At 45.0% G+C, this 71,226-nt stretch overlaps 3 protein-coding genes across 3 annotated transcripts; all 3 read left to right on the top strand.

Moving 5' to 3' along the window:
• The first annotated feature begins 9,128 nt into the window (after positions 1–9,128).
• LOC134489894 (vomeronasal type-2 receptor 26-like) lies at positions 9,129–10,082 on the top strand. The gene has a single exon (XM_063292766.1). It carries the CDS (start codon positions 9,129–9,131, stop codon positions 10,080–10,082), a length of 954 nt encoding a protein of 317 aa, XP_063148836.1.
• A 9,853-nt stretch (positions 10,083–19,935) lies between these two features.
• Positions 19,936–39,165, top strand: LOC134489893 (vomeronasal type-2 receptor 26-like). Its single transcript, XM_063292765.1, has 7 exons — positions 19,936–20,153; positions 21,668–21,959; positions 30,526–30,695; positions 31,275–31,356; positions 33,616–33,843; positions 36,811–36,937; positions 38,273–39,165. The coding sequence occupies exons 1-7, from the start codon at positions 19,936–19,938 to the stop codon at positions 39,163–39,165; spliced, it is 2,010 nt and encodes a 669-aa protein (XP_063148835.1).
• Positions 39,166–41,059: 1,894 nt separating this feature from the next.
• Positions 41,060–59,961, top strand: LOC134489892 (vomeronasal type-2 receptor 26-like). Its single transcript, XM_063292764.1, has 8 exons — positions 41,060–41,190; positions 42,657–42,948; positions 44,582–44,751; positions 49,130–49,418; positions 49,918–50,109; positions 53,085–53,312; positions 57,802–57,928; positions 59,051–59,961. Exons 1-8 carry the CDS (start codon positions 41,060–41,062, stop codon positions 59,959–59,961), a joined length of 2,340 nt encoding a protein of 779 aa, XP_063148834.1.
• The last annotated feature ends 11,265 nt before the right edge of the window (positions 59,962–71,226 follow it).

The raw sequence follows: 71,226 nt of genomic DNA, 5'->3' as shown, positions 1-71,226 counted from the left end.
CAAATACTATTGCTACCGACTGGGGAAGGCAATGGCAAACCACCCTGCTATAGTCTGCCAAGAAAACGTTGCGAAAGCGGCATCCCCCGAAAGGGTCAGAAATTACTCGGTGCTTCCACAGGGGACCTTTTACATCACATTGTTGCTAGCTTTTCAGAATCTGAAGAAAAAGTTTCTAGAGTAAAAGGCAGTCAAACTTCCCTGAACTGTTCCCTTCCTGACTCTTGAACTCAAACTGTGCCCCCGAGTCATGCAAAACTGTTTTCTCCAGCTGCACTCCTAAGTTGCAACAGCCATCCCCAATTCCCATTCTAATTATTACAATCATGGTTATTTATTCTATTTTTGAGCAAAGTTGATGGGATTTCCCCCATCACTTCCATTAGTTTTCAAACATTGTGAAAAAAAATGGAATATACAAAACTGAAAATCTGACCTGTAATACCTCCTGCTCTGCTGGGAGCAAAAAATGGGGTAGGACTGGGCAGGGACTGTGACAGACTTAAGTTGCAGGTTCCTCTTCCAGACCTGGGGCCAAGCTGGACCATCTTCCCTGCGGTTCTGCTCTTTGTGAGCGCTCAGATCCAGCTCTCTGCCAGAGAGAGAGCTATAGGAAGGATCTCCATCGACATATGTCAGATGCCGCTGCTGCAAATGCAGCTCTTTCTCCTTCTCTCCCAAATTCCCTGTGCCACCAAGCTGATGAAATGTCCACTGAAGGTGATAACAGAAGAAAAGAAGAACTTTAATTTCTACAAGCCAGGAGACTACCTGATTAGTGGAATAACAAGAATAATAGTTTCTGCCCTTTACCCATATGTTTTCTCTGAGCCTCCAACCCACAAATTGGAAAGGTAATTGTTGGCATGTACAGGATTCTGGGGATGGAATTTACCCACTGCAATGTCTTTTTATAAGGAATGACTTCCTTTTTCCAACTCCTAACCTTGGGAAAGGCAGGTCATTATTGCTTCTCCCAATTTGCTTTAGGGGAAAGGCTCCTGGGGCACATGACGATTTTTGAAAGCTGAGCATGCAAAGTTCAAGTTCTTCTGCAAGAAGGAATTAGAATGTTCCCTACTGGCTAGTTTCTTTGTTTCTTTGTTTGTTTGTTTATTTATCTATCTATCTAATTTATCCCCGCCCATCTCCTCCCGTCGGAGGACTCTGGGCGGTTTACAACAATTGATTAAAACCATCACAATAAATACAAAAAGTAAAATACAGTAAAAAAATAATATAAATATAAATGAAAAATAAAGAATAAAGAATCCAAGTGGTGAAGAATCTAAAACAGTCCAAGTGTGGGAGGAGTGGTCTATAACAACCATCCCCATGTAGATCTATTCCCCGCTCCACCCCAAGCGAGGCGGCAGAACCAGGTCTTCAGACTCCACTGAAAGGCCAAGAGCGATGGGGCCAATCTCACCTCCAGGGGCAGCATGTTCCACAGGGCAGGAGCTACTGCAGAGAAGGCCTGCTTCCTGGACCCCGCCTGATGAAATTCTTGTACAGATGGGGTCCATAGCATGCCCTCTCTGCACGATCGGGTGGGACGGGTTGATGTAATGGGGAAGAGGTGGTCCCTCAGGTAACCTGGCCCCATGCCATGTAGGGCTTTAAAGGTAATAACGAACACCTTGAATTGGACCCGGAAGCAAACTGGCACCCAGTGCAGCTCACGTAGCAACAGTGTTACATGTGCCCTTCTGGGGGCACCAAAAATAGCTTGCACGGCTGCATTCTGGACCAGCTGAAGCTTCTGGATACTTTTCAAGTGTAGCCCCATGTAGAGCGCGTTGCAATAGTCTATCTGAGAGATAACAAGGGCTTGAGTGACTGTTTGAAGGGTCTCCTGGTCCAGGAAGGGGCGTAACAGGTGCACAGCATGTAGCTGCACAAAGGCTCTCCTGGCCACGGCTGCCACCTGCTCTTCAAGCAGGAGCTGTGAGTCCAGGAGGACCCCGAAGTCCTCCTGGACTAGTTAAAAAGGGTTCAATGGTTTTAGGCATATTATAATCTTTACCATCTCAAGAAAAAGTTCCTAGACTACAAGGCAGTCAAACTTCCCTGAATTGTTCTCTTCCTGACCCTTGAACTCAAACTATGACCCTGAGTCATGCAAAACTGTTTTCTCCAACTACACACCTCTGTTGCAACAGTCATTCCCAATTCCCCTCCTCATTATGCCAATCATAGTTATTTACTCTTATTTGGACAAAAATTATAGGATTTCCACCACCACCACCCCGTTAGTTTTCAACCAGTGTGGCAAAAAAATGGGATATTCAAGAACTGGAGATCTGACATCTGAGATCCTGCTCCTTCACTGCGGTTCTGCTCTTCTGTGAGTTCTCAGATCCAACTCTGTGCCAGAGAGAGAACTGTAGGAAGGAACCACATCAACAGATGAAAAATGCTGCTGCTGCAAATGCAGCTCTTTCTCCTCCTGTCCCAAATTCCCTGTTCCACCATGCTGATGAAATGTCCAGCGAAGGTGATAATAGAAGAAAAGAAGGACTTTAATTTCTACAAGCCTGGAGACTACCTGATTAGTGGAATAACAAGAATAATAGTTTCTGCCGTTTACCCATATGTTTTCTCTGAGCCTCCAACCCACAAATTGGAAAGGTAATTGTTGGCATGTACAGGATTCTAGTGATTGATTTTACCTGCTCCAATGTCTTTTTATAAGGAATGACTTCCTTTTTCCAACTCCTAACCTTGGGAAAGGCAGGTCATTATTGCTTCTCCCAATTTGCTTTACGGAAAAGTGTGCTAGGAAACATGATGATGTTTAAGAGCCCAGCATGCAAAGTTCCTTTTAAGTTCTTCCACAAAGGTCAGCATTAACACTGGGCAGCCTTGTCAGGACCCTCCCTGGATGACTCTGGCATGGGTGGGGTTCTGCCTGTCCTCACAATGACTCCTTTGGTACTGTGGAGAGTCAAAAAATACCCTCTGAGCAGGAGGCAATCACTTGAGCCTCCTCCCTACCATCTCCTCTCCTCCCCTACACTGCACTCCATCCTTCCTTTCTTTCCAAACAATCCCTTTTACCTGTTTTGTAAGTTTTTTTGCCCTCCATTTAACCCTTGTTTTAAATAAAAGGAATATCTCTTGAAAAACAAATTCCAGGAGGATAGAGACCTTAAGTGATAAGCTGATGGTTGAGCTACAGAGGATCACAGTAAAGATTTCTGAATATAGGGCAATAACTCCAAAGCCATAAATATTCTTCAGCAAAACAATCTCTTGTGTCTAAGGATGGCTTGTTGAAGAGGGGACCATCTCCAGGCAGGTAATGCCACCTGCTCAAGAGTGCATCTACAAGCACTTGAATCCAGCCATTTGTTACCTCCTGGGTGGTATAATAGGAAGAACTAATATGACATTATGACAACATGTATGTTGACTTGACAACACTCCCCTTCCAGCCTTCTGGAGGGCTGTGAAGACCTGGCTCTTCTCCCAAGCATTGGGCTACGATCGTGGGTTGAGTTTTGAGGAGGTTTAGTCTGGTACCTGGGGGGAAGGGTATGTTTTTAACTAGGCTTGATGGATTGTTGTGAGTCTCCTACAGTCATTATATTAGATAGGCAGCCATAGAAGTCCTGTAAATAAAGAAGTAAATAAAATAAAGGAACGTTTGGTTTTGCAAAAGTTTATTCTAAACAAATTGAAACAGAGTAGTAAGAAATTTCTCCCCTTTCTTTTACTAGTTTCTCCAATTTCTTTTACTGTACTAGTTTTCCTAACTGTCTTAGTGATGGTGTAAGAGTTATTTTTCTCATTTCCCCCCAAAATTATAATGTGGAGGATACGATAGTTAGGATCAGTCTGATGTTTTTGGTTGGATCCCTTTGATCCTGACATACCAAGCTTACAACATCTCTTTGGTGTTTGTTTTGGGAAGAAGCTCCCATTGGGGTCAACTGGACTGACCTTCTAATAGAACTGCCCAAAGAAGACTGTCACCTGGAGGGGGCCTATAAATAAAGGATTCAGGAGTTTCCTAGTTTTTAATTGAACAGATACTGTCTGCTGATATTTTCTACATTGCAATATATAAATTTAAAGCTACAGTAAATATGACATGCTTTTATGAACTGAATAAGAAAATCCAAACTAAAGATGATGACCTTTTCATACATGTGATGTTGCAGTGTAGAAGGTATGGCCTTCTTCCACATCCTGCCCTTCTTCCACATCCTGCCCAATTCTAGTGGGGAATTGGTGCTTTAGAGCCCTTGAAGTCCCCTTGGCAACCGTTTTGTCAGTGGGCAGCTGTTTTGCAAAAGCATTCATAACTTGTTCCAAACTTCCAATCGTGCCACCAGCCCTAAAGGTTTATTTATTTATTTATTTATTTATTTATCAAATAATAAAAATGTGCCCCACTGCAAATGTGCCCCACTGCATCTAATCCATCACCCATGTTTAGCTGCATGGAAGGGGTTTGACCAGAAGGATCAAGCTGCCTGAGGATCACCCATGAGCATCAATCACAGATTACTTCAGAGCCCACTAGCCCACTCCTATTTTCCTGAAGCGGACAATAGGAGAGAACACCAAGTGAGCCAGGAAATGTATTTATTTATTTGTTCAGTTTTCAATTTTTGCTACCGCCCATCTCCCCCAAAAGGTGACTCTGGGTGGTTAGGTTTTCTGGGTTGAAATGTCAGGCAGGTTTGGTTCTCTGGAAACTTCTCTCAGCAGTGGGGAAAGGAGGCTGTTACATTTAAGCACTTGACTTTTATCATTAAAACGGACACAAACCAGCAATATTTCTCTTTCCTCCTAGATCAGCTATGGGGTTATCAGCGACATTCCTGAGCAAAGTCATCACTTTCCTTTTTTCTACCGGATGACTCCAAAAGAAGAACCTCCTTGCTCAGCAATTGTCAAGCTGCTCCTGCATTTCCGATGGACGTGGATTGCCCTCCTTTCTCAGGACAATGAAAGGGGAGAAAACTTTAAAAGAACCTTCACAACTGCAGCCGTGAAAAATGCGATTTGCATTGCCCTCTCAGAAACTTTCCCAGCAATGAATATTGATATGAGTCTCAAAAAAAAAGTTATAGAAAAAAAAAAGCAAAGGATCCTTTTTCTTATCAATAGTCAAATAAAAATTACAGTTTGTCAGCTGGATCTTCAGGCCACATTAATATTATCAGGTCTACTAGACAGCACTAAAAATATTACTAATTTCATAGGGGGGAAAGTGTGGATTGCAACAACTTTGCCAAGTATAGGTATAAGACTCTTTCACTCCTGGGTTGATCTCCAATGTAAACATGCTTTGTTTTCCTTCCACACCCAGAGAAAGGAAAGGATGCAATATTATGATTTTATTTCATATTTCATTACTATCAAGCAATATGGAAAGGCAGCATTCCAGTGTTCCTCTTCAAGTCCTGTGTTGTCCAAGAAAGTTTGGGAAAGATGCCTAGAAAAAGAGAACTGGGAATTCCCACCCCATGATGTGTTTGCAAGACTCCTGTCTCAGGATGCCTCCAGTGTTTCCACAGCGATCCGAGCTCTGGCCTGGGTCCTCCATGCTGCCTCTTCTCCCCAACCGAGGAGGAGGAGGATGGGGGTTGGAGTCCATCAGACAGCCCAGATGCTACAGCCATGGCAGGTGAGAATTCTCCTTTCAGGCTCCATCGATGCTCCCCCTGCAATTCCTCAGTGCTAAATTGGGTGTAGGGAGGGGAGAGACATTCCAAACAGCAGTTGCCCGGCATGAGAGAGAGAGAGAGAGAGAGAGAGAGAGAGAGAGAGATTATGTTGCTAAATCTTCCAAAGTTGAACCATCTGTGCTGCTTTGGGAGGCTGTAATGGCAGAGATGCCGCTATAGTGAAAGGCAATTCGCCCCACTTGCAAACGCAAGAAGCATAAGGACACCCCAGCCGTCCTCAGCCCTCTCCCGGGATCACACATGCTGGTCTTGTCTAGTTTCTGAGCCAAGAGTGAGTCTTGACTTTGGTTTCATGGCAGTAAAAGAAGAAGGTCCTAGCAAGATAAATCTTCCAGACAGCACATGAAATACTAGGTTGCCCAAGACGGGTTTCTGTTCTCCTGCTTGATACAACAGAGTGTTCTATGCACAGTTTCCTTACATGGATATCGAGGAAAATGAGATTAAGAGTCTGCAAGATAAGCATTTCCATGCTTCTTGTCTTGCATCTGATTCGGGTGAGACTAATAGTGCCGTAGCCCCTCTGGAACCGAGCACAATCAGTGCGACGTGTAAGGACAGAAAGGATCAGCTGGACTTGATCCCCATTCGGCAAACTTTTTAAGCAGTAGGCAGCGTGACACGACTTCCTGCTGTAGCATTTGTCCTATATTCGTTTGTATCACTGTCAGTCAGATTTAACCAGGATTCCACAAAGAAACAATAAGCACTGGGAACGAAGCGTTTTATTTTATTTTTTTAAAAAACTCCCTTACTAGTATGGGCCAAGTTTATTGTACAGCGTAAGTATATCTTACAAAAGGGTTTTAGGGATATCTCCACTTATTTTTAAAAGCTAAGACTTTATTATGTGTGAGCCTTTGAGTGAGTTTTTGACTCCCGGTGAGTGCCTGGACTAGTCCCTGCACTTTTCTTGGCAAGATGTTGGAAGCGGTTTGCGCTTGCCTGCTCCTTCTTCTTCTTCCTGGGGCTGAGGAAGAGGGACTGGCCCAAGGTCACCCAGCTGGCTCTGTTCCTGAGTCGGCAAAAAGGGCTGGAAGACGTAAGGTAAGAGGTTGGTTGGACCGCACAATGATTCCTCCAAGAAAGTGGAAGGCATCTCTGAAAAGGATCTGGTATTCCCTGGAGAAGGAGGGAGAGAATATTTCCATAAGATCCTGAACTGGTTTCAGACAGAAGTGCTGAGCTGAAGAGGATGAATGTTTAAGAGCATTTCCAATACAGAAGAATAGCCATGAAAACTGTGAAGAAAGACTGAAAGGGGGATGTGGAGGCCGTATGTGTGATTTTCTGTGTCTTTGCAGCTTCATCTGGTCCTCAGAAACTTCCAGCTGCACAATCTTTCCAGGGATGGGGTTTATTTGGATGAGAATGGAGTTCCTGTGGCTGACTTTGATATAGTGCACTGGGCAGTGTTCTCAAATGAGTCTGAAGGTGAGGTGAAAGTTGGGAGTGTAGAAAGAGAAGCCTCCTCCGAAGTCAAGGTCTCCATCAATCGCAGTGCCATCCTCTGGCCAACCTCATTTCACAAGGTAGCTGGTGCTGTTTGGGTTTTGGTCTTCTGATTAGCTTTTCATAGGCAAATATTTCTGCTCAGAAACAATTCTCATTGAGGACAATTGAGATAACCTCCAAAGAACATTAAGCTTAATTCATCAGATGTCGTGGTTCTTTAGACGTTTCCCAGTAGCTTATTACAAACCCAAACCAGCTACACCACCAATTGTGTTGGGGCCTTTACTGTATGTTATTAAACTGGAATATGATACCATAATTAACAATCTATCAAACTATCTTATGTTCAGTGAGGGAAAAGACAGACTGTAAGGGTTAGGGCAAAAGTCAAGATATAGCATTCCCACACATGCACTAAGGAGAAACACGACTTGCACTGGAACCACTTTCCTTCGGAATGGAGAGTAAGACAAAGGGGATCCTTCTGGATTGTCAACAGAGATTGAAAGAGAAAGATAGTCACCTTCAACAGGCTGCTTGTGTTCAGAGTCCTTTTCCAAAAAGGTAAATTTTAGATGGTACCCCCAAGAGTTAGGAAGGAACCAAGTAACAGTGGGAAACCCATCAGTAACTGTAATGCCACTACTGCTCGATTGAGTTTGTTCAGTGTTCTCCTTGGCTTCCTGGAACCAGTTCATTGGAATAAACCCCTCTAATCCCTATGTTGCCCTCTCTGACCTTTATTTGCATGTTTAGATGGTGCCTTCTTCTAGATGTACAGACAGTTGTTCCCCAGGATACGCCAAGCTCATGAGAGAGGGAGCCCCGGTTTGTTGCTATGACTGTTCTCTGTGCATGGAAGGAACAATCTCTGTGCAAGAAGGTAGGTGGCTCTGGAGAAAAGAGAGAAACTGAGGATGCAATCAAAATTCACTCTTGGTTTTCTGGGCAACATGTGTTAAAGGTGTTCACTTTCCTGTTAGTTGTAGAGCTCATGATTAGCATAGTAACTTCATAATTCCACAAAGCAAGAAGAATTGAATTCCTTGAAGGGGTCCAGAAACGTTTCAAGGATTGGGAACTAACACCCAGTGTTGCATGATGATATGGCCTTTAACATAAATAATGAAAGGTAGCTGAAATTTCTCAAGTTGTAGAGTTCTTGCCTGGTTTCAGGAAAAAAAAAAGGTCTTGTGAAGGTGATGATCTCATAGCTCTTCAGCCTTTAAAGCAATGATGATTATTTGTAATTAAGTTTGGGTCCCTTGAATATCTCTGGGCAGAAACATTGAATTATTCCTTGGACACGTTAAGTGTAATTGTGATGTAATATTGAAATATTGAATTATTACTTCAAAGTGTGAGCATCATCATGATTTGGATCTCCCTGGTAGGGAACTGGACTCCAGCATGGCTCCTTTTCCAAGGCCAGTGTGGAGTGGCAAGAGCTTGAAGATAGAGAGATGACAAAAACTTTGACTTAAATTGGACGTGAAAGATTCAAATTAATACAATTTCAGCCTACACATTATTTTTTTTTTCTTTGACTTGCTGGAAAAAGCAAGTGACAGAAGTGAACATAAGAGCCCAAAGAGCACCCTTGCCACTATCAAATAGGCAAGACAACAAGGCAACAGCTACTCCCCAAAAACAATTAAGTTATTAAAGGCAAAGTTCTAGATTTGTGCCCACCTGATTCCTCTGGTAGGATTCAAAGGCGGTGACGCACTACACTTTCATCTTTCAAGTTATATTGAGCTGCACATTGCAGAGCACTTCCTCACAATTACTCATGGTCCATTTGTCCTTCATGCATGTAGTTTTTCACCCTCCAACTCAGGCCTTAAGCAAGTACAGTGGGAAAGTATTTTCCAATTCCTTCTCCACCTCTCCCAATATCCTCTCTCACCCCATCACTTTTAAAAAGATGTAGTATAGTAGTAATTGATGAAAGGTGCATTTTTCATGATCATGCAGCTGCAGAAATTGATACATGCTACCAACTGTTTTTCAGATGCAGCCCATTGCAGCAAGTGTCCAGATGACCAGCGTTCCAATGAGAAGCGAGATCAGTGTGTCCCCAAAGTTATAACCTTCTTGTCCTATCAAGAAACATTAGGTTGCATCCTGGCTCTCTTTGCACTCACTTTGTCTCTAATCACCAGCTGTGTTCTGGGCATCTTCATTAGATACCGAGAAACTCCCATTGTCAAAGCCAACAACCAGGACCTCACCTACATTCTCCTGGTCTTCCTCCTCCTTTCCTTCTTGACCTCCCTTCTATTCATTGGTCATCCCAAAAAAGTGACCTGCCTTCTTCGACAAACCACCTTCAGTGTTGTATTCTCAGTTGCTGTGTCTTCTTTGCTGGCCAAGACTGTCATGGTGGTAGTGGCCTTTCTGGCCACAAAGCCAGGCAGCAGGATGAGGAAATGGCTGGGGAAAAGACTGGCCAACTCCATTATCTTATACTCCTCCAGTATTCAAGTGGGCATCTGTATCATATGGCTGGGAATCTCTCCCCCATTCCCAGATTCTGACCTGCATTCCCAACCAGGACAGATCCTGCTGCAATGTAATGAAGGCTCAGTCACCATGTTCTACACTGCACTGGGCTACATGGGCTTTCTGGCTTCCATCTGCTTTCTGGTGGCTTTTATGGCCCGAAGGCTGCCAGGCACCTTCAATGAAGCCAAATGGATTACCTTCAGCATGTTGGTGTTCTGCAGCGTTTGGGTCTCATTTGTCCCCACCTACCTGAGCACCAAAGGGAAATACATGGTGGCTGTGCAGATCTTCTCCATCCTGACTTCTAGCCTGGGATTACTGGGATGCATCTTCATCCCCAAATGCTACATCATCATCCTGAGACCTGGCATGAACACCAAGGAGCATCTCATGATGAAAAACAATGAAGGCTCATGATTTTAGAACCTATTTTATACAGGTTACTGGTATGATAAAATAACATGCCTTGGAAATAATCTCCATTTTATGTGTTCTAAAGAGTTTTTGTCCATCCATGTGAGTTCTCAATTAGAATGGCTAAGAACAGGGAGTCCTTGGTTAATGACCACTCATTCAGTGACTGTTCAAACTTACAATAGTGCTGTACTAGTAAAGATAAAGGTGCAGTTACTGTCATGTTTCCAAAAGAGGGTTCCACGTTGTTCCTCAGTCTTCTTCAGATCCCCTTGGAAAGGATTTGCACAGGATCTGACCCTGATCTCCTGAGGATTTCAACTGGATCAGAATGGCCAAGTGCAATTGTACTCAGGCAGGCTAACATGAGGCCCATAGTAGGATTCATAGACGATGCCCTGCTTCTCTTTCAACACTCAGTTCAAATTCAGCTGCATGTGCCATAGCACCTCCTGATTATTGCCCATTGATCATTTGTCCCGCATGAATTATCTCTTCTCTTTTTTGAAACCATCTTAGTCCTAGCCAGATACTGCAGAATGTGGGCCTCTCCATATTTCCTCTCCTCTTCCAGCATACTAACTCTCACTTCATTGATAAGTATGTACCATCAAGTTGTTTTCGAGTTCTAGGGACCGCATAGATACATTTTCTCCAAGGAAATTCGCTCACTTCATTACCTTCAAAAACATAATCCTAATAATTGATTAAAATTGGTATATCATGATGTTACAGCCACTGGCATTGTAACATGCTAGCTAAAGAATAATGCTTTTTGTTTTTCAGATGCATCCAGTTGGAGCCAACGTTCAGATGACCAGGATTCTAATAAGAAGCGGGATCAATGTGTCCCTAAATTTATAAGCTTCCTATTTTATGAAGAAAGTTGGGTCTCATCTTGGGTCTTTTTGCCCTTGCTTTGTCTCTAATCACCAGATCAGATATGGGAATCTTCATTAAATTCTGAGAAACTCCCATCGTCAAAGCCAACAATCGGGACCTCACATATATTCTCCTGGTCTCCCTCCTGCTTTCTTTCTTGACCTCCCTTCTATTCATTGGTCGCCCCAGGAAACTGACCTGCCTTCTTCAACAAACTACCTTCAGTGTTGTATTCTCAGTTGCTGTGTCTTCTTTGCTGGCCAAGACTATCGTGGTGGTGGTGGCCTTTCTGGCCACAAAACCAGGCAGCAGGATGAGGAAATGGCTGGGGAAGAGTCTGGCCAACTCCATTGTCTTATGCTCCTCTGGTATTCAAGTGGGCATTTGTATTATATGGCTGGGAATCTCTCCCCATTCCCAGATTGTGACCTGCATTCCCAACCAGGACAGATCCTGCTGCAGTGTAATGAAAGCTCAGTCACCATGTTCTACACTGCCCTTGGCTACATAGGCTTTCTGGCTGCCATATGCTTCTTGGTTGCTCTCCTGGCCCGGAAGCTGCCAGGGACCTTCAGTGAAGCCAAGTGGATCCCCTTCAGCATGTTGGTTTTCTGCAGCGTTTGGGTCTACTTTGTCCCCACCTACCTGAGCACCAAAGGGAAATACATGGTGGCTGTGCAGATCTTCTCCATCCTGGCCTCCTGCCTGGGCTTACTGGGATGCATCTTTTTCCCCAAATGCTACATCGTTATTCTGAGACCTAACATGAACCCCAAGGAGCATTTAAGAATATAAAACAATAAAGAGACGTGATTTTGGTTCCATTTTACAATAGTTTATTGGTAAGTTGAGATAACATGGCTTAGAATTGCAGTCACTTTATGTATTCTAAGAAATATCTCTTCATGTGAATTTCTAATTATAATAATTAAATATTGAAACAGAAACAGCATTTGTGTCATGTTCGCTGTTTCAATGTGTTTGATACATCGTAACGTTTCGCATGTCATTAGCTGGATGCGTGTTTCATCTTTGACGGGAGGATGGTTCCTGTGGGGAGGGCTTTATCTCTTGGCTGTGATTTTGGAATGTATTTGGGTTATCTCCTGTGTTCAAGGTTACTTTCCTAGGCTAGGAGATCTGACAGCTGCCAGCACCTGGGACGGGCGGCTCTGCTGGTAGGGAGGCAGGGTTACGTTTGCAACGAGGGGTTTAAGTTTGTATTTGGCACGCTTTCTGTCATTCTCAGCTTTCTCTGTATTTGTCCTAAGTTCCCTAATAAATCAGATTTCATTTAGCAACCTCTTGTGAGTCTGAGTATTTGGGCTGGGCAACCATTACATAAAGCTGAGAATCTTAAAACTCAAAATTCCGCTGGCCCCTTTCCAGGAGAAGGCAAGTTTGTCCGACCCTGTGAGGGAGAGTGCTAGCGATGACTGAACCTGACATCATGCTACTGGAAAGTGAGGAGTCGAGTGAAGGGGAGCCGGACTCGACCGTGATGTGCCCCGACAGACCTCCCCAACTGGGGGAGCTCTCAGCGATCCTAGAAGAGGCGAGTTCTGGGGCAGAGAGTGAAGCAGGAGGCATGAAAACCGCGCCGGAAACCACCGTAACCACCGGTGACCGGTGACCAGCGAACTGGTCACCTGGGATGAAACCCGGGGGGATGTCTCGGTGGTGGGGGGCCCATCCTGGAGGCAGAGGTACCCGCTGTACCCTACAGTGATCCAGGTGCCGCCGAAAGGGGGTTCTCCCACTCCGGACCGTATCCAAGTGTTAGAGTCAAAAATGGGCTCATTGGAAACGATCCTGAAACAGATGAGTCTGGACCTGAGTTCGTTGAAGGAAACACGGGAGGGGTCAAGCCAACGGCATTCGACCCCTTCGTCCCATGGGCAGTCCCCAGAGCAGAGAAGGGTGGCACGTCCGCGGGAAGGGGACCAGGCTGTCCGAGTGGAAGTAGCGTCGCCGCCCGTAAGGTCGCCACCAGCTCCCGAGCGGCGGCCGGCCAGAGAAGTAGAACCCACCGAACCCTCAGTGGGAGGACGCAGCCCGTCAGCGGGTGGGTTGAGGGACTTCCCCGTCAAGTTCGATGGGGATCCGACAAAACTCTCGTTTTTCCTAACAAATGCCAAGGCATACATGGAGGAGTGGGGGTCGCTTTTTCGTTCGGAAAAAGCGAAGATCATCACCATTGCTACCAAGCTGAAAGGGAGGGCGGCAGACTGGTATGTACAGATGTGCCAGTCAGAAGCGCCCAAACTGGAGAAATTCAATGAGTTCCTCTGGGCTCTACGGCAGCACTTTGAGGATCCCTTGGCGAAAGAGAGGGCGAAGCGTGCCCTGAAGGAACTCAAGCAAGGGTCGAGATTGGTGGCTGATTACGCGCTGGAGTTTAAGGCGCTGGAAGGAAAGGTGGACAACTGGTCTCAAGCCACCATCATCGAGCTGTTCAAGTATGGCCTGAATACAGAAGTGCTGCGCTGGTCCTTAGGACGGGACGACCCGTACACTTTGTACGAGTGGATCCAGCTCACTGGGAGGGCTGAACACGCACACGAGGTATTTGCCCAGCGGAGAACAGCGAAGTCGGGGCGAGAGGTGAAACCTAGTCGCCCGCTGAGTACCGGGGGACGACCCGGGCAAAGATCCTGGGAAGAGGAGAGAGAGAGGCGGTATGCGAAGGGGCAGTGTCTGCGATGTGGCAAAGAGGGACATCGAGCGGTGGCGTGCCCGAAGGCAAAGGGTGAGGAACGACCAGGGAAGTCGACGGCGAAGTCCCCTTCCCTGCCGAGGAAAATGAAAGCAGCGGTGGCCGAGAGTGAGGGAGACAGTGTGCCGTTCTACGAAGACGAGGGGGAACCGGAATTATTGCAGCCAGCGGGAAACGGCAGCCACCTGCTTTAAAGGGCGCCACAGGGCAGGTGGTGGAAGAAGGGCGCGAGCCTACCTCGGTGAGTGGCAGTTACCGCATTCTCACGGTGAAGTTAAAGTTGGGCTCCTGATCTAAGACCATAGAAGTGTGGGCCATGATTGATTCAGGGTGTTCCAGGTGTTTGATGCACCCCGATGTGGTAGCAGCCCTGGAGCTACCCACATTCCCCTTGCAACGACCCATTGCCTTTACGCAGTTGGATGGGTCCATGGCAGGTGGCAAACCGGTCACCCATTTCACGGGACTAGTGGCTTTACAGCTGGGCAGCCATCGGGAAGGGTTGTCATTTGTGGTGGCTCCAGTGGGGGGTCCCCTGGTGGTTTTGGGAGTGCCCTGGTTGGTCCAGCAAAATCCCCAAATAAACTGGATGTATTGGACTATCACCTTTAAGGACGGATTCTATCAAGCACCGGAGGGGAGGGATTCCCCAGAGGAGGTGGTGGGGGTAGCGGCAGCTGCGACTCCGCATTGCCCGGCCCCTCCTCTGGAGGGCCTGCCGGTGGACTACCAGATGTTTGCGGATGTGTTTGGAGAAAAGGAAGCAGATCAACTGCCCCCTCATCGGAAAACGGACTGTGCCATTGAGCTGGTGCCCAACACCCAATTACCTAAGCCAAAAATCTACTCCATGACGCAAAAGGAATTGTGTCGCATCTGGCCAAAGGAAAAATCTTCTCCAAACTTGATTTGAGAGAAGCCTATTACCATGTAAGAATCAAGGAGGGCGATGAGTGGAAAACGGCATTCAATTGCCCATTGGGTGCATTCCAGTATAAGGTTTTGCCTTTTGGTCTGGCTGGGGCCCCTGGGGTGTTTATGCAATTGATCCATGAGGTACTCCATGAACATCTGTTTAAAGGGGTATTGGTGTATTTGGATGATGTATTGATTTATACTGAAACTATGGAGGAACATATATCCTTGGTTAAACAGGTGCTTTGCAAGCTCAGGAAAGCTGAGTTGTATGCCAAACTGTCCAAATGTGCCTTTCACCAGACACAAATTGATTATTTGGGGTATAGAATTTCAGATAAGGGCATTGAAATGGATCCTGCCAAGGTCCAGGCTGTCGTGGATTGGGAAAGACCCCGCACCTGCAGGGAACTTCAAAGTTTCCTGGGGTTCAGCAATTGCTACAGATTATTCATAAGGGGGTTCGCTGAAATTGCCTTGCCATTAACGGAATTACTTCGAACCAAAGGACTGGGGGATACTCGAAGAGTAAAGAATCCAGGAGCGCTGCTGCGGTGGACGCCGGCCTGTCAGGCGGCGTTCGAGCAGCTAAAGGTGTCTTTTACCAAAGAGCCAATTTTACAACACCCTGACCCCTCTAAACCGTTTGTGGTTCAGGCTGATGCCTCTGATTATTCCATTGGGGCATTATTGATGCAAGCTGATGGGGCAGGGTGCCTCAAACCATGTGCCTACCTGTCCCGCAAGTTCTCTGAGATGGAGAGGCATTGGCATGTGTGGGAGAAGGAGGCATTCGCAGTAAAAGCTGCTTTAGAATCTTGGCGGCATTTATTAGAGGGGGCGAATCACCCTTTCGAGGTGTGGACAGACCATAAGAACTTAGAAGCCCTCAGCACCCCCCGCAAATTGAGCCCGAAACAAGTCCGTTGGGCTCAGTTCTTCAATCGATTTAATTTTCAATTGAAGTTTATTCCGGGGAAAAAGAATTTCCTGTCTGACGCATTGTCACGGCAACCCCAGGATTCTTGCACAGCGCCCGAAGTGGTCAGCACTCTGTGGACAACGCCACAACTGGGTATGCAGGCTGTGACGCGCAGCCAAACACGGGCGCAGCAGCCAGCCGCTGCGGACTCCGGACCGCCGAGCACTTTGTCAATTCCTTCCCAGTTGCAACAAAGGTTTCTAAAGGAGTTAAAAACTGATACTTGGTTGCTCGCAAACAAAGACAATGTTATATTTGACCGGGGTTTTGCTTGGAAATCTAACCGTCTCTATGTCTCTGAGAAGTTGCGAAAAGATGTGTTGCTCCGTGCACATGATGACAAGGTGGCGGGACACTTTGGTTTCGTAAAAACTTTGCACCTTGTCCGGCGGCAGTTCTGGTGGCCCACCTTGCGCAAAGATGTAAAGGAGTATGTCGCCTCCTGTTCTGTCTGCGCTATGTCAAAGCGTAAAGGAGGTAAACCTCAGGGACTCCTGCAACCTGTGGCTAGCCCAGCTTGCCCTTGGGATGAGATTTCCATGGACTTTATTGTAGAGTTACCACCCAGCCAACGCAAAACAGTGATTTGGGTTGTCAAAGACTATTTCTCTAAACAAGCCCATTTCATCCCATGCGTGTCAGTTCCTTCCGCACGCCAGTTGGCCCGCCTTTTCTTGGTACACTTGTACCGGCTACACGGATGTCCTTCTCGTTTGATTTCGGACAGGGGCACACAGTTCACCTCGCAATTCTGGCAGGCGTTCCTCAAACTTTTGGGAACTAAGCAAGCCCTGTCCACAGCGTGGCATCCACAGACGGACGGGGCCACAGATGCTTTAAATTCAATGCTAGAGCAATACCTTTGGGCTTTTGTAAATTATCAGCAGGACAACTGGGTTGACCTCCTCCCTTTTGCTGAAGTTGCCTACAACAATGCAGTTCATCAAAGCACCGGTCAAACCCCATTTCGTATTGCACATGGCAGGGACTTTGTGCCCATCCCGGATCTACAGCAACCCTCTGTCAGACCGACCTCGCCGGGGGATTGGTCAACACAACTAGCAGAGTCCTGGCCGGTGATTCAAAAGGCATTGGCTGACGCACAATCGGATTACAAACACTATGCTGACCAGAAACGTGCCCCTCATCCTGCTTTTCAAGTTGGTGACCTGGTCTATTTATCAACTAAGTTCATTAAGTCCTCGCAACCTTCAAAGAAGTTAGCACCTAAGTTTGTGGGTCCTTTCCCCATTACCGCTCAAATTAACCCTGTGACTTTTAAGCTTGATTTGCCACATAATCTTAAATGCTTACATCCTGTTTTTCATTGCAGCTTGCTCAAACCAAGTATTCGTTCTGACCGATGGCATGATCAACCTCCACCTCCAACCCCCATCATGATTGACGGTCAACAACACTTTGAAGTTAAAGAAATTTTAGATTCTAGATGCCTTCACAATACTCTACAGTATTTCGTTCGTTGGAAGCATTTCCCTCATCCGGAATGGGTCGCTGCCTATGACGTGGCTTCTCCTACCCTTGTTGCCCGCTTCCATTCTTCCTACCCCTCTAAACCTCGTCCTTAAGTTTGTTTTTGGGGAGGCGGTATGTCATGTTCACCGTTTCAATGTGTTTGATACATCGTAACATTTCGCATGTCATCTTTGACGGGAGGATGGTTCCTGTTGGGAGGGCTTTATCTCTTGGCTGTGATTTTGGAATGTATTTGGGTTATCTCCTGTGTTCAAGGTTACTTTCCCAGGCTAGGAGATCTGATAGTTGCCAGCACCTGGGATGGGCGGCTCTGCTGGTAGGGAGGCGGGGTCACGTTTGCAACGAGGGGTTTAAGTTTGTATTTGGCGCGCTTTCTGTCATTCTCAGCTTTCTCTGTATTTGTCCTAAGTTCCCTAATAAATCAGATTTCATTTAGCAACCTCTTGTGAGTCTGAGTATTTGGGCTGGGCAACCATTACAATTAGATCATCTTCTTTAAAATAATAATATTCCATACTTTCTCTCAATGTGATATCCAGTAAGATTAGGATGATAATCATTGACATAAATCACTTTTCTGAAACCAGATGAGGTAAATTAATACCACAGTGGATAAAATGTCACCATTGCTTTTTGACATTAAGCCCTTGACTTATTTATTAGGCCTTGGCAGCAACTTGCCTTTTTTATTCTTTTTTCACTGATTGACACCAACATGATGGCACACAATCAATCAAGGGAGGAAAGCAAAGCCTCCAGGGCACAGAACGTTTTTCTTGATTCAGGCAGCTTCCAAAGCCCAAAGGGAGACACCGGACACAGCTGAGGCAGGGACAGAAAGCATCCTGGAGCAGAAGAAGTCAAGGGGGAATGCACACCTCCAGCACTGAAGGGAAAGCACCATCTCTCCTTCTGCCTCTTTCTGGAAACCTGAGATCAGCTGCAGATTTCAAGAGATTATTGTTGTGGCCTCAGAAGGAAAATTGAGGCTGATGGGCAGGTTAGCCTCTGCCACATGATCTTGATGTTCAGAATAAAGAACAAACACTCCCACACGTACAACCCAAAGTATGGATCCGGTATGTAGATGACACTTTTGTCATAATACAAAAGAAACAACTGGAAGAAACCCACAAAACCATCAGTAACATCTTTAATGGAATAAAATTCACAAGGGAGGAACTCACTACCATTCCTGGACATCCTCATCAGTAGAGGAAATGATGGTACATTAGAAACACAAGTCTACCGGAAAGCTACCCACACCAGCCAAGTACTCCACTACCAAAGTAACAATCCAACCTCCCACAAGAGAAGCTGTGTAAGAACATTATTCAGATGGGCACTTACACACTGCAGCAACCCAAAACACCAGAAAAAAGAACAAGAACAGCTGCACAGCATCTTCCAGCAAAATGGATACCCGCTCAACTTTATCAAAAAGTGCCTCACCACCCAACCCACTACAACCCAACTGATGGAAACCATGAAAAGGATAACACTGCCATACATCAGAAACATCTCAGAAACCACCAACAGACTGTTACAACCACATGGCATCACCTTAGCACATAAACCTACTAAAACTCTTCAAAACAGATTAAGCAACTCAAAAGACCCAATAGCCCAAGAAGAAAAAACAGGAGTTATGTACAACATACAATGCAAAGACTGTTAACAGCCGCTATGTGGGACAGACAGGCAGAAGACCAGCAGAGCACATCCACAAACACCAACTAGCGGTCAGAAGACACAATGAGAACTCCTTAATCTCACAACACTTGGACAGACTCTATCATAGTTTCAACTGGGAAACTGAGCATCCTAAACCAAGCCAAATGCAAAAACGCCAGAGAATTCCTGGAAGCCTGGCATTCAGACCAAGCAGCCATCAACAGACAGATAGAGGTAAACAACATTTACATACCATTCAAAAGAGACAATAGAAAAGCCACAAGACCAGGACACTCCCTTGCCAGCAATCCACACCCAGATATGCAAAAATCAACACCAGGATTAACACCAGATGAACCATCAAACAGTACACATTACACCCTAATCAAGGAACTATTAACTCAGGCAATCAACCAAGCAGCAAACAACAGCCCAATCAAAGAACCCCCAAAGAGAGAACAACACCCCTACCAACACAAGCAGGGCAAGCCACGGTATCTAAACTGAGAGCAAGGCCCCCTCCCTCTTTGCACTGAAGATGTTGCCCAGTCTGGCAATGAAGCGTCTGCGAGAAAAAAACAAGGCTCAGAGAGCACAAAGGACTCCACAGTTCAACCCTGAGCTACAAATATTTGCTTTGATTAGTTAATAAGTGTTCAGTTGATTTGGTGGGCAATATTATATCCTTGAATGTTTAACATATTACAATCGTTCACATTTCAAGATAGAGTTTCTTAAGTAAAGGGCAGTCAAACTTTCCTGAATTCTTGCCCTCTTGACTCCTAAACTAAAACTGAGTCACACAACAATATTTTCTCCAGCTGCACACCTAGGATGCCACAATGAATCCCAATTCTCCTTCTAATTATCAAAACCATGGTGATGGTAACAAATCTTAAGGGATTTCATCACCGTCATCACAATCATTTTTGAAACCACTGTGACAAATACTTGCTAATTCCTCATATCTGAAACCTGAACATCTGATCCATAATTACCTCCTGCACTGCAGAGAGCAGAAGATGCTCTTGGTTTTGAGATTTTATGCCAAGCTGGACCATCTTCAATAAAGGACACTTCTTTAGTGCAGTTGTATTGTTGCTAAGTCATTCTTCCTCATCCTCAGCCAGCTCTGGGACCAAGGAAGAGCTGTCTTGTGCCTCAGACAGAGAATTATAGCCAACGGCACCGTCATGGTATCTCAAGTGTTGCTCTCCCTGCTTCTGCTACTGTCCCATCTTCCCTGTGAGACTCTGTTGAACAAATGTCCATTCAGTGTGATAACTGAGAGGACATACAAGGGCAATTTCTACAAGCCAGGAGACTACCTGATCGGTGGGATCATATCTACATCTAATGCTGCCTTTCAACCACATGAGTTCTTAATGCCTCCAAGCCATGAATTCAAAAGGTAATTATTGACATGTATGTGCCTCTAGTGATTCGGTGTTCACTCTCCAATGACTTTCTAGTAGAAAATGATTCCCATTTCCCAATTCCTGGCCTTCTTCAAGCAGCCTATTCTTTCTCCTCCACTTTTTGTCTTTTGGGTTCTTCATCAGGGACTAGCATCAACACCAGATGCTTCCCAACTTTTAAAAGGAACACCTTTAATTTCCAGTCCAGGGGAAAGGTCGCTTGTGCATGCAGTGTGCTGAGATTATGACAGGGAAACAACCATCAAACATCGGATTTCCATATGATTAATTCCTTGGGCATTTCTTTACTTCTGTTGATATCCTTCAAGACTTCTACACTAATAAAAATATTTAACTCCCACTTATGCTGTGGGAAAGAAGAGACTGTAATCTTGGTCTCCTATCCATAGCTATCTGGTCAAACTGGAAGAAAAATAATTAGACTAAAGAATATACAGTAATAAAGGGAAGTATTAAGTAAATGATTGGATTGGAATCAGTATCAAAGGGAACTTATAGAAAATGCTTGTTCCTGCTATGCAGTTACTTTAGTAATTGATTTGTTTGTTTATTTAGCAAACGTATACGGCTGCCCATCTCGTTGGAATGTGATTCTGGGTGGTGTACAACTAACAAAGCAATGTCACAAACATTAAAATCCTCAGAATAAACATAATCAAAATAAATAAAAAGCACGATTTCAGGAAAATAACAACCATCTAAGCACAATTCAACCATCGCGCAAGGTCCCCATGGGATCCAGAATTTCGCTGGAAAATCCACATGTTCAGGGCTTTCCGAAAGGCTAACAGGGATGGGGCTGACCTCACCTCGAAGGGGGGGAATGATGTCCTTTAATAGCTCTTGAGGAAGGGACTTGCTTTTGATTTCCTGAGGGGAATTCAGCGCCATCCCATTCTACCCCAGTCGTCTTTTCACCTCAGGCGGTTTCTGCTGTCTTGAAAGAGATTTGTGTGTGATCAACAAGTGAGGAAGCTATTCTTTGCTTTCTTGAAGGTAGAAAGTGTATATCTAGAAATGTCAGAGACAGTCTCAGGAACGTTTGATGGTGTTTCGAAGCATTACAATGACAGGTTTACCCAGAGTAGCTCAGGACCTAATCGTTGTTTTCACAACATGCTAAGAGTGATGGATTTTGATATTGCCTGTGAGTGTGGGTTTGTATGTGGACGTGCCTTGAGGAAGCAGAAGCACTATCTGGGTTGTTGAACGTAGTGCAAGAAATTACTAGACACTGCAACTGGGCCACAAATCTGTCTCCTGATTCTTATGGGGTTTTTTTTTATACTCCTCTCCAATCAGCATGGGTATTCCAGGCAACAAAGAAAATGCAAAATGCCCAAATATCTTGCAAGATGATTCAGTGTGCTCCTAAGTCAGAGCTTTAATTCATCAGGGCCAGATATCTTTAAAGTAAAACTCCAGGAAATAAAACCTCTCTTTATAGACTGAAGAGGAAAACCTATTGATATCACTTCTGTTGTAGTTTCGTGAATCTGAGCTCCAGCCACATCTTGCCTTTCTTGTTTGCCATTCATGAGATCAACCAGAGTCCGAGGCTGCTCCACAATATCTCCCTGGGCTACAGCATCTATGAGAACTATTTCAACGCCCGAATGACGTATGAAGCCATGATGGACTTTCTGTCTATGGGGCAGGAGAACACCCCAAACTACAGTTGTGGAAGAAGAAAAAATGTCTTGGCGTTTCTTGAAGGGACCGATTCTGAGCTCTTTCATCATGTTTCAGCCATGCTGAGCATCTACAAAATCCCACAGGTATGAATACAAATAGAAGCGAAGTCCATCTGGGAAATGCCCTAGATGTGTCCAGAAGGTGGCACTCTTTGGTAGCACAAACCAAAGTTGGAGTCAGATGGTAGTTCTTAAAAGACCTGAGATAGTATTACTTTGGTCATTCTGACACTGGTACACAACACGGATTTGGACACGATACTCTGTCATCATGACCTTCTGCTATGAATTGGACTCACAACAAAGAGGCTTTCCTCACAGAAACAACTAGGGCAAGTAGACAAATTGGTCTATCTAGTCTGAATGTTGACAAAAGAGCAAGAGAAGGATGGAGAAATTTGCAGTCCCAAAAAGCTTCTCATAAGATAGTGGAATGTTCTTGGTTGCAAGTGAAGCCAGTTTAGTGGCCTACTAGAACCACTGAAATGGAGCAGAGCTTATAACACAGCTGAGAAGCTGCACAGAAAAAGAATATTATCTTAGAATAGCTTCAATGAGCATGCCAGAGAAACACAGGTTATTGATCTTACACATTCAGCCACCCCACGCATAAAGAATCACATGCTTGGACAGATTAGGTTAAGAAGTAAAAAGAATCTTACTGATTTTATTCTTTGTTGTTCTGTTACATCCATTTTGGTGGAAAAGATGACATTCCTTTGTCCTTCTTTTCTTTCTAAACACTTAGTTTGCCCTAAAACTTCAGCCCTACAGCTGCCAAGAGTGGAAGTTTGCTGCTTGGTTGTGTGGAAGAAAGGGGCAGAATCCTTCATCGAGGCCTGAGCATATGGCCCTGATGAATGGAGAGCAGCATCCATGCTGCCTGCCTGAGTGGTGGAAGAAGGGGAAAGAGAGAGAGGAACTGGGAGTGGCAACAAACAGCTTCCTCAGAGTTGCACTGTGGGGCAACTTAATTCACATGCTAATTCCCATGCAAATGAGGCATGCTGGATTTGCCAGGACTTCCAACAGCAAGAATGAGTCAATATCACTCTGCTCACACTCTTGGAGGACAGTGAGAATTGGACATGTCAGGAGAAACAAAAAAGTCAGTGGAATGCATTCAGAAGGGGGTCTCAAAGAAATGTGTGTGATAAGAGAGGATCCAGAATGGATGGGTGCAAAATGTGTGTGGACTGAATACTAAAGGGAATGATAAAAAATCAGTGGGTTTCACAGGAAGAATGAATGAGGACTGAAATAGCTGAAGGAAGAATCCTTCACAGGTCAGAAGAAAGCGGAAGACCAAGAAAGTTGTGGTTGGCTGCAATCCGGAGTGGATGAAAAGCAAGGGGAGAGAACTAATAACACCGTATGACTCTGTGTACGGACAAAGTGGAAGCAAGGAATCTTTCCAAGAATACAAAGGCATTGAGCAAATAAGGGAACAGCCAGCCAGCCACTTCAATGTGCTTTAAGGCCCAAAGGAGGTCACTATTAATTTTCTCTGTCCCCAGAGCTGATCTCCACTCTCCTTTGTACATGAGGCTGGTGCTCTCCCAATATTTTAGTAAGAAGAATGTTAAGGTGGAGAGATTGGTAGATTTCCCTGCCAGTAAAGAAAATTACCAATACGTCTCCGTAGGATGGGATGGGGCTTGTGGTGGAGAAGGAGGTAAGTTTGGACAGATGGCTAGAGCAGGGGTATAGACATCTTTCAGCATGTAATTGGATTGGGGCACTTTCTCAAGAAATTAGGAAACAGCGATCTCCCCCTCTTTTACTGAGAAACCCGGATCCACCACGTGGAAAACTAAAACTAAAAACTCCCAATCTGGTGTCTTGCAGCACCTGATCTGTTCTGTGCTAAGAGCTACAGGTGATCTACAGAGTGAGTAGGGGGTCCTACAGGCACTAAAGGTCTCCGCTGAGCACCATGTGTGATGGTTGCCCTTGCTCCCAAAAACACAGACTCACTAGCCAGGCTAAGGATTTCTGGTTTATTGAGAACAGAATGCATACACAGAGAAAGACGGGAATGAGTACATGGTGTGCGAGGTAACCCATAAATACCCCTGGTGCAGACCTGGTCCACCTCCACCCCCCATTGTCCCAAAGTCTGGCTCCGGGGCTCTTGATGGGTGATCAGGGTGCGATCCCGGAGTCTTGATGGGCAATCAGTGATATTATTGCTGATTGCCTCTGTCCTCTTCCTGGGTCCAGCGCAGGTGTGTCCCCCAGGGTAATGCAGGGATGTCGGGTGATGGCTTCTTGTGTCAGGACAAAGGTATGGCTTCTTTGTCCTTATTGATATTTGTCCGTTAGCGATTAAAGGATTATCATTAATCCCTTCCTCTTTCCTTCCCTTTTCCGGAAAGGCATGTTCCCCATTGTGATGCAAGTATGCATTGCAACAGGGGACATGACATACTGCCACCCCAGAAAACTTCAAGGTGCCGGTTTGTCAGGATACGCTTCATGGAAGTGTTTGACAAGCTGTTGCACTGAGACATGCTGAGCCAGTACCCACTCCAGGTGGGAGAAATGTTTCCAGCATACCAGGTACTGGAGGGTGCCCTGTAGCCTTCTGGAATCCAGAACCTCCTTAATTTCAAAATGCGGTTGTCCATCTATCATGATGGGAGGAGGCGGGGGGGTCTCATTGTGCCATTTTGAGGGGGTAACCGGTTTCAGTAGAGCACAATGGAACACCGGGTGTATACATTTCAAGTTGTGTGGCAATTCTAACTTGAAAGTTACCGGGTTGATTATTTCTACTATTGGAAACGGCCCAATGAACTTGGGGGCTAGCTTCTTTGAGAGCTGCAGAGACTTAATTAACTTGGTGGAGTTGTTGTTTATTCGTTTAGTCGCTTCCGACTCTTCGTGACTTCATGGACCAGCCCACGCCAGAGCTTCCTGTTGGTCGTCAACACCCCCAGCTCCCCCAGGGACGAGTCCGTCACCTCTAGAATATCATCCATCCATCTTGCCCTTGGTCGGCCCCTCTTCCTTTTGCCTTCCACTCTCCCCAGCATCAGCATCTTCTCCAGGGTGTCCTGTCTTCTCATTATGTGGCCAAAGTATTTCAGTTTTGCCTTTAATATCATTCCCTCAAGTGAGCAGTCTGGCTTTATTTCCTGGAGGATGGACTGGTTGGATGGACTTGGTGGAGAGATAGACCTTACCTCCCACTTTGAGGTCTGGCTGCACAGCCCTGTGGTTGTCTGCATGCCTCTTGTAGGTTGCTTGGGCTTCGGAGAGAGCCAGCTGAATAATTGGCCAAACATTGGCTAGCTGGGCTGCCCAGTCATCTGGGGAACAAGGCGGGGTTGCTGGTTGTGGCAACTCTGGGATCGGAATGAAGTCTCAACCATAGACTACCTGGAAGGGGGTGTGACCCATGCTCTGGTGCACTGCATTGTTATATGCCACCTCAGCAAAGGGGAGTAAGTCTACCCAGTCGTCTTGCTGGTAACTTATAAAGGAGCGCAAAAATTGCTCCAGGGTGGAGTTAAGGATCTCCATAGAGCCATCCGTGTGGGGGTGCCAAGCAGTGGACAGTGCCTGCTTGGTTCCAATTAACTTCAAAAATGCCTTCCAGAATTTAGAAGTAAATTGTGTACCCCTATCTGTTACCAAGTGGGAGGGGGTCCCGTGTAATTTGTAGATGTGATTTAAAAAGAGGCATGCCAGCTGTTGAGTGGAGGGAATGGAGGCGCATGGGACAAAATGTGCCTGTTTAGAGAAGTAGTCTTTAACTACCCAGATGACTGTTTTTCTCTGGCTGGGTGGCAAGTCTACAATAAAGTCCATTGAGATTTCCTCCCAAGGGCGGGAGGGGCCTGCCACCAGATGCAATAGTCCCTGGGGCTTCCCCACTTTTTGTTTGGCCATAGCACATGTGGGGCAAGCAGCGACATATTCCTTTATGTCCCTCCTAAGAGTAGGCCACCAGAATTGTCGCCTGACCAGGTGCAGCGTTTTTACGAACCCAAAGTGCCCAGCCGTTTTGTCGTTGTGAGAACGGCTTAGAACCTCAGCTCGCAATTGCTCTGGCACGTACAAGCTATTTTGTTTCCAAGCCAAATCGTTTGCAAAAGAAACATTGTGTTGGTTGGCTTGCGACCATGTATCGGTTTGTAAGGCTTGTGTGAACTGCCGTTGCAAGTCCGATGAAATTGACATGCGTCTCCCTCCCCTTGCAAGTGGTTGTGCTGGGGTGCGCAGTTCCAGTTTGGCTGCGCGTCAGCTGGGCAACCCAGCTGTGTGTCAGTCCACACAGTGCCTATAATGTCAGATGCCTGACTGGCATCCTGGGGCCGCCTAGAGAGAGCGTCAGCTAAGAAGTTCTTCCTTCCCGGTATGAACTTCAGTTTAAAATCAAAGCGGCTGAAAAATTGCGCCCAGCGAACCTGCTTGGGGCTGAGGCGTTTCGGGGTGCTGAGCGCTTCTAGGTTTTTGTGGTCCGTCCAGACCTCAAAGGGGCAGGTGGCCCCTTTCAGGAGGTGTCGCCATGCCTCTAAGGCAGCTTTTATGGCAAAAGCCTCCTTCTCCCATACGTGCCATCTCCGTTCTGTCTCGGAGAACTTGCGGGAGAGGTACACGCAGGGCTTCAGCTGATCATTTAAATCCCGCTGAAGCAGGAGTGCCCTGATCAAAAAATCGGAGGCATCCACTTGGACTACAAAAGGCTTGGTGGGGTTGGGGTGTTGTAGAACCGGTTCTGCTGTAAATAGGCTTTTGAGGTGATCAAAAGCCCTTTGGCAGTCAGGAGTCCAGTTCAGAAGCGCCCCCGGTTTCATGCCTTGCGCGTGTCGCCCAAGCCCTTTGTGCGGAGTAAGTTAGTTAAGGGCAAAAAGATTTCTACTAGTCCCTTGATGAACCCCCTGTAAAAATTCGTAAATCCGAGGAAACTTTGTAGTTGCCTTCTAGTGCATGGGCGCTCCCATGCCAGGATGGCTTGGACCTTTCCAGGGTCCATTTCTATGCCCCTCTCAGAGATTCTGTAGCCCAGATAATCTACCTGTGATTTGTGAAACTCGCACTTAGAGAGCTTGGTAAATAGCTCTGCTTTGTGGAGTTTTCTGAGCACTTGCTTAACCAGGTGTTCATGCTCCTCTTCAGTTTCAGAGTATATCAACACATCGTCTAAGTAGACGAGTACACCCTTGAACAAGTGGTCGTGCAAGACCTCGTTCATCAATTGCATAAATACCCCTGGTGCCCCTGCCAAACCAAACGGTAGTACTTTATATTGGAATGATCCTAGTGGGCAATTGAAAGCCATCTTCCACTCATCCCCCTCCCGTATGCGGATGCGGAAATAGGCTTCTCGCAAGTCCAGTTTGGAGAATATTTTCTCCTTTGCCAGATGTGCTAAGATGTCTTTGATGAGGGATAAAGGATATTTGTTGGATATGGAAGCTGCATTCAGACCGCGGTAGTCCATGCAGAGCCTCAATGTCCCGTTCTTTTTCTCTCTGAACAGGACTGGGGCTCCAACTGGTGAGTTTGCGGGCTCTATGAAGCCTCGCACTAGATTCTTGTCCACAAACTCCCACAATGCTGCCAGCTCCTTCTGGGTCATTGCGTAAATTTTGGGCTTTGGCAAGGGTGTGTTGGGGGCCAGTTCTATCACACAGTCCGACTTTCTGTGGGGTGGGAGTTTGTCTGCTTCCTTCTCCCCGAACACATCTGCAAACTCCGCGTACCTGTCTGGCAAGCCTTCCAGGGCCGCTGCTTCCAGGAGTGTTGTTGTGGACGCTGCCCTCCCCACCGCAGCATGGGGAACATGATCCCCTGTAGGTGCTTGGTAGAAGCCGTCTGTAAACGTGATTGTCCTGGTTTCCCAATTGATGTACAGGTTCCTTCATACCAACCACGGGATGCCCAGGATGATTAAGGGTTGGCCCACCGGTGCCACGATAAATTGCAGTCTCTCCCGGTGGCTGCCTAGCTGCAGCGCCACTTCTTCAGTAAATTGGGTGATCGGGCCTCCTCCTGCTGCTGAACTGTCCAATTGGGTAAATACTATGTGGTGCTGAAGAGGATAGGAGCGGAGCTTTAAATCGGCCACCAGGTCCAGGTGCTTTAGGCACCTGGAACAGCCCGAGTCGATTAGGGCCCAAACTTCAATAGACTTCACCTTGGACTTTAGTTTGACTTTGACGTACAGGGTGGGACAGTTGGCACTCACCCAGATGTCGCTGCGCCAGTTCTCCTCCTCCACCTGCCCTCTGGTGCTTCTCAGGGCAGGTGGCTGGCGTTTCCCACTGGTTCTTCTTGGTCACCCTCCTCCTCTTCCGTGGAGTAAGGTATTTCCTTTGTGCCGCTCTCTGCACTGGCCGCTGGCATCTTTTTGGGTGCTGCGGGTGGTTTGCCCGGCGGTTTTCTTGGTCTGTCAACTGCCTTTGTTTTCGGGCAGGCTGCCACTTTGTGGTCCTCTTTCCTGCATCACAGGCACTGCCCCTTGGCGAACCGTCTCTCCCTCTCCTCTCTCCAGGGTTGGGGTGCTGGTCTCACCGGTCCTGCAGCGGTTCGTGGTCCCTTTGCCGATGCTGCCTGTTGCACCGCCCTCTTGGCTTGTAGGAAGGTTTCATGGGCATTTTCCGCCTTACCAGCCAGCCGTATCCACTCGTGTAGAGTGTCTGGGTCGTCTCTGTTTAACGCCCACCTCAGAATGTTCAAGTTCAGGCCCTCTTTGAAGTGTTCAATTAGGGTAGATTGTGACCAGTCCTGCACCTTTCCAGCCAGGGATTTGAAGTCCATGGCATAATCTGCTACAGATCATTGCCCCTGGCTGATTCCCCTTAGGGACCTCTTCGCTCTCTCCTTTTCCAAGGGGTCTCTGAAGTGCAGATCTGGTTCCCAGGGGAACTCATTGATGTCCTCGAGTGCTGGGGCATCTGCCTGGCATAGCTGCACATACCAGTCAGCTGCCCTTCCTTTGAGTTTATTCGCGATGGCGTTGATTTTGCCCTTTTCCAAACGGAAATATGGCCCAAACTCTTCCATATAGTTTTTTTGCATTTGTGAGGAAGAAGGATAATTTTGTTGGGTCTCTGTCGAACTTGACCCCAAAGTCCTTCACTCCCACTCCCGGTGGGCTCCAAGCCACATCTGATCGTCTGGGCGTACCTCGGGCTGCTGGGGTTCTCCAGTCTCGGTGCAGGGATTCCCTCAGCCAGTCTCCAGGTGGCGTTGCCTCCGTTACATGCCGGCTCCAGCCTCTGCCCAGCAGTCGCGTCTCCAGGGTGGGAAGGGGGGGCGATGAGCTCCTGGCGGGTTCTGCGAGGCGAACTCTTTCTGGCGCTGCCTCAGCCTCCTGCCAACTCCGTCCTCATCCTGGCTGTCACATCTCAGGGATGGAAGGGGGGGGGTGATGAGCCTCTGGTGTCTGGTTGCTGCTCGCCCCTTTCTCGGGATTCCAATGCCACCGTCAACCTCAGGAGCAGTTGCTCGATTGACTCCAGCCTCGATTCCACTTTGCTTAGCCACTCAGCTGTCTGGGAGCCCTCCTTGGTCCATCTGCTCTGGCGCCTTCCCTCAGCTGTTGCAGTCATTGGGAACTGCAGGTCCCGCAGCTTCTTGGACGCCCCGAGCATCCCGGACAGGGATCCCGCCGTCTCATCCAGGGCGACCCACTCACCCTGCGACTCTCTGGTGGCTTCAAGGGTCCTGCTCCACCCATTCTCCTCCTCCCCCGAGCTCGATCCCGAACCCTCCTGGACCTCATGTCATCAGGGAATAGGGTTCCTACCAATCGCTCGTGCCGTGGAGTCGGGTGACCCATCGCCGGTCCTCTGGTAGCCGCCTCTTCGTGGGTTAAGTTGTTCCATCACCAGCTTCGATCCCTCACAGATGAAATCTGGAATGGCACTAGTGGAAAAAAAATTTTTGATTCCTGTCTTTATGTGATGGTTGCCCTTGCTCCCAAAAACACAGACTCACTAGCCAGGCTAAGGATTTCTAGTTTATTGAGAACAGAATGCATACAAAGACGGGAATGAGCACATGGCATGCGAGGTAACCCGTAAATACCCCCGATGTGGACCTGGTCCACCTCCACCCCCCATTGTCCCAAAGTCCAGCTCCGGGGCTCTTGATGGGCAATCAGGGTGCAATCCCGGAGTCTTGATGGGCAATCAGTAATATTATTGCTGATTGCCTCTGTCCTCTTCCTGGGTCCGGCGCAGGTGTGTCCCCCGGGGTAATGCAGGGATGTCGGGTGATGGCTTCTTGTGTCAGGACAAAGGTATGGCTTCTTTGTCCTTATTGATATTTGTCCGTTAGTGATTAAAGGATTATCATTAATCCCTTCCTCTTTCCTTCCCTTTTCCGGAAAGGCATGTTCCCCATTGTGATGCAAGTATGCATTGCAATGGGGTACATGACACCATGTTCATGAGCCCATACTAATTTATGTAGGTAGAGGGTGTTGGTCAGGGGTCACCATGGACTTCAGCCACAAGGAGAAGAGGGGTTTCCTAGCCAGGAAGGACATCAACAGGGACAACAGAAGCAGGAGAGAGATCAGCAATGCAGATGGAACCGTTCGTGTGGCTATTGCTTTCTGGAAACGTTAGCTCAGTGGCTGTGAAAGCCCTTAGATTTAAGCATCTAAATAACCTTTTCTCTTTTTCATTAGATCAGCTATGGTGTTATCAGCCACATTCCTGCACATAAACAGCATTTTCCTTTTTTCTACCGGCTGAGTCCAAAACAAGAACCTCCTCACTTGGCGATAGTCAAGCTGCTGCTGCATTTCCGATGGATGTGGATCGGCCTCTTTGCTCCAGACAATGAAAATGGGGAAAAGTTCAGGAGAACCTTTGTGCCACTAGCCACAAAGAAAGGAGTTTGCATTGCCTTCTCAGAAAGCATCTTGACACTGAATATGGGAAAAAATGTTCCATTCTCAGAAGGACCGAAAAAAATGCTTCGATATTTCAGGAACCATCAAGTAAAAATAATTGTTTGTCAAGTGGAGTTTCAGGCCACAGTAATACTAGTAATGGTATTAAAATATATTGAGAAGATGAATAAGTTGTTTGAGGGAAAAGTGTGGCTTGCAGCAGCTTTGCCAGACATCAGTTTGAGAGTGTTTTACCAAATGCTTGATCTCCAGCATCAACATCTTTTGTTATCCTTCTTAACCCAGGCAGAAAAAAGGACACAATATTATGATTTTAAATCATACTACCATGCTATCCATCAATATGGGAAGGCAGCATTCCAGTGCTCCTATTCAAGGCCTGTGATGTCCAAGAAAGTTTGGGAAAGATGCTTAGAAAAAGAGAACTTGGAAATCCCACCCCAGGATATGGTTGCAAGAATCCTGTCTGAGGATGCCTCTGGTATTTCTACAGCAATTCGGGCTCTGTCCTGGGTCCTCAGTGCTGCCTCTTCTGCCCGATTGAGGAGGAGGAGGAGGCAGGTTGGAGACCATCGGACACCCCAGGTGCTACAGCCGTGGCAGGTGAGGTTCCATCAATGCTCCCCTTCAATTCCTTGGTGTTTAATTGTGTGTAGTTAGGGTTGAGGGTGTGTCTGTGTGTATTACGTTTTGAACAGCAGTTGCCCTGTAGCATTTGCTCTGATCAGATGAGGAAGTTTGGGGAAAGAAAGAGTTTCTCCTGCTAAATCTTCCAAAATGGAAGCATCTGTGCTGGTCTGGGATCCTGTATCATAAAAGCGATACCGCTATAGTGACAGCATTTTCCCATTTCTATATTGTATAAGCACCAGGATGGCATAGCTGTCCTCATGTTCTCCCTCGATCACCCAACCTGGTCTTCTGTAGTTTCTATCCAGGGAAGTAGTCATGACTTTGTGTTCTGAGTTGAAAGCAGTTCTTTATGCTTCAGATCTATCTTTCTTCGTAGCATCTTCTAGCAGGAACTTGGACTCCATCCACCTGTCCCCTGAACATCAGCTTTAAGATCCTTACTACTTTTTGAAGCACAACACAAAGAGAGCTTCTTCTTTTTTCTGGAGGCCTGAAAGTCAACCCAATCTATCAATCAGGGCCATACACTCAGGATGCAAGATTTCCGCAGCTCCTAGGCCGATGCTGTTACTGTGGAACTTGATATTGATCTGGTCTGATGGAAAAGACCAATTTTCCATCTTCTCCCATCACCAGCCTTCCTCTCTTTCTGGATTGTGATGCTTCGTTGGTGGCTGTGGTGATGAGACAGTAGAGACTGGGATCTGCCCTGCTCCCTTTGCCCACTTTCGGCTGCCAGGGGCATACCCCTCTCTGCTGGATGCTGGGACTGCCTTGTGGGGCCATTTTGGTCTTCACAGAAAAAGCAATCTGGCAGCAGGAACCTCTCTGCATAATTCCTCATCAGTCCTTCATCAGACACTGCTCAGCCATCATCCTAGTCCCTCTCCTACATGGAGTTAATAGTCTCAGGCAAGAATCCTAGACATCTGTTTGGTTAACTTTTTTTTTAAAAAAATAACTTATTTCACAGGCAGCTCTTGCAGTGCAGGGCACAGGCTGAAGTGGAGAGACCACACACCAGCACCCCCTGGTTAGTTTTTTCTTCGACAACAGGAGAGAGTGAAGGGTGGAAATAAGAAAGAGGGTGCATGTCCAAGAGACAGACAACAAGTGGAAAAGCCAAGCAAGCTGGAGTAATCGAGAGAGAGAGAGATGGCATAAGAAGGAAAGAAGAGAAACAGACCAGCGGTGCAGAATGAAGGGAGAGTGAATTTTTGGCCAGATCCCTCTGCAGCAAGCTTCTGTGGCCAGAGGCATCATCATGATATTACATATAAGATTTTTTAGGAAATAAATTAAAGCATTAAATATGAAGAGGATCTCATGGGATCCCAAACACAGACCTAATGAGATTTATTTATCCTTTTGATATTTCCCTCTTAATGCAATTTTAGCTGTCTCCTAGGATTGGTTTGCTGACTTTTGGCTTTGTGGGAAAAGATCGTGAGTTGAATTAACTGTTTCAGGAACCTCACAAGAAACATCTGGACAAGATCCAGCTTCCCTCAGGAGGAAGGGGAGGAGAGAGACTCCCTCTAAGATCTTGAAGCTCTTTACAGGCAGAGGCACTGACTTGAAATGGTCCAGTTATTCATGTTGTTGTTGTTTATTCGTTTAGTCGCTTCCGACTCTTCGTGACTTCATGGACCAGCCCACGCCAGAGCTTCCTGTCGGTCGTCAACACCCCCAGCTCCCCCAGGGATGAGTCCGTCACCTCTAGAATATCATCCATCCATCTTGCCCTTGGTCGGCCCCTCTTCCTTTTGCCTTCCACTCTCCCTAGCATCAGCATCTTCTCCAGGGTGTCCTGTCTTCTCATTATGTGGCCAAAGTATTTCAGTTTTGCCTTTAATATCATTCCCTCAAGTGAGCAGTCTGGCTTTATTTCCTGGAGGATGGACTGGTTGGATCTTCTTGCAGTCCAAGGCACTCTCAGAATTTTCCTCCAACACCACAGTTCAAAAGCATCGATCTTCCTTCGCTCAGCCTTCCTTATGGTCCAGCTCTCGCAGCCATATGTTACTACAGGGAACAGCATTGCTTTAACTATGCGGGCCTTTGTGGTCAGTGTGATGTCTCTGCTCTTAACTATTTCAAGCACTGACTTGAAATGGTCCAGTTATTCATACCAGTCTAATATATTTTTGTTGTTAGTATGTTCAACAAAGAATTAGGGCTGAAATGGAACTGTGTAAGATACGGGGGTGCTTTTCCATGTCTTTCTAGCTTCATCCTTTCCTGAGAAATTTCCAGCTTTACAATCTTTCCGTGGATGGTGTTTATTTGGATGAGAATGGAGATCGTACCACTGATTTTGATATCATGCACTGGGCAGTCTTTCCCAACAAGACTTCTGCTGGGGTAAACGTCGGGCGAGTAGAAAGAGGGGCCTCTTCAGAAGTCAGCCTCTCTATCAATCAAGGTGCCATCATGTGGCCAACATCATTCAGTCAGGTAGGTGGTGCTGCGACTTTGGGGTTCTTACCATTTATCAGCTGTTACACATGCCTGCTGAGGAATAAATCCCTCGGAGTTCAATGCAGATTTGCTCCAAGAATGGAATCTAAAGCCCCATTAATTCCACAGACGTTATGCGTAATTATCTTATTTTATCTATTGATTTTCCCATTTCTTTCCAGCCACAGTGCAGGCAAATCTTGTTGGATTACAAAATATACCCATATTAAAACACAGTGAATTGTTTAAACATTTTAAACAAAATAAAATGAAGTCAGAGTAAACCAAGGAAAAATAATAAGTATATTAAGAATAATAACAACAACAACAACAACAACAGTAAGTAAAAAACAATATAGTAAATGTAATGACAAAAGATGGCTAAAAACTCTTCTGGAACCACTCAGTTTTCAGTGCCCTCCTGAATGCCACCCACAAGGCTATTTAAGTACACTTTTTCAGCAGCATGCATAGGACACTAGTGGGGTCATAGCAACTGTGCCTCACTGAGGACTAGGGGGCGAGAAGCAGTGTTGTGTCCTACTCCAGAGCATAGCCAGGAAGGTATTTACCGTGGTCCAGTCTAGGAAAGCCTCTGGTATTTGGCCTTCTCACTTCTTCTTCACACGGAGGAAGACTCATGAGCTGCTTTTCTGGACTACTCTCCAAATGTCTGGCTTTCAGAACTCTTTGCTGCTCAGCAGGACTTAAAAAAAAACCTCCATGGATGACTGCAAGGACTTCACAGATACATTTCCTAGTAGACATCTCAATAAACCTGTAGCATGCCTAGATACCGTACTCTCGGTTGCAGTGACCGCTATGTAGGACAGACAGAACACCAAGTGGGAGAAAGACAGGGCTGAAGAAGCCTGGCCAAAGGTGGAGTCATCCATCACATCAGAGTGTGGGAAGATTTGGCGGTCTCCGTTGTCTGTGTCACATGAACACAGACATTACACTGTGGATCATGACTTGATGCAATGCGATTGGACAACCCTATTTATGTTGTGTTCAACAAACCATGATTAAGAGGAATCATGTTTTAGCCCAGTATGTGCACCCAGCCTACAACACATTCTTTTTTTAAACAGCTTTATGATAGTTTCTAGATAAAAAAGATAAAAAAGATTGAAAAAAATTAAAAAATTAAAAATTAAAAGTGTAGAAAGAAATAAAAAAGATACATAAAGAATGACTTCCAACTTTCTACAGCAAATATATACATAGCAAATCAATCAATCAATCTTACTAATCAACCTTCCCCCTTTTTTTTTTTTCCCTACTCCAAACCTCTCAATCCCAGTTTTTCACCAAAACCAAATTTAAACTAAATATTTTCCCTCATCCCAATAATTAATTGAGTCCTCTCTGCCACATTCATTAAATTTGTCTTATAGGTCCCCAAATAATACCTTCCACCAACATACCCAAAAGAAAAAAAAAACTTATACAAGTGATACAAACACATTCCCAATATCAATTCCCCTCCGAGATCCTGAAAGTCTCTCACGGTTTCCAAACTGAGAAAGGCTTTAACAGTAGCTCGGTTTAATGTCCAGCCATCAGCTGCACTAGAGGGCTCATGATAAGAAAATCTCCTCTGCTGCCCGACTGCCCTTGTGGCACATGGACTACGGAATCCCTGCCCATGTCTTAATCTGCTGTGGGTTTTACCAACATTCTAGTGTTTCTCAGCCAGGGTTCTGAGGCACCCTCGGGTTCCATGAGTGGTCCGTAGGGGTTCCCTGGGAGATCACAATTTATTGAAAAAATTATTTCAAATTTGGGCAGCTTCACATTAAAGAGATACGTTTCATTCTTTATTTTTAGTTTAAGAACACATACATACATACAGGCCTACACATGAAACGAGTATAATACTTTTGTAACATCTGGCCCGTATTTGAGCCTGAATGTGCAGGGGTTCCCCGAGGCCTGAACAATCTTTGAAGGCTTCCTCCAGGGTCAAAAGGTTGAGAAAGGCTGTTCTAAGGTCTGCTTTGTCTGTCCTTATCTAGTAAAAGTCCCAGAGCAACCAGATTCCTCCTACATGCAAGCTCTTCTCCCAGAGCAGTCAGACTCCTTTCCTTCAGATGTTGTCAGGTCCTGCTAGACCACCTTTCAAGTGAGGTGGGTACCAACACCCCTTGACTGTTCTCACTCGCTGACCAAAGCCATGTCAACAACAGAGGAACAATGGAAGTCTACACATATCTCAAAAGGACTTATGCTTCCCCCTTGACCAGTGCAGCAGTTTTTAGTTCAACGCTCTAGTTTCCACAAACCTTTCCCAGATCTCGGATTTAGCTCTCAGAAGGCTTGTAGATTTACTTTGAAATGATATTACGATTTCAGCTTTAGGCTGCATAGACTTTTATTAGAATCATATTCATGCAAATCGAGGAGGTCAACCCAGGTGATGCTCTCAGATGTGTTTCTTCTTTTTTATTTCTTCTTTATTTGACTGCTTCTCTTTTATGGTGATTATCGATTGTTGCAGAGTACTGGAAAGCGTTTGGCCCGAGCGATCAGAAAAAAGACACCAGGCATTTCAACAAAAATAATTGTATTTAAACAAAGCACAGAACATAAAACAGTTTCCTTATCCAGAGCCCTGGATAGGCAAAGTCCTTGAATACAGATAGTCACTTTAAAAGCTTATACACATGCACACAGGGGCTGAGCAAACGAGAGGGCTGCTGAGCTGGGCTAAACAGAAACAGAAGCTGAAACCTTCTGGTGGCAAGTCCAGGCAAGTTCCCCCAGGCAATCAGCAGCTTGCTCTTATTTGGTCATCCTTTCCACACCCCAACCTGAGGACAATTAAGTCTGACCTTCTCACCCTGCCGATCCTTGGCTCCTCTATGGCTTGCTCCTTGCATCACAACCTGATAATACCAACACTGACTCCCCCCAAATGGAACTGAATTCGATGTTTCTGTGGCTGTCCTCCATGTTCAGAAGGCGCCTCTGTCCAGGTGCTCGGACAGCTGTCCTCCAGGATACACCAAGCTCAAAAGGGAAGGCGCCCCGGACTGCTGCTACGACTGTGCTCCGTGCATGGAAGGAACGATCGCCAGGCAAGAAGGTTGGTGGCTCTCGGGCAGAGAGGGGACTTGAGGATGCAGGGCAAGTTCACTGTTGCTCCTCTGGGCAGTGTTTTTTGCAGGTGCTGCTTTCCTGCTAGTTCTAGTCCTAACGCCTCATCTCTTTGTCCTTATTTCCACAAAGAAATGTTAAAAAAAAAAAAACAGTCAGGAAACTGGTGGGCAGTGGAACTATATCTGGAATGCATTGTTTCTTTCACTCCAAAAATAAAATAAAAGATTTCTCCCCTTGTGTTCAATGCCTTATTTATTGTATTGTGCTGGTTTCATGTCTGACCCTTTGGGGGGACGCCGCTTTCGCAACGTTTTCTTGGCAGACCATACAGCGGGACGGTTTGCCCCCCAAGTGACAGACATGACTCGGTGCTTGCCCACAGGACCTTTCACCTTTCACACTAGTTTCATAGTAACATTCAGAGAACATCTGAATACCACATTCCAGGTTTTCAGGGGAAGCCTGGAACCAAACGCATCTAGCCCTAAGGTCGAGACTGGGCTTCTAATGATGCCATCAGTTTTCAATTTTGAGACCAAGCTTTCAGTTCCGCTGAGTGCTGAAGGCTGCAGCGGGGTAACCACGGGGATCGAGGTCTACTTCATAGAATGGTGTGGTGCAATACCTTCAAAAGAGATGGTTCAGAGGAACATAAAATGCTTCTCTTTTGGAATCACTCAAAAGACAAATCTTCTCCAGGCTCACCCAGTGGATTCAAAAGTTGCTCTGGATGGAGATGTAGTTGCTGTCTTGTTTCCAAAAGAGGGTTGCATGCTGTTCCTTAGTCTTCTTCAGATCCCCTTGGAAAGGACTTGCACAGGATCTGACCCTGATCTCTTGAGGATTTCTCCTGGATCAGAATGGCCAAGTGCAATTGTGCTCAGGCAGGCTAACATGAGGCCCATAGTAGGATTCATAGATGATGCCCTGCTTCTCTTTCGACTTCCCATTCAGATTCAGCTGCATGTCCCATAGCACCTCCTTATTACTGCCCACTAATCATTCGTCCCACATGAATTATCTCTTCTCTTTTTGGTAACCTTCTTAGTCCTAGCCAGATACTGCAGAATCTGGGCCAACGCATTTCCTCTCCTCTTCCAGCATAAAAACTCTCACTTGATGGCCGATTATGTGCCATCAGGTTGTTTTCAACTCCTAGTGACTGCATAGATACATTTTCTCCAAGACAATTCTCTCAGTTCATCACCGTCAAAAACATAACACCATCAACTAATAATTGATTTAAATTGTTTTTTTCATGATGTTACAGCCACAGATATTATAAATTACTAGCTAAAGAACAATGGCTTGTGTTTTTCAGATACAGACAGTTGCAGCCAATGTCCAGATGACCAGCATTCAAATAAGAAGCGAGATCAATGTGTCCCAAAAGTTGTAAGCTTCCTATCCTATGAAGAAATGATGGGTCTCATCTTGGCTCTCATTGCCCTTGCTTCTTCCCTAACCACCAGCTTGGTTCTGGGCATCTTCATTAAATTCCGAGAAACCCCCATCGTCAAAGCCAACAACCGGGACCTCACCTACATTCTCCTGGTTTCCCTCCTCCTTTCCTTCTTGACCTGCCTTCTATTCATTGGTCGCCCCAGGAAACTGACCTGCCTTCTTCGACAGACCACCTTCAGTGTTGTATTCTCAGTTGCTGTGTCTTCCTTGCTGGCCAAGACCATGATGGTGGTGGTGGCCTTTCTGGCCACAAAACCAGGCAGCAGGATGAGGAAATGGCTAGGGAAGACTCTGGCCTACTCCATTGTCTTGTCCTGGTCTGGGGTCCAAGTGGGCATCTGCATGATATGGCTGGCAATCTCTCCCCCATTCCCAGATTCTGACATGCATTCCCAACCTGGACACATCCTACTTCAATGCAATGAAGGCTCAGTCACCATGTTCTATTCTGCACTGGGCTATATGGGCTTTCTGGCTGCCATCTGCTTCTTGGTGGCTTTCCTTGCCAGAAAGCTGCCTGGATGCTTCAACGAAGCCAAATGGATCACCTTCAGCATGTTGGTTTTCTGCAGTGTTTGGCTCTCTTTTGTCCCCACCTACCTGAGCACTAAGGGGAAATATATGGTGGCTGTGCAGATCTTCTCCATCCTGGCCTCCAGCCTGGGCTTACTGGGCTGCATCTTTGTCCCCAAATGCTACATCATTATTCTGAGACCTGACATGAACACAAAGGAACATTTAATGGTGTAAAACAATAAGGAAAGCTGATTTTCCTCCCTATTTTTCAGTAGTTTATAGTTAAAATAGCCATGCCTGGGGATGGCTAGTGCCCAAAATGCTCATCCCATGTAAGGATCATTGCCATCTGGACTTCATTTTTATCTATAGTTATTAGTTACTTGTAATTGTATTTTATATAGGGCATTTTTATATATTGTAATTATATTGTATGTCTATTGTTTTGTTGATTATCTTGATGTGAACCACCCAGAGTCCCCCTGTGGGGAAGAGATGGGTGGTGACAAATTCGATAAATAAATAAATAATTTGAAATAACAGCTTAGAATTACAGACCTTATTCTGTGTTCTAAGAAATCTCTTTTCCTTTCATGTGAATTCTCAATTATAATAATTAAATAATTAAACCGAAATAGCATTAGATCATTATTTTTTGAAATAAAGAATCTTTACTCTCTCTCAATCTACCTATCAGGTAGGATTAGGATGATATTCATTGACATTAATCAATTTCCTGAAACCAGATCAGATAAATTATCACCACAGCATATAAAATGTCATCATCATTTTTGACATTAAGCCCTGGTCTTATTCATTAAGCCCTGGTCTTATTCATTCAAAACTTGCCTTTTTTATCCTTCTTTTTTCATTGATTGACAGCAACATGATGGCACATAATCAATCAAGGGAAAAAAGCAAAGCTTCGAGGGCAGAGGAAGGTTTTTCTTGACCCAGGCAGCTTCCAAAGCCCAAAGGGAGACACTGGACAGAGCTGTGGGAGGGACAGAAAGCATCCTGCTGGGGAAGAAGTCAAGGGCATTTGTGCACCTCCAACGCTGAAGGGAAAGCACCACCTTTCCTTCCGCTTCTTTCCACAAACCTGAGAGCAGCAGCAGATTTCCAGATATTATTGCTGTGGCTTCAGAAGGTCAACAGAGACTGAGTGCACGGGTCAACCTCGGCCCCATGATGCTGATTCTCAAAGTAAAACAGCAACCAAAATAATGACTATATAGTCAGAAAAAAAAATTACCCCAATGTCCAGGGAATTTCCATCAATCTTTTCCTCACAAACATTGCAATATATTCTCCATCCTTTCAAGGCAGAAGGCTTTGTAACGGGGCCTCTGAAGGGTCTCCCTACTTGGAGGTAGCTATTCTGGGGATCTGAGTTGCATTTAGGAAGATGGACTCATCCATACCAACATGGAGTTCCCCCTGACGAGTTCATAAGTGTCGGTTGATTTAGTGGGCTGTATTATCACCGTGAATGTTTAACGTATTACAAACTTTAGCACCTCAAGATGGAGCTTCTTAAGTAAAGGGCAGTTAAACATTTCTGAATTCTTCCCCTCTTGACTCTTATACTGGAACTCTGTCTATCAGTGCCACAGAAATATTGTCTCCAGCTGCACACCTATCTCGCCACAATGATTCCCAACTCTCCTTCTAATCATCAAAACCATGGTGACGGTAACAACCTTACGGGATTCCATGACCATCATCAGAGGCCATTTTTGAAACTACTGTGACAAATATTTGCTACATTTTCATATATAAAACCCGAACCTCTGTTCCATTACTACCTCCTGCACTGCTGAGAGCAGAAGCTGCTATTGCTTGAAGCAGGGACGATGCCTTTCCGAAATTAACGGTTGTGGTTTCCAGATTTGGTGCCAAGCTGGGCCATCTTTAAGAAAGAGCAATTCTTCAGTGCAGTTGTGCTATTTTGTTAATAGTTTTTCCTCATCTTTTGCCAGCTCTGGAACCAAGGAAGAGCTGTCTGTGCCGCAGAGAGAGAATTATAGCAAATAGCATCATCATGGTATCTCAGGTGCTGCTGTTCCTACTTCTGCTGTTTTCCCATTTTCCCTGTGGGCCTCTCTTAAAGAAATGTCTATTAAACATGACAATAGAAGGAGAAAACGCCAATTACTACCAGTCAGGAGACTACCGGATCAGTGGAATCATATCTACAACTAATGCTGCATTTCAACCATATGAGTTCTTCAGGCCTCCAAGACATAAATTTCAAGGGTAATTATTAACACGTACGTTCCTTGACTGATTGATTTTTCCCTCTCCAAAGTCCTTTTAGTAGGGAATGATTCCCATTTCCCAATTCCTGGCCTTCTTCAAGTAGCCTGTTCTTTTTACTCTAAATCTTCTTTACGTAAAAGCTATTTTGGGTTTTTTAAAACCTGAGTATTTCTTTTGACTTCTTCATTAAGGACTAGCATCAACACCAGATGCTCCCAACTTTTAAATGGAAAACCTGTATTTCCCAGTCAAAAAGAAAGGCCCTGAGGACATGCAATTTGCTATGATAATGACAGAGAAATGGCCATCTGATTTGGAAGAGGATATTGCTGACATCAATTCATATAATCAAAAGGAAAAAGGATTTGTCATATATGGAGAATAAAGTTAAGGAAATATTCTGGCAACCGAATGGTAATATATTTGGCAAAATCATCTCCTGTCCTTCACTGTGCAGAATCCAGAGTAAGAAAGTACCGTAAAACGTCGGAGACTGATATCATTACTTCATCTGGCATTTCTTTACTTCTATTGATGTGCTTCAAGAATTATTCACAAATTAAAAAAATATATATTTAACACAATAGCATTTTATGCTGTGGGAAAGAAGAGACTGTAACCTCAGGTCACCTATCCATAGGTATCTGGTTAAACAAGAAAGAGATTAAAAATTAGACTAAAACATATAGAGTAAAAAATGGAAGAATTAAGTAAATTATTAGATTAGAATATTAGAGTATGAAAGGGAACTTGTAGACAAGCTTGTTCCTGGTATGCAGTTAGTTTACTTATTGATTGATTTGTTTATTTAGCAAATATAAATGGCTGCCCATCTCTGGGTGGTGATGAATTAACAGTTCAAGCAATTTCACAACCATTAAAACACTTAAAACAATAAACACAATCAAATAAAAAGCAAGATTTCAGGAGAATAACAGCCATGTAAGCACAATGCAACCATTGCGCAGGCTCCCCATGGGATTCAGAAGCTTGCTGGAAAAAACGCATTCTCGGGGCTTTCCAAAAGGCTACCAGGGATGGGGCTGACCTCACCTTCGGGCGAATGATATACTTTGATTGCTGTTGAGGGAGAAATGTGCTTGTGCTTTGCTGAGGGGAATTCAGCACCATCCCATTCTCCCCTTGTCATCTTTTCACATCAGGGTGGCTTCTGCTGTCTTGAAATAGATTTGAGTTTGATCAACAAGGGGAAAGCTATTCTTTGCTTTTTCAAAGGTAGAAAGTGTATATCTAATCTCAGAGACACAGCCTCAGGAAGGTTTGATGGTGTTTAAAACATTCCCGTGACAGGTTTACACAGCGCAGGCCAAGGCCTAATCCCTGTGTTGTCACAACGTGCTTTGATTGATAGTGCCAGACATTTTTAAAGGAACTTCTGTGGGAAATACAACCCATCTTTATAAACTGAAGAGGAAAACCTATTGATATCTCTTCCATTGTAGCAGCACCCCTCTGAGCTTCAGCTGCCTCTTGCCTTTCCTGTTTGCCATTCATGAGATCAATCAGAGTCCGAGGCTGCTCCACAATATCTCCCTGGGCTACAACCTCTATGAGAACTTTTTCAACCCCGTAATGACATACGATGCCATGATGGACTTTCTGTCTATGGGGCAGGAGGACACCCCAAACTACAGTTGTGGAAGAAGAAAAAATATCTTGGCCATTTTTGAAGAGGCTGATTCTGAGCTCTTTCGTCATGTTTCAGCCATGCTGAACATCTACAAAATGCCACAGGTACGATTACAAATAGAAGCAAAGTCCATTTGGGAAATTATTTATTCATTTCTTCAATTTATATAGCTGCTCATCTCAAACCACTGATTCTGGGCAGCTAACTAATTGATCCATCTGGTCCGTACGTTCAGAAAAGAGCATGCGTCTATATTTCAGCAAATGTCAAGTAAGAAGAATTGTTTGTCAATCAGACTTTCAAGTCCATTTTGGAAATTCTCCAGAAGAAACCAGAAGGTGGAGACAGATGCTAGATCTTAAAAAACCTGAAATATTTTTATTTCCCTTGTATTACTTTGGTCTTTCTGCCATTGATACACATGGATTTGGAAACAATACATTGTCTTCAAGAACGTATTCTTTTCTGCTATGAATTGGACTTGCAACAAAGAGCCTTTCTTCACAGAAACAGCCAGAGCAAGTAGACAAATCGGTCTACCTGGTTAGAACGTTCAGAAAAGAGCAAGACAAAATTTAAGGCCCCCAAGCGCTTACATTAACATAGCGGTCTGTGCTCTGTTGCCAGAATGATTCAATATTATTCTGCTCACAATCTTAGAGCACAGTGAGAACTGGGCATGTCAGGAGAAACAAAATATCTCCGTGGAATGCATTCAGAATGGGCTCTCTAAGAAATGTGTGTGATAACAGCGGATCCAGAACGGACGGGTGCAAAATGCGTGTGGACTGAACTTCTAAACTGAGTGGTACAAAATAGGTGGGTTGCCCACAAAGAATGAATGAGGATTGAAAGATCTGAAGGAGGAATCCTTGACAGATGAAAAGGAGGAGGAACACCAAGGAAGTTGGAGGCAATTCCTGAGTGGATGGAAAGCAAGAGGGGAGAACTAATGACACCTTATGACACCGTGCGTGGAGAAAGTGGAAGCAAGGAATCTTTCCAAGAATACAAAGGCACTGAGCGGAGAAGGGCACAGGCAGGCAGCCACTTCTATGTGCTCTGAGGCCCAAAACAGGTCACTATTAATTTGCTCTAAACCCAGAGCTGATCTCCATTCTACTTTGTACATGATGCTGGTTCTCTCCCAGCAGTTTAGTAAGAAGAACGTTAAGGTGGAGAGATTGGTAGATTTCCCTGCCAGTAAAGAAAATTACCAGTCTGTCTCCCTAGGATGGGATGGGGCTTGCAGTGGAGGGGGAGGTAAGTTTGGACAGATGGCTAGAGCAAGAGGTTTAGACACTTTTCAGAAAGTGATTGGACTGGGAGAATTCCCAAGAAATAAGGGAAGAGTGATCACCCCCTACTTTACGGAGAAATCCCTATCCACCACCTGGAAGTCCGATCTGTTGTGTGCCAGGAACTACCGGTGATCCACAGAGTGGGTAGAGGCCCCTACAGGCCCCAAAAGGTCACCATTGAGCACCATGTCTATCAGCACATACTAACCTGTGTGGGTAGGGGGTGTTGGTCAGGGGTCTCCATGGACATCAGCCACAAGGAGAACGGGGGTTTCCTGGCCAGGAAGGACATGGACAGAGACTACAGAAGCAGGAGAGACATCAACAATGCAGATGGAACTGAACATTTAGCTCTTGCTTTCTGGAAACATTAGCTCAGTAGCTGTGAAAGCCCTTAGAGTTAAGCATCTGAATAATCTTTTCTCTTTTTCATTAGATCAGCTATGGGGTCATCAGCCACATTCCTGAGCAGAAAAAGCATTTTCCTTTTTTCTACGGGCTGAGTCCAAAACAGGAACCTCCTCACTTGGCAATTGTCAAGCTGCTCCAGCATTTCCGATGGACGTGGATCGGCCTCTTTGCTCCAGACAATGAAAATGGGGAAAAGTTCAGGAGAACCTTTGTGCCACTAGCCACCAAGAAAGGAGTTTGCATTGCCTTCTCAGATAGCATCTTTACACCACATATGGGAAACAATGTTCCATTCTCAGAAGAAATGGAAAAAAAGCACCTACTTCTATATTTCAGGAACCATCAAGTAAAAATAATTGTTTGTCAATTAGGGTTTCAGGCCACACTAATACTGGTAGCACTAATAAAACTCTTCGAAAGGAATAAGTTATTTGAGGGGAAAGTCTGACTTGCAGCAGCTTTGCCAGACTTTAGTGTATGAGCATTTTACTATGTGCTTGATCTCCAGCATCAACACCTTTTGTTATCCTTCTTAACCCAGGCAGAAAAAAGGATGCAATATTATGATTTTTATAAATATTACTCTGCTCTCTGGCAATATGGGGAGACAGCATTTCAGTGTTCCTATTCAAGTCCTTTGATGTCTAAGAAAGTTTGAGAAAGATGCTTAGAAAAAGAGAATTTGGAAATCCCACCCCATGATATGGTTGCAAGGATCCTGTCTGAGGATGCCTCCAGTGTTTCCACAGCGATCCAAGATGTTGCCTGGGTCCTCCATGCTGCCTCTTCTGCCCAAGTGAGGAGGAGGAGGAGGATGCGGGTTGGAGACCATCGGACACCCCAGAGGCTACAGCCATGTTAGGTGAGACTTCTCCTTTCAGGCACCATCGATGCTCCCCTTCAATTCCTCAGTGCTAAATTGGGTGTAGGCAGGGTTGGGGGTGGGGTTAAGATGTTGTGAAGAACAATTGCTCTGTTGTAGTGTCCTTCTTACTAGATGTGGAAGTTTGGGGAAAGGAAGTGAAATTCTCTTGCGGAATCTTCTAAAATGGAAGATATTACCTCTATAGTGACAGCATTTCCCCATTTGTATAGTGTATAAGCACCAGGATGGCAGAGCTATCCTCATGTTCTCCCTTGAATTAAAGCAGTTTTTCCTGCTTTAAACGTATGTTTCTTCATAGCATCTTCTATGAGGAACTAGGACCCCATCCACATGTCCCCTGAACTTCAGCTTTAAGATCCTTACTGCTTTTTAAGCACACTACCAAGAGTGGCAAGTTATGGTGGCCGGAAAGTCAACTCAATCAATAAATCAGGGCCATACACTCGTGATGCAACCTTTCCGCAGTTCCTAGGCCAACTCTGATCCTGTGGAACTTGATATTGATCTGGTGTGATGGAAAAGACCTATTTTCCATCTTCTCCCATCACAAGCCTTCCTCTCTGCCTGCTTTGTGATGCTTCGATGGTGGCTGTGGTGATGGGACAGTAGAGACTGGGATCTGCCCAGCTCCCTTTGGCCACTTCCGACTGCCATGGGCATCCCCCTCACTGCTGGATGCTGGGACTGCCTTGTGTGGCCATCTTGGCCTTAGCAGCAAAAGCGATATGGCAGCAGGTACCTGTTAGCATAATTCCATGTCACTGCTTGTAAGTCATTGCTCAGCTATCATCCTAGACTATTCCCTACATGGGTGTAACCCTCTCAGGCAAGACTGCTAGATATGTGTTTATTTAAAAAAAAACAATGTCACATGTCATTATTAATTTTTTAAAAATGTTTTCATTCTAAAAAATCTTGATGCTACAATAAAACCCAACGGCAAAGGTGGAAACCTTGGCTGCCTGCATCAAACACAAACACAAAATCTGCAACCTTCCCAGGCCATGTTTAAATCCAGAATTGTTGCTAGCATTACAGTCTTGTTATATTCTCTAATGCAAAACATATCGTTCATTCCCTCCCATTAGTTTTCGTCAACCATTAGAAAAGTTCCTTCTTTGATTAAGTTTGAGGAATATGAACTACATCTTTACTAAGGATATAGATTCACAGTGCAAAATTGTTTGCTGAAGTTCTAGGAAACCAAATTATGAGTTCTGACATTTTCTTTCTATACTCTGAAAATTAAGGCCGAGGTCACATTATCAAGGACCAGGCCTCATTGGCTGTGAAGTCAAAGAGATGGCCTCTGATATGCCACAGGTGAAGAGCAGATACACAAACTATAGGACGAGTCACCACAGTCAAGAATGCAGTAAATTCCTCTGGCACTCACCACAAACCACAATCCCTTGAAATTCTTTTGAGGTTCAGGCTACTGGTCCACACCTCTGGAGTCCATACTGCTGGCCGATATCTTTGGAATCAGGTTCTTGTTCATCCTTCAACCAGCTGAAAAATTTCAAGATTGGTCCAGACAAGATATGGAACTAATTCACTCCTTAATTTATACTCCATCAGTGGTTTTGGAGAAGGCCTCTGGGTGCAATGGGTAGAGGTTTCAGGTGCACACTTAGCGGAAGTACTCAAACCTGTCCATCCTATGGCGTTGCCCACCAATACATATCAAGCAAAATGCAAAATAAAATCCAAAGCATCACAGTACCATCCACAGAATTTTTATCAGGTCCTGTCTCTAACCATGAAGACTCAGATTCTTCCCATTTAGAAAGACAGAAGAAGACTTTTAGGAAGTGCCTTTGATGGGTTATTCAAAATATAATTATCTGGAGGTAACCGTTCTGGAGTATCAAACCTTCATTGGGGAAGATGGCCTCATCCACGTTAGACAAAATACAAAGGAATTAGAACAGGGTTTCTAAACTAGGATTCTGTCAAATCTAGGGTTCCATGAGAGGTTACTAAGGGTTCCTTGATTTATTTAAAAAAATATTTCACATTCAGGCAACTTCTCATTAAAGAGGAAAGTTTCATTCTTTATTTTTCATTTAAAAACAACGTTAATGCATATATACAGGCCTACACATGAAACAAATATAAACATTTTGTAACTTCTGGCCTATAGTTGAGCCTGAACGTGGTAGGGTTCCCTGAGGCCTCAAAATTATTTCAAGGGTTCCTCCAGGATCAAAAGTTTGAGAAAGAATGAATTAGAATATCCCCACTGGCTAGTGGAAAAGGTTTGATTCTTTTAGCATGTTACACTCTTTAGAATCTCAAGAAAACCGTCCTAGACTAAAATGCAGTCAAACTTCCCTGAACTGTTCCCTTCCTGACTCTTGAACTCAAACTATGCCCCTGAGTCATGCAAAACTGTTTTCTCCAACTGCACACCTCTGTTGCAACAGACATTCCCAATTCCCCTTCCAATTATTACAATCATGGTTATTTATTCTATTTTTGAACAAAGTTTATGGGATTTCCACCACCACCACCATTAGTTTTCAACCAATGAGACAAAAATCAGGATATACAACAACTGAAAACCTGACGTGTAACTAGCACCTGCTCCGCTGAAAGGAAAAAATGGGGTAGGACTGGGAAGGGACTGTGCCCATCTGAAATTGCAGGTTCCTCTTCCAGACCTGGGGCCAAGCTGGACCATCTTCACTGTGGTTCTGCTCTTCTGTGAGCTCTCAGATCCAGCTCTCTGCCAGAGAGAGGACTGTAGGAAGGATCTCCATCGACATATGTCAGATGCTGCTGCTGCAAATGCAGCTCTTTCTCCTCCTGTCCCACATTCCCTGTGCCACCAAGCTGATGAAATGTCCAGCGAAGGTGATAATAGAATTAAAAAAGGAGTTTAATTTCTACAAGCCTGGAGACTACCTGATTAGTGGAATAACATCTGCAACGGTTTCTGCACTTAACCCATACGTTTTCTCCGAGCTTCCAACCCACAGACTGGAAAGGTAATTATTGGCATTGGGCTAAGATATGGGGTTGAGCTGTGGGGATGGCTGGTCTGGCACCTGGGTAAGGGTATGTTTTTAACAAGGTTTTATGGCTGCTTCTGAGCTGCCTAGAGTCATTGTATGAGATAGGTGGCCTGAGAAGTCCTCTAAATAACCAAGTAAATAAAATAATGTTTGGTTTTGCAAAAGTTTATTCTAAACAAATTGAAACAGTTACACTACTAAGAAACTTCTCCACATTCTTTTACTTGTTTTCTCCAATTTCTTCTACTAGTTTTCCTAACTTTGTTAGTGATGGTGTAAGAGTTATTTTCCTCTTTCCCCCTCCTCCTCATAATTTGGAGAAAATGATAGTTATGATCAGCTCCAATGTTTTTGGTAGGATCCCTTTGATCCTGACATACCAAGTTTACTCTATCTCTTTGGTGTTTGTTTTGCAAAGAAGCTCCCTTTGGGGTCAATTGGACTGTCCTTCTAATAGAAATGTACAAAGAAGTCTATCATCCGGAAAGGCCCTATAAATAAAGTTTTCAGTAGTTTCCTATTTTGTAGTAGAGCAATGAGTGTCTGCTAATATTGTCTGCATTGCAATATGTAAATTTAAAGCTGCAGCAAATATGACATGCTTTATGACCTGAAGAAGAAAATTCAAATTGAAATTGATGACCTTTTGATAACTCTTATGTTGTAGTATGCCTAGGAGCTTCTACCACATCCTGCCCTTCTTGTGTGCTGTTCATGAGATCAACCACAATCCGAGGCTCTTACCCAACTTCACCCTGGGCTACAACCTCTATGAGAACTTTTTCAATGCAAGGATGACCTATGAGGCCATGATGGACTTGCTGTCGACAGGGCAGGAGAATGTCCCAAATTACAGGTGTGGAAGACAAAAGAACCTGCTGGCAGTTCTTGAAGAGACCGATCCTGAACTCTTTGATCATATTTCTACTCTCTTGGGCATCTACAAAATCCCACAGGTATGAAGCTAAAATGGTGGAGGTGTGGGTGTGTCTCTCTCTGTGTGTGTATCTTTGTGTGTTCCTGGTAAATCAGGAGAGTTCTCTCTTCCAGTGTATGCAGATGCTGCTATCTGTCCTGGATTACTTGAGTCTCCTCTACTCTGTGGGTGACTGACAGAGTGTGTAGGGCTCATGTGAGCCTCAGCTGTTGTCAGCAAAGGTGCCCCACTGCATCCAATGCATCACCCATGCTTAGCTGCATCGGTAGGGTTTGACCAGAAGGGTGTGCTCCATGATTATCATCCATGAGGGTCACCCATGAGGATCACCCACCAAAAAGGTCAGAGCCCCCTAGCCTCAAAGAGGACAGAACACCAAGGGAGCCAGGAAATGTCACACAGTTGTGGTTCCCTGGAAAACTTATCTCAGCAGTGGGGAAAGGAGGCTGTTACATTGAAGCACCTGACTTTTATCATTAAAACGGACACAAACCAGCTATATTTCTCTTTCATCTTAGATCAGCTATGGGGCTATCAGCCACGTTCCTGAGCAAAGGCATCACTTTCCCTTTTTCTACCGGATGACTCCAAAAGAAGAACCTCCTTTCTCAGCAATTGTCAAGCTGCTCCTGCATTTCCGATGGACGTGGATTGCCCTCCTTTCTCAGGACAATGAAAGGGGAGAAAACTTTAAAAGGACCTTTGCAACTGTGGCTGAAAAAAATGGGATTTGCATTGTTCTCTCAGAAACCCTCCCAGCAATCAATACATATAGAAGTAACCAACAAATGGTTATGGGAAAAACAGGGCAAAGGTTCCTTTTCCTTATCAATAGTCCTTTAAAAATTACAGTTTGTCAACTGGATCTTCAGGCCACATTAATTCTATCAGGTCTACTATCCAGTACTAAAAATATTACTAACTTCATAGGGGGGAAAGTGTGGATTGCAACAACTTTCCCAGTTATGGGTATAAGACTGTTTCAGTACCTGATTGATCTCCAACATAAACATGCTTTGTTTTCCTTCCACGCCCAGAGAAAGGAACGGACACAATATTATGACTTTATTTCATATTACCTTTCTCTCAAGCAATATGGAAAGGCAGCATTCCAGTGTTCCTCTTCAAGGCCTCTGTTGTCCAAGAAAGTTTGGGAAAGATGCCTAGAAAAAGAGAACTGGGAAATCCCTCCCCATGATGTGGTTGCAAGAATCCTGTCTGAGGATGCCTCCAGTGTTTCCACAGCGATCCAAGCTCTGGCCTGGGTCCTCAGTGCTGCCTCTTCTCCCCAACCGAGGAGGAGGAGGATGGGGGTTGGAGTCCATCAGACACCCCAGATGCTACAGCCATGGCAGGTGAGAATTCTCCTTTCAGGCTCCATCGATGCTCCCCCTGCAATTCCTCAGTGCTAAATTGGGTGTAGGGAGGGGAGAGACATTCCAAACAGCAGTTGCCCGGCATGAGAGAGGGAGAGAGAGAGAGAGAGAGAGAGAGAGAGAGAGAGATTATGTTGCTAAATCTTCCAAAGTTGAGCCATCTGTGCTGCTTTGGGAGGCTGTAATGTCAGAGATGCCGCTATAGTGAAAGGCAATTCGCCCCATTTGCAAATGCAAGAAGCATAAGGACACCCCAGCCGTCCTCAGCCCTCTCCCGGGACCACACATGCTGGTCTTGTCTAGTTTCTGAGCCAAGAGTGAGTCTTGACTTTGGTTTCATGGCAGTAAAAGAAGAAGGTCCTAGCAAGATAAATCTTCCAGACAGCACATGAAATACTAGGTTACTCAAGTTAGGTTACATTGTCTTAACAGATTTCATGCTGTGGGGTTTGTCCTTGTTTCATTTGTATCACAGTCAGTCAGATTTACCTCAGACTCCAGAACGAAACAACAAGCACTGGTAATTAAGTATGTGAATCTTCTAAAAACTCCCTTAGTAGCTGGGGCTAAGTTTATTGTACAACATAAGCATATCTTACAAAAGGGGATTAGGGAATCTCCCCTTCTTTTTCAAAGCTAATACTGTATTGTGTGTGTGTGTGTGTGAGTCAGTTCTTGGGTCCTGTCTAGGGCCTGGCCTAGTCCCTGCAGTTTTCCTGGCAAGATTTGGGAAGTGGTTTGTGCTTCCTGCGTCGTCTTCCTAAGGCTGAGCGGGAGGGACTGGTCCAAGACTGCTGAGCTGGCTTCATGCCAAGGCAGGAGTAGAACTCACAGTTTCCCAGTTTCTAGCCTGATGGCTTAACCACTACCCCAGAATGGCTGATATGGCAACACCTTACATTGCTTGGGTTCTATCTCTATCTGTACTTTATATCTGTGGCTTTTATCTAACTGTGCAATCTGATATTGGCTTCACCAACACTCTTGCGTTTATATTGTTGTGTTAATTGGTCCAGCTACAGTGCTTGCACAGGGTCCTTTCCCCTTTCACACTCGATTCCAAAGCCAATGCTTAGCGCTAGACATTTTTTACTCAGTCAATCTTCTATTGCAACACCTCTCTTTGAAACCTTCTACAACTATAGATCTAAATGTTGAATCATTAGACCTCCCTATTTCTCTATGGCTAACCTCTCCATCTCCCTATTTCTCTATCACTAGTCTCTCTATTCCCAGGTCGTGGGGTCCGTTCTCCTTCCCAACCAAGTTCAATCCGTCTTTTATCTCTCTGGAGTTCCTCCACTCTTCTGCTCAAAGCCTCTGCTTTTCCTACAATGGCCAGAAGGTGGATCTCTTCCATCCTTCCCTGTTCCCTGCTTGGCTTCCCTCTTCCAGAGCTTTTTCCTTCCTCCACTTCAGAGAAGGGGTGGTGGAAGAGAGCAGGAACACTCCTTGGGCTCTCCAGTTGCCAGCTGCTGCCACCCCTATTTCCTCTCTGCTCTGCAAGGCTTTGGCCTCATTGAAGCACTGCAGGCTTCAGCCTGGCTCCCATTCCGAGCTCTGTGGCTCAGCTTTTTCACAGCCCAGAAAGGGACCCAACAGCTGGCTGGTCCTTGGGTCTTTTCTCCTGAGTGCCAAGCCCAGCCTGCCTGCTGGTTGCAACATCTCCACTCAACAGCTTCCATGCAGTCCTTCTCTCTTCACCCTCCACATCCATCTGCTGGTTCAGTTCTATCAGTGGCTCTACCATCTGAAGGCTGGGGAAGAGCTGCTGTGGGATCCTGGCAATCCACTAAGCAATTGACAGTTGGGTTTGCTCACCAGACAGGAACCCTTTTAGACAGAAGGAAACAGGGTGTGGCTTCCTGTTGTCTGTTTTATATATAAAGACATACAGGGTTTTTTTCAAATAAAATAAAGCATAGGAAATTAACAACATCTCATGCAGTATCACAGGAAACACTTGGATCTAATGAGATTCAGTCAACTCTTGAGCTTTTGGTCTTACATAATTTTCATTTTTGTTAAAATTACGATGCTGAGCTATGGCTTGGTAGGACTGTATAGCGATTCCTTCAGGAAAGTGAAAGACATATCTGAGAAAGATCTGGTATTCCCTGGAGAAGGAGGGAGAGGAGCTTCCCATCAAATCCCGAATCATTCTCTTTCAGACAGAAGTGCTGAGCTGAAGAGGTTGAATTATTCAGAGCACTTCCAGTCCAGAAGAATAGCCACAATCACCTTGCAGAAAGGTTCAAATGGGAATGTGGAAGCTGCATGTTTCCTTCACATTTTGTATGTCTTTGCAGCTTCATCCGCTCCTGAGAAACTTCCAAATGCACAATCTTTCCAGAGATGGGGTTCATTTGGATGGAAATGGAGTTCCTGTGGCTGACTTTGATATCATGCACTGGACAGTGTTTCCCAACAAGTCTGAAGGTGGGGTGAAAGTTGGGGGTGTGGAAAGGGAAGCCTCCTCCGGAGTCGAGGTCTCCATCAATCGGAGTGCCATCCTATGGCCAACCTCATTTAACCAGGTAGCGGATGCTGCTTGGGTTTGGGTCTTCCATTCACCTTTTCATATGCAGACTTTTCTGCTCAGAAATAATTCTCACTGAGGACAATCCAGAAAACCTTCAAAGAAGGGAACATAAAGCTACATTATTTCACAGGATATTATGTTTCTTTAGATATTTTTCAGTAGTATATGATAAACTGTAATGTGCTACAACACCAATTGTGTTGGGGCCTTGACAGTCTACAGTCTAATCTGGAATATAATACCATGATTCATCTTATTTTTAGGAAGAGAAAAGCCAGAGGCTCAAGGGAGTAGCAAGGGAGTAGCCCACAGGATTCCATAAGAGAAGGATGTTAAGTTGAGAATGTGGCAGGGGAAATGAGGGCGGTTGAACAAAGGCATTGACTTGCTACAATGTTCAGCTATAGCAGAAGGCAGAGAGAGGAACAAAGAGGCTCTTCCAATGGCAATGAGACCCAGGTGTCGGATGTTCCCTGACCAAGCAAAGGAGGAGAGAAAAATACAAGGAACAGGATCCCCACACATACACTACGAAGCAACACCCTCTGCAAAGGAACCTGTTTCCTCCAGAATGGAGAATAAGACAAAGGGAACGTGTCTGGATTGGCAATAGAGATGGATGGAGAAAGAGAGTCCCCCTTTCTGGGGGGAGATGGGCGGTGATAGAAATGTACTTACCGCTTACTGCTCCACCCCCACAGAAAAATACATGCCCACTAGTGGGTTTATGGCCAGTAATGTCCTCTGCCCAATCCGCACTGTAAACCCCACTAGTCTAGGATTGTCAGTGGCTGGTAGCTTTAGTTTCAGGTGAATAGTGCCCTTTCGGTACCTTCCCACCCGCGTAACACCAGTCCAGTCTCTCTGTGTGGGTGCGCTAGTTTTCCTGCATAGAACATTTACTGCGGCTGCTATGCCCGGCCTAACGGTAGTGGCTAGATACAATAGCTTACCTATGGCGCCTTTATAGCCATTGTTCTCAGGTAAAAGTTCACTGGGTTCCCACTGCTTGTGGACACCTGTTCCCATCGGCTTTGGCATAGGATTGGCATTTTCTGGTCCTAAGCTCTCCAACGGTTCTAGGATCTTTTGCTTCTGGCTCAGAAGAAAGCCATAAATCCCCTTCTGAAGTTTACAAACAAGTTGCTGTGTCCCGGGGTTGGTGAAGCCTGGAGGTTGCAGCATGTGCAGTTCTTCCTGTCTCTCCCCATGTAGAAATGCAGTCTTTACATCTAGGTGTTCAACACTCATGTTCCTGGAAGCTGCTAGACTTCGGAGTATTCTGATTGCGGCATGTTTTACAACTGGAGCAAAACATTCATCGTAATCAAGTCCATACTTTTGTGAATAGCCTTTTGCAACTAGTCTGGCTTTGTATCTTTGTACTTCTCCATTTTCATCTTGTTTGGCTTTGAAAACCATTTGCATCCTACGGCTTTCTTGCCTTTTGTTAGTTTAGTCAAAGTCCATGTTTTGTTCTTGTGTAGAACCTCCAGCTCTTCTTCTGCTGCTTTCTTCCACTTGCTTGCTTCATCTGGTGGCATTTGCTGGACTTCATTCCACGATGCAGGTTCTTTTGGTAACAACGACCTTGCGAGGCAAGTGAGTTTCTCGGCTGGAACTCCTTTTTTGGGTCGTGATGAGCGACTTGGAGCAGGTTCAGGAGTGGTGCTTGGTGATTCAACCCCTTCTGCATCCTCAGCCTCATCACCTGACCCTGGTGGAGTTTCTGCCTGGGCCTCTGTCTCCTCTGGGTCAGTGCAGTGGTTGTGTCTTCAAGTGTTGGGCTCAGCATCTTAAGCCAGTAACTGCTGCTGCTGACTTCTCCGCAGTCATCATCAGCATGCCTATGGTGGCCTCTCTCTTGTTCATCGAAGTACACCACTCTGCATGTGGTTACTTTTCCTGTCTTTGGGTTCAGGATTCTGTATCCCTTGCTTCCTGGAGCATAACCGATCATGATGCCTTCTTCAGCTCTGGGGTCTAGTTTGGATCTCTTCTTCTTTGGTATGTGTGCATAAGCCCTGGATCCAAACACCCTCAGATGCTTTACGCTTGGTTTGCGTTCATGCCATAGGTGTGTATGGGGTGCTCAGTCTGTGCTCTATACCTAGTTGTGTCAGGTATGTTTGCATGGTTTGTGAAATAAACTCACCTCCACAGTCGCTTTGGAGGGCTTGCGGGGTTCTGTGAACTTGTTGGTCACCATGGCTACATACACTTTCAGCATGTCCACTGTTTCGGATTTCTCTTTCATTAGGCAGGTCACACAGTATCTGGAAAAATCATCTATAAAGCACAAAATGTATTTATTTCTGCCTGCTGTGGCTTGAAGAGGTCCACACAAATCAGTGTGGATAAGTTTGAGTGGCTTGGTTGCCCACCTTTCCCTTTGTTTGGGTATGGCTGGTCTTGTTGCCTTTCCTTTGATACATATCACACTTTTGGTTGGCATTTATCATGGTTGCTTATTTCAAAGTCTCTTACCATGCCTTCAGTTTTCATTCTGGAGATTGCATTAAAATCACGGTGCGCAAAACGTCTGTGCCAGGGGGTGGCGCCGTTGTCCTCCTTTTGCTGACATCTGGTGGTGGTTGTTTGCAGTGCACCTGGTAGATGCCATCCTTTTGAAAGGCTGTAACATCAATCTTTTCTCCACTGGTGACTTTACATTCTGCATTAGTGTTAAACGTTACATCAAAGCCTTTGTTATTCAATGTTGAAACACTCAGCAAATTAACTTCTAATTCTGGTACATAGAAAACATTTTCTGCTACAAGATCTTTGTGTTCATCCCCATTGATGCATCGCAATGGCACCCTTCCTTTTCCTTGAACTGAAGTTGAATTGCCATCTGCTAATGTTTGGGTTCCTTCTGTGGTTTCAGTTAGCTCACAAGAGTCACCTTTATTCCCACATAGATGCCTGCTGGCCCCTGAGTCTATGACCCATCGTCCAGGACCTTTATTGGTATCAGCTTTATAAACAGTGTGTAACGCCTTTTCACTTTTAAAGGATTTTTCCAAGGATTTATCCTTGCGATATGTCCTGGCTTTTCACATGCATTATACACAATGGCTCTCTTTTCCTTCCTTTTGTTTTTCTGATGACTCACTAATTGTTTTTGCTCATGTCTACCTTTCCTTGCTGGGTAACTTATGTCTCTGCCAGCCTCTCTTTTGTTATGCAAAAATAAACTTTGTCTTCGGGCTTCTGATCTGATCATTCCCAACAACTGGGAGAGGTTCTTTCCTTCCAAATTCAAACCAGCAACAAATGGGAAGAATTTATTTGTCAAAGTGCTCAGCACAAAAGATATCTTAAGTTTTTCATTCATAGGATTCTGGACTGTGCTCAGCTGATCAAAGATTGCCTGGTGATCATTTATATTTCCATTGTCTTCCAAATTGCATGCATGCATTTCTCGTAACAAACAGATTACTTTCTGCTCATCAACCTCTGAGTACAGGGTGTTTAACTTCTCAATCATTTCCTTAGCAGTAGCAATATTTTTAAGGGGGCGCGGTGGCACTGTGGGTTAAACCGCTGAGCTGCTGAGCTTGCCGATCGGAAGGTTGGCGGTTCGAATCCGCGTGACGGGGTGAGCTCCCGTTGCTAGTCCCAGCTCCTGCTCACCTAGCAGTTTGAAAACATGCAAATGTGAGTAGATTAATAGGTACCGCTTTGGCGGGAAGGTAACGGTGTTCCGTGTAGTCATGCTGGCCACATGACCACAGACGGGTCTATGGACAACGCCGGCTCTGCGGCTTAGAAACGGAGATGAGCACCGCCCCCTAGAGTTAGACACGACTGGACTTTACGTCAAGTTAATCTGTGATCTGGGAGAGACCTGGCAATAAGAATCCTAGCTCGTTTATACTTTTTCTTCCTCTGGTTTTTGGCTTCCTTCCCATCCTCTGGTTTAGGTTCAGGAAAATCCAAAGCATCTAAGCATTCTTCATAATCTATCTGCATTCTTAATCTGAATAACCATGCTGAGTAATTATCCTCATTCAGTCTTGGTAGGGGGGAACTCCCTCCTCCTTCTCCATTGTTAAGAGAGAAGAAAAAAAACTTTCTGAACTTTGCTTTTTAAATGTGCAAGAAGCTTCCTTTTTGCTGTAGGGCCAAAGCCTTTTCAAAATCCCTTCTTGGTCAGTATAGTGGACTCTGCTGTGCTGCACTGGTCTGTACTGGGCCCATAATGCTTGATGGAGCTTTTAAATGTTAATAAAAGAACTCCAAGCAGCTAACAGCAATCTTGCGGAGTAGAAGTGTGGACAATGCTGAGTTGACCCCTGATAATTCCAACACCTCCAATAGTTAGAAAGGAAGGAAGATGGGGGTATCCATCAGCAAGTGCTATGCCACTACTCCTTGGTTAAGTTTGCTCAATGTGCTCCATCACTTCCTGAAACAAGTTTCTTGAAATAAACCCCTCTGATTCCTATGTTGCCCTGGCTGATCTTTATTTGCATGTTTAGATGGTGCCTTCTTCTAGATGTACAGACAGTTGTTCCCCAGGATACGCCAAGCTCATGAGAGAGGAAGCCCCAGTTTGCTGCTACGACTGTTCTCTGTGCATGGAAGGAACAATCTCTGTGCAAGAAGGTAGGTGGCTCTGGAGAAAAGAGAGGCATGGAGGATGCAATCAGAATTCACGTGTGCTTTTCTGGGCAAGATTTGTTAAAGGTGTTTTCTTTCCTGCTAGTTGTAGACCTAAAGACTAGCATTATTTTTTCATAATTCCACAAAGCAAGAAAACTTGAATTTCTTGAACAGGTGCACAAACTTCTCAAGGATTGGGTACTATCACCCAATGTTGCATCATGATGTGACCATTAACATAAATAATGACAGGTAGCTGAAACCTCTCAAGTTGTTGCCTCCTTGACTGGTTACAGGAAAGAAGACATGTCCTTTGAGATGTGATGATCTCTTTGGTCTTCAGCATTTCAAACAAGAGATGATTATTTCTAAATAAGGTTGGGTCCTTTAAATATCTCTGGGTAGAAACTTTGAATTCTTACTTGGAAATGTGAGTGTTGTCGTATGTGGGTCTCCCTGGTTGGCAACTGAGTTCCACTGTGGGTTCTTTTCCAGCCACAGGCTAGACTTGGTGTGCTAAGAGCCACAATCCATAATACAGATGGAGTGAAGACAAAAAATTAAGTTATTTGACTTAAATTGGACATGAATTATTCAATTTTTTACAAATTCAGCCCACTCATTCAAAAACTTTCTTCTAATTGCTGAAACAATCAAATGGGGGAACTTAATAGACTGTAGGAGCCCAAACAGCATCCCTTGCCACTGTCAAAAAGGCAAGGCAACAAGGCACTAATTGAATCCCAATGGCAATGAGGGTGTCTAAATCCAAAGTTCTAGATCTGTACCCACCTGATTCCTCTGGTAGGTTTCAAAACACAATGGTGAACTACTCTTTCACCTATCAGGTCATATTCAGCTGCGTGTTCGAGAGCTCTTCCTCAGTATTACTTGCAGTCCATTTATCCTTCATGAATACAGTATATTTTCTCACCCTCCAACTCAGGCCTTAACCAAATACTGTGGGAAAGTATTTTCCCCTATTTTCTCCACCTCATCCAAAATCCACTCTCACCCTATCACTTTTAAAAACATGTTTTATCTACTGTAGTAGTAATTGACTAAAGTTGCATTTTTCATGGTTCTGCAGCTGAAGATAGATACATGCTAGCAACTGTTTTGCAGATGCAGCCCATTGCAGCAAGTGCCCAGATGACCAGCATTCCAATGAGGAGCGAGATCAATGTGTCCCCAAAGTGATTACCTTTTTGTCATATCAAGAAACATTGGGTTTCATCCTGGCTTTCTTTGCACTTACTTTGTCTCTAACCACTGGCTTGGTTCTGGGAATCTTCATTAAATACCGGGAAACTCCCATCGTCAAAGCCAACAACCGGGACCTCACGTACATTCTCCTGGTCTCCCTCCAGCTTTCTTTCTTGACCTCCCTTCTCTTCATTGGTCATCCCAAAAAAGTGACCTGTTTTCTTCGACAAACCACCTTTAGTGTTGTTTTCTCAGTTGCCGTTTCTTCCTTGCTGGCAAAGACTGTCATGGTGGTGGTGGCATTCCTGGCCACAAAGCCAGGCAGCAGGATGAGGAAATGGCTGGGGAAGAGTCTGGCCTACTCCATTGTCTTGTTCTCCTCTGGTATTCAAGTGGGCATCTGTATCATATGGCTGGGAATCTCTCCCCCATTCCCAGATTCCGACTTGCATTCTCAACCAGGACACATCCTGCTGCAGTGCAATGAAGGCTCAGTCAGCATGTTCTACACTGCCCTTGGCTACATGGGCTTTCTGGCTTCCATCTGCTTTCTGGTGGCTTTTATGGCCCGAAAGCTGCCAGGCACCTTCAACGAAGCCAAGTGTATCACCTTCAGCATGTTGGTTTTCTGCAGTGTTTGGGTCTCCTTTGTCCCCACCTACCTGAGCACCAAAGGGAAATTCATGGTGGCTGTGCAGATTTTCTCCATCCTGGCCTCCAGCCTGGGCTTACTGGGATGCATCTTTATCCCCAAATGCTACATCATTATTCTGAGACCTGACATGAACACAAAGGAGCAACTAATGATGAAAATCAATGAAGGCTCATGATTTTAGAACCCCCTTTTTTTTTACAGCTTCCTGGTATTATAAAATAACATGCCTTGGAAATAATCTCATTTTTACATGTTCTAAACTATCTTTCTCCATCTGTGTGAGTTCTGAATTACAATGGCTAACTAACTACAGGTAGTCCTCGGTTAATGACCACTCATTCAGCAGCAGTTCAATGTTACAATGACACAGAACTAGTTCTACTTATGACTGGTCCTCAAAGTTATGGCGTCCCTGCACCGATGCAGTTACATGATCATTATCTGGGTACTTGGCAACTGAATTGTACTTATGACAGTTTCAGCATCCTGTGGTGTTGTGTCACCATTTGCAACCTTCCCTGCTGGCTTTCCACAACCAAAGTTAATGGGGAAGTCAGCAGAGAAGGTTGCAAGTCGCTCCCACCACTATTTCTCCTAAGGAACTTAGGTATGGAGTATGAGATCCCATGGATCTTGTACTCCATAATGCCTTCACCGGGCGCAGCACCCACTCTCATCCCAAGCTGCACTCCTTGCAGTATCCTCTTCCCAGCCTGCATGTACTCCTGAGGCACTGCATCACTCCCTGCAGCTACCCCCACCCTGCCTCACTCCATTGCACTCACCTACCTGCCTGCCTGCCTGCTTGCGAGCTGCCCAGACTTGTGACTTCCTGTCAGCTTTTACTTTATTTGTGAAAAGCTTGCAGAATGTCTCATTTACATGAAGTCCTTGTTCAACAACCAACAATCTTCCTTAATGTTGAGGTGTGGATGGGGAGCAACAGGTTGAAGTTGAACCCTGGCAAGACGGAATGGCTGTGGGCTCGGGGCTCTTTGGTTTCCAGAGAGTTACCATCTTTGGTCTTGGATGGGGTTGCACTGCTGCAAATAGACCCTGTGCATAATCTGGGGTTTCTCCTGACCTCGTGATGCCTGCTTGAAGAGCAGGTGGCAGTTGTGGCCAGGAGAGCCTTTGCACAACTATGTGTTGTGCACCAGCTACACCCATTCCTGGACTAACAGGCTTTTCTCACAGTCACCCATGCCCTAGTCATCTCCCATTTGGACTATTGTAATGCGCTCTAGATGGGGCTGCCCTTGAAAAGTGTCCAGGAGCTTCAATTGGTTCAAAATGCAGTGGCCCCCATAATTTTTCCCAAGCCTAGACTTGTCCATGAGTCACCTCTTTTGCAGGAGCTGAATTGGTTGCCAATTTGCTTCCAGGTCTAATTCAAGGTGCTGGTTATCACCTTTAAACCTGTACATGGTTTGGGGCCAAGATATTTGCAGGACCACCTTTCCCCAGTCACATCTACCCGACCTACCAGAGCAGGGAGACAGGGAATGTTGCAGGTCCCTTCAGTTAGAGAGGTACATCTAGTGGGACCAAGGAAAAGGGCTTTCTCCTTCCTCCTGTTCTGGAAGGCCCTGAAGACATGGATCTGTCAACAGGCCAGGGGACTCCAAGCTGCTTCACAGCCAATCAAGTGGCCGGTATGAATGTGTTTGCTGCTGCCAGGGGGTGTCTATTATGTTTTTATGATCTTTAATTCTATAAGCCGCCCGGAGTCACCATGTGTGAGTTGGGCAGCCTTATAAATTGATTTATTAAAGAAATTTATAAGGCTGCCCAACTTATTTATTAAATAAAAAATGATGGTAATGACGACTGCTAGGATTGCTGTTGCTACATGATGCAGCATCAGTCTGGTGTAGGGTGTGCGGGGGGGGGGGGGGAGAGAAGAGATCAGTTTCATAGCCATAGCTTGTGAATTGTCACAGGAGTAGTCTTCTCCCCCCTCGTGTTTCACATTTATATAAAACTACTGGAAAAGATAATTTGGCAGTTTGGATGTGAGGTCAGCAAGATGCAGATGACCCTTAGCTTTGTATTGAAACCCTGGACCCAACTGGAAACACTGTTGAAGTCTTGTCCGAGTGACTGGAGGCTGTTGTTGACTGTATAGAATGGAACAGGATAAAGTTGAAGCCAAGCAACATACAGTCACCACTTAGCAGTCCTCTGACACCTCCAGTGATGTCCCTCACTGGGAGAGTACTGCCTCTAAAGGAGAAGGTTCACGTGGACTCCTGCCTGATGCTGGGTAGGAAGATAAAAGTCATGGCCAAGAGGGCTATTGCCCAATTGTACCTGATGGGAAGGCTAAAAGGGTGGGGACCTACCAGATCATGGGGGGCAGGGGGGAGAGTGTTCCACAAGGTAGATGCAGCTAGGAAAAGGACATTTTTAGGTCCTGCTAGATGGCAGCCTTTCATGGAAGGGCCCTGGAGCATGCCTACTTTATCTGAACTAGTGGGACAGACAGATACTCTCAGGGGGAGGTGGTCCCACAAATAACCTGATCCCATACCATGTAGGGCTTTAAAGCTGATAGCCAGCACCTTGAATTGCACCTTGATTGTGGTGCTATAAAGTTTGAAACCCTCTGCAATAGGATATCTTCAATTCCACTCATACAAACTCCCTTCCCACCTATCATCCACACATTTTCTTTACTTTTAGAAGGTGCCTTCATCAAAATTTTCTGAAGGTTGTCTCCCAGGATACACAAAGCTCACAAGAGAAGAAGCACCAATTTGCTGCTATGAGTGTTCTCCATGTACAAAAGGAATGATTTCCACACAAGAAGGTGTTTTCTTTCCTCCAAATACTATACCTCATTACTAGCATATTTTTCCCTTAATTCCACAGAAAAATGAAGGAAATTCCTTAAGGGTCCAATTTTTTTAAGGACTGGCTTTCACCAAACCGGTACAGCTCTGGAAAATAATAGCTCTTCTTTCAATTTAATGTTGAGATTCCACAGATAGAGTCAGAATTATTTATCTTCCCTGTGATTGATTTGAGTTTATACTGATGGAACAGCTTAAGATTCTTATGGATAGAGAGTAGATACTACTGAACAAAAAATTCCTGGTGTTTTTCACATGCAATGCACACACCCATTGTGAAAAGGGTACAGATGACCAGCATTCCAGTAAGAAGCAAAATCAATGTGCCCACAAAGTTATAAGCATTTTGTCATATCAAGAAACAGTGGGTCTCATCCTGGCTCTCTGCACTCACTTTCTCTCTAACCACTGGCTTGGTTCTGGGAATCTTCATTAAATTCTCAGAAAGGCCCATAGTCAAAGCCAAAAGCCGGGACCTCCCCTACATTCTCCTGGTCTCCCTCCTGCCTTCTTTCTTGACCTCCCATTTCTTCATTGGTCATCCCAAGAAAGTGACCTGTTTTTTTTCAACAAACCAATTTCAGTGTTGTTTTCTCAGTTGCCGTGTCTTCCTTGCTGGCCAAGACTGTCATGGTGGTGGTGGCATTCCTGGCCACAAAACCAGACAGCAGGATAAGGAAATGGCTAGGGATGAGTCTGGCCAAGTCCATTGTCTTGTTCTCCTCTGGTATTCAAGTGGGCATCTGTATCATATGACTGAAAATCTCTCCCCCATTCCCAGATTCTGATCTGCATTCCCAACCAGGACACATCCTGCTGCAATGTAATGAAGGCTCAGTCAGCGTGTTCTACACTGCCCTTGGCTACATAGGCTTTCTGGCTGACCTAACATGAGGTCTCAGAATAATGCACAAGGAGCATTTAAGGATATAAACAATAAGGAAACCTGATTTTGGTCCCTATTTTACAATAGTTTATTGGTAATTTGAAATAACATGGCTTAGAATTACAGTCTTTTTATGTGTTCTAAGAAACCTCTTCATGTGAATTTTGAATTCTAATCATTAGATCCCTGTCCCTCCTGGTTGGTGAAGGTGGCTCAGCAGGTGACATGTGGGTGGATCCAGGCAATGGTGGATTCATCCTTGGGAGAGGGACTTTTCCCAGCTGCTTTTAAAGAGGCACAGTGCGCTCCCTCCTCAGGAAATCATCACTGGATCCCACCATCCTGGACAATTTTCTTTCTTTCTTTCTTTCTTTCTTTCTTTCTTTCTTTCTTTCTTTCTTTCTTTCTTTCTTTCTTTCTTTCTTTTCCTTCCTTCCTTCCTTCCTTCCTTCCTTCCTTCTTTTTTTTTTTGGTAATAAATTTTATTAAGCTTAAGAAGAAAAATAAAAACTACAAGAAAACAATGCTACATCACTATTCTAAGACCTAACATGAACACTAAGGAGCATTTAAGGATATAAAACAATATGAAACCTGATTTTGGTCCCTATGTTACAATAATTTATTGGTAATTTTAAATAACGTGGCTTAGAATTACAGTCATTTTATGTATTGACACATTTTAGACTTCATATTTTCCACTGTGTCCTGAATGCCTGGCATAAAATCTTGATAGGAATCAGAAAGAGTCTGTTTAAAATCTGGGTGGAAGTCAGAGAAAGTCTGTTTAAAATCCTCCATGTTTCAAGCAGCAGATTATGGTGCCCCCAGGAGTTTAACCAGCTAAAGTCAAAGATATGAAAGAATTGCAGAATGTGTTTACATACGCAAAAGTGAGCTATGCAGACAGTTCCCCAGGGAAAGTAGAAGCATTAAATTGAAAGTTCAAAACAGCTGATTCAACATGTAGGAAAATGCTAATATCTTCAAATGTAGTACAAAAACAATAACAGGGAGACAATTATTTACTCTCAATCCTCCTTATTATTTGGATGGAAAACAAAGTCCAAACGGTAAAAGAATTTTTTATAAAAAAATTAATCAAACCAAAACAACAATAAGCACCAAGAGAACCCACTTCTCCTTGCTGTAGAAAGCCTTTCTTAGAGTACACTTACTTAAAAGAAATATAAATTGGGTGATTTAGAAATAGGGTGACCGGTCTTAGTGTCCCTTTAAGGCTACAGTGCGGCTTGGAAATGGTGATGTCTCAGCCTCCTGGCTGCTCACAATCAAATCTCTGAGGGCTACTACCACATGACAGAAACAAAATGGCCTCTGTCCCATGTGAGGAGGTTTGTAGCAGCCCTCTGAGCTCAGCTGTTCTTCTACCACATCAACCAATTGACTTCCTCTGATAATGAGCCCCAACATTCCAGTGACCAGACTCTGAATCTCTGCCAAGGTGGGGATCATGAAGACAAGAAAAAGTCACAAATCTTGGGTATCTAACAATGGAGTGAAGTAGGGCAAGGGAGCGCTGTGATGAATGTAACCAGGCTGTGGAGGGATGCTGTGGTGCCATGTGAGTGGAGGAGGTAGTGCGGTGGCACCTCACAAGTGCATTTGCCTGGGGAGGGGTGTTGTGGTGCTGTGCAAGTGCATGTGGGCTGGGGAAGGACTGCTGCTGCAAGGCACACATTTACCCTGGAATCTTGAACTCCATAGCTGAGCTCCTTGGGAGAAATAGTGGTGGAAGTAACTTCCAATGTTCTCTGCTGGCTTCCTTATTGACTGCTTGTGGGAAGCTGACAGAAAATGTTGCAAATGATCACATGACCACAGGACACCTCAACTGTTGTAAGCGCAAGCCAGTTCCAAGCACCCAGATCATGATCATATGACTGTGGGGGTCCTGGGATGCCATAAACTTGAGGACAAGGCATAAGTACCACTAGTTCAGCATCTGTGTAACTTTGAACAGTCACTCAATGAGTGGTCATTAGCTGAGGACTACCTGTACATAGCCACTATAATTCAGAATTCACATGGATGGACAAAGTTTGTTTAGAACAACTAAAAACAAGATTTCATTACATTGCAGCAGGATGCGTCCTGGTTGGGAATGCAGGTCAGAATCTGGGAATGGGTGAGAGATTCCCAGCCATATGATACAGATGCCCACTTGAATACCGGAAAAGGATAAGACAATGGAGTTGGCCAGGCTCTTCCCCAGCCATTTCCTCATCCTGCTGCCTGGCTTTGTGGCCAGAAAGGCCACCACCACCATGACAGTCTTGGCCAGCAAGGAAGACACGGCAATAGAGAAAACAACACTGAAGGTGGTTTGTCGAAGAAAACAGGTCACTTTTTTGGGATGACCAATAAAGAGAAGGGAGGTCAAAAAAGAAAACAGGAGGGAGACCAGGAGAATGTAGGTGAGGTCCTGGTTGTTGGCTTTGACAATGGGAATTTCTCGGTATTTAATGAAGATTCTCAGAACAAAGGAAGTGGTGAGGGTCAAGGCAAGGGCAGAGAAAGCTAGGATGAGTCCCAACATTTCTCCATAGGACAAGAAGCTTATAATTTGGGGGGCACACTGATCTCGCTTCTCTTTGGAATGCTGGCCATCTGGACACTTGCTGCAATGGGCTGAATTTGAAAAAAAGTTGCTAGCATCTATCTCTTTTTGCATCTGCAGGATCATGAGAAGTGCAATGTAGATCAATTACTACTACAAGACATAAAAAAAAAAATTAATCTGAAGGGGTGAGAGAGAATATTGGGAGAGGTGAAGAAGATATTGGAAAATACTTTCCCACTGTACTTGGTTATGGACTGAGTTGGATGGTGAGAAAACATATTGATGAAGGATAAATGGACTCTGAGTAATAGTGAGGAAGAGCTCCGGAACACGCAGCTGCATATGACCTGGAAGGTGAAAGTCCACCATTGTCTTTTGACTTCTACCAGAGGCATCAGGTGGGCACAAATCTAGAACTCTGGTTTTGAATAACTCTGGGATGTAGTTATTGCCTTGTTGCCTTGCCTGTTTGATAGTGGCAAGATACGCTGTTTGGGCTACATTCAATTCCCTCACTTGATTGTTCCAGCAAGCAGAAGAAAGGTGAAGGAATGTGTGGGCTGAAATTGTATGAATTTGAATCATTTATGTCCAATTTAAGTCGAATAAAGGTTTTTTCTTCATTCCATCTTCATTATGGAGTATGGCTCTTTGCACACCAAGTCTGACCTGTGGCTGGAAAAGAACCCATGCTGGAGCTCAGTGGCCCACCAGGGAGACCCACATCACAATTATGCTTACATATCCAAGGAATACTTCAATATTTCTGCCCAGAGATATTCAAAGACCCAACATTAATTAGAAATAATACTTACTTGTTTTAAAGCATGAAGACCATTGAGATCACCTCTCACAAGATGGGTCTCCTTTCCTGGTATCAGACAAGAAGACAACAACTCGAGAGAATTCAGCTTCCTTTCATTATTTATGTTAATGGAGACATCATGATGCAACATTGGGTGATAGTACCCAATCCTTGAGAAGTTTGTGCACCTGTTCAAGAAATTCAAGTTTTCTTGCTTTGTGGAATTATGAAAAAATAATGCTAGTCTTTAGGTCTACAACTAGCAGGAAAGAAAACACCTTTAACAAATCTTGCCCAGAAAAGCACATGTGAATTCTGATTGCATCCTCCATGCCTCTCTTTTCTCCAGAGCCACCTACCTTCTTGCACAGAGATTGTTCCTTCCATGCACAGAGAACAGTCGTAGCAGCAAACTGGGGCTCCCTCTCTCATGAGCTTGGCGTATCCTGGGGAACAACTGTCTGTCCATCTGGAAGAAGGCACCATCTAAACATGCAAATAGAGATCAGCCAGGGCAACATAGGAATGAGAGGGGTTTATTTCAACGAACTGGGTTCAGGAAGCATGGGAGCACACTGAGCAAACTCAACCAAACAATACTGGCAGAGCAGTTACTGATGGGTACCCCCATCTTCCTTCCTTTCTAACTGGTGCAAGTACCATTTAACACTGACCTTTATGGAAAAAGACTCTGTGCACAAGTGGCAAATGAAAGGCAACTCTCTTTATCAATCTCAGTTGTCAATCCAGAAGCATCCCCTTTGTCTTACTCTCCATTCCGAAGGAAAGTAGTTCCATTGCAAATGGTGTTTCTCCTTAGTGCATGTATGGGAATGCTATATCTTGTATTTTCCTCTCCTTATGTTCCTTTCCCTAACACTCTAGGTTTTTCTTTTTGAAAATAAGATAATTTGATAGATTATTAATTATGGTATTATATTCCAGTTAAAAATGTAGACTCTAAAGTCCCCAACACAATTGGTGGTACAGCAGGTTCCAGTTTCTGATAAACTACTGTAAAACATCTAAAGAACCATGTTATCTAATCAATTAATGAGGCTTTATGTTCCCTTCTTTGGAGGTTATCTCAGTTGTCCTCATTGAGAATTATTTCTGAGCAGAAAAGTTTGCATATGAAAAGGTGAATGGAAGACCAAAACCCAAGCAGCATCCACTACCTTCTTAAATGAGGTTGGCCATAGGATGGCACTCCGATTGATGGAGACCTTGACATCAGAGGAGGCTTCTCTTTCTACACCCCCAACTTTCACCCTACCTTCAGGCTTGTTGGGAAACACTGTCCAGTGCATGATATAAGAGTCAGCCACAGGAACTGCATTTTCTTCCAAATAAACCCCAACCCTGGAAAGATTGTAAAGCTGGAAGTTTCTCAGGAACAGATGAAGCTGCAAAAACAGAAAATCACACATGAAGCTTCCACATTCCCATTTGAGCCTTTGCTCAAGGCATTTATGGCTATACTTCTGGATTGGAAGTGCTCTGAAGAATTCAACCTCCTCAGCTCAGCACTTCTGTCTGAAGGAGAATGATTCCAGATTCGATGGGAAGCTCCTCTCCCTCCTTCCCAAGGAATACCAGATCTTTTTCAGATATGTCTTCCACTTTCTCCAAGGAATCACTGTATGGTCCTACCAAGCCATACCTCAGCGACATAATTTTAACAAAGATCAAAATTACGTAAGGCTGAAAGTTCAAGAGTTAACTGAATCTCATTAGATCCAAGTGTTTTCCTGTGACACTGCATGAGATTTTGTTAATTTCTTAAACTATAGTTTTTAAAAATAAATCTATGTGCATATCTATCTTCTGTCTGTCTGTCTGTCTGTCTGTCTGTCTGTCTGTCTGACTGACTCAGACAGCAGGAAATCATACCGTCTTTCCTACTGTCTAAAAGGTTTTGTGTCTGGGGACCAAACCCATATGTGAATTGATTAGTTGATCGGAAGCATCCTGTTTCAGCTCTCCCCCAGCCTTCACATAGCACAGCCAGTGCTGCAACTGAACCAGCGGCTCGATGTGGCATGTAAAGAGAGAAGGATTGCATGGAAGCTGTCAAGTGGAGACATTGGGGCAAAGAGGCAGGACAAAAATTTAGGACATTGTCATGTCAGAACCACCATGAACAAGGCGACAACTCCAGAGTTACTTGGGGTTCACCAATTTCTATCACCAGTTCATCTCAAATTTTGCATAGATTGCTTTACCATTGACTGATTTGTTAAAAGCTAAAGGAACAGGAGACATTGCCAGGTTTCCACTCTGGGCATGTGCTTAAATTGGACTGCTGAATATCAATCAGCTTTTGACAATCTAAAGGCTCTATTTAGAGTGGAGCCCATCCTTAAACATCCAGACCCAGGTCACCCCTTCATAATCAAAGCAGATGCTTCTGAACAAGCAATAGTGGCCGTGTTGCTCCAGAGGGACTCCCAAGGAGCTCTCCATCCCTGTGCCTACTTGTCCTACTAGGTTCACTTTAGAATACTCCATAAGGAAAGTATCCCCAAATATCTGCATATATGCAGCTACTTTAGTCATAAAAAATGACAGTTGTTGGGGTTCCCCATTAAACTTTACTTGTAAATCTCTCTGGCCAGCCCAGGCAGGGGAAAGACTCACATGTTCAGGTAACAGGTTGCCCCAGGATACTGACTGTCTCCCTCCTCTTCTGCCATCAGTTGGTGGAGATGCTGGTCTGGGTCTTCTATGCAGTTCTGGGGTAGATCTTCTGGAATAAACAACAGATCCTTCTTCATGCAGAATTATTAGTCTGTCTATAGCCTGAGAGATGTGCTGCAGAATTATCTCCACTGAAGTTACTTGAGCTTCCAGGGTACGTAGCCTCTCCAGGGTAGCATCGCTGCCATCCCTCAACTCTTGGGAGCCACCCCTCCATCCTCTCGGTCAGGCATCGGTTGATCGATGGGGACTTTTCCCGAACTCTCCTACCACTTCTGCATCCCACTCTCAATCTCTGTGAGGTGTCCAATCTGACTCTCAGATGTCTGGCTGGCTCTGTGACTGGTACCATGATGCCTGCACTCTGAACCCTTGAGTCATATCCACTGTAATCAATTCAGTCTCCAATTCTGTAGTGTAGTTTATTGTGATTTTGGAGCTTTCATTTCCTGCCTCACTCTCTGGGTCTCCTCTTGATTTGGCTGATGTCTCTGCCCCTCTGTGGAAACCTGTGGATTCCTCGGCTTCTCCTGATTTCAGGGACTCTTCCAACATTCTTAAAAGGTGCCATTCTTAAAAGTTTTCCTTCACTCTCAACTGGGTACAATTGTCACAAGGTAGTGTCAAGTGTTTTCAGGGATTTGCAACTTTATGTGATGGCTGGAACACTCAACTTCCCATTAATTATGACTCAAAAGCTGTCCTAACAGTCAGGACCCATGCTGAGACAAGGAATAGTTCTCTAGTGTTTTATTACTGCTACATTAGACAGAAAATCCTAACAAACTGAAGAAGCTTGGGAAAACCCAGACAGATAAACCCCAAAAGTTAAGGTGGGTCTGTTCTGTGTCTCTTTGAATGGCTGCTCAACTCCTCACTACTATGCATGCATTTTCCCCCCTGGATAGGGGCCCCTTCCTGCTCACCATCAGTGCTCATGACATCACCCTCCCCTCCAGATTTACATTCCATTTCAGCTCCCTCCTCTCTAGTGTTCCTTTGTCCCTCCAAAGTCTCATGAGAGTCCATCTCCCCCTCCAAGCTCCCATGGGAACTGGGCAATGATGGAAATTCTTCAAAGGAAAACCCCTCGAAGGATGAATCACTGCTCCTCTCCAGGTCTGATAATGCTTCTGGCTCAGGTGGCTGCTTCTGGAAAATAGCTAGATAATTAGAAGAGTGTTCCCCCCTCCCCCTTGGGAAATGCAAGCCAGAGGTGGAGGGCTGCGGCTCCCCCTCCTCCTCTCGCTCTGGCCTCAGAGCCTCTGGCGGGGGTAGAGGTTGCCAACTTACAAACTCCTCTACTTGGGATTCCTCTGCTTGCTCAGTCAAGTGAGGAATCTCTGGTAGAGTGCGTGGCTTGGAATTGTGAGGGAAAAGCTGATGGAATCATTGAACCAGTGCTGGTGCATGCACATCGCTGGCATTTTCCCACGTGTGCTATTCCTCAGGGTACCCTTTCCAGTGTATTAAATATTGGATGCCCCTTCCCCTCCTCCTAGAGTCCAGAATTTCCTTGACTTCGTATTCCTCCTCCCCCTCCACAATTACTGGAGGTGGGGGGGCATTTGCGATCATAAGGCACTTGGGGGAGGGTCTTTGGCTAGCGA

This window comes from Candoia aspera, chromosome 2 (genome assembly GCF_035149785.1).
Source record: "Candoia aspera isolate rCanAsp1 chromosome 2, rCanAsp1.hap2, whole genome shotgun sequence".
NCBI lineage: Eukaryota > Metazoa > Chordata > Lepidosauria > Squamata > Boidae > Candoia > Candoia aspera.
The sequence above is the reverse complement of the archived record's forward strand: the minus strand, read 5'-3'. Positions and strand labels throughout refer to the sequence as shown.

What these genes read in the sequence shown, in the direction of transcription:
- LOC134489893 (XM_063292765.1), top strand. Translation starts at nt 19,936, where the DNA reads ATGGTATCTCAAGTGTTGCTCTCCCTGCTTCTGCTACTGTCCCATCTT. An exon ending in CCAAGCCATGAATTCAAAAG is followed by an intron (nt 20,154 to 21,667) that starts GTAATTATTGAC and finishes CTTCTGTTGTAG; the next exon opens with TTTCGTGAATCTGAGCTCCA. An exon ending in AGGTGCTACAGCCGTGGCAG is followed by an intron (nt 31,357 to 33,615) that starts GTGAGGTTCCAT and finishes ATGTCTTTCTAG; the next exon opens with CTTCATCCTTTCCTGAGAAA.
- LOC134489892 (XM_063292764.1), top strand. Translation starts at nt 41,060, where the DNA reads ATGACAATAGAAGGAGAAAACGCCAATTACTACCAGTCAGGAGACTAC. An exon ending in CCAAGACATAAATTTCAAGG is followed by an intron (nt 41,191 to 42,656) that starts GTAATTATTAAC and finishes CTTCCATTGTAG; the next exon opens with CAGCACCCCTCTGAGCTTCA. An exon ending in ACATCTACAAAATGCCACAG is followed by an intron (nt 42,949 to 44,581) that starts GTACGATTACAA and finishes CTTTTTCATTAG; the next exon opens with ATCAGCTATGGGGTCATCAG.
- LOC134489894 (XM_063292766.1), top strand. Translation starts at nt 9,129, where the DNA reads ATGCAGCTGCAGAAATTGATACATGCTACCAACTGTTTTTCAGATGCA.